We start from the raw sequence: 72,089 nt of genomic DNA, 5'->3' as shown, positions 1-72,089 counted from the left end.
AACATGACAGGCAATCATAAAAGCAATTGCCTGCTGTGCTTTCCATTTTTATGTATTCCATTTGATTCAATGGATGCAAAAGGTGAAGCAGAATGCATAAGAAAGAGAGGTCTTGGGGGTACGAGATTCCAAATGGAATTTAAGAGAATTGGATCAAGGTACAATTTTCAAGTGAAGCAGCGCAAGAAACATAGGCAAGAGATGTATTCTCTCTTCAACTTGATTTTATTGTTTTATGAAACAGTTAAGCACAGTGTGAGCACAACTTTTAGGCTGATTGGACACTCTAGATTTCCGCTAGGTATGAGTGTGAGCGTAAACGGTTGTTTGTCTCCTTTACACTGTGATTGACTGTTAAAAAAAAGAACCAAAACTTCATGAATGTTTTTTCATGAAGAAGTATCTATTCCAATCACTCTATCAGAGAAAAATCATATTTGAGCCATGACATTATGTTCTTCACAGGTGTATGTAAACTTTTGACCACAACTTTATATTAAATATTTCTCCCCTGATGTTATGTAGTTCATGCTATCAAATAAAAAAGAATAAAAGCAAATCTTGCAACATACACGCAGGGAAAGGAGTTCCAATTGGTGGCCACTGTACATGCCAAAAAAGAGATGAAGCATGTGGTCATGCCATTGGAGGAAGTGAGTCCACTGCCTTTTTTTTCCATTCACAGGGCAGCGAGGCTCTGAAAGTTTGCGTTTTTGTTTTATACTTCCACTGTTGCCGTGGTAACGTGAGGCCAATCCGCAACACAATCAATGTGGATTGGTGTGGCAGTTTCTGTGCAAATGGTCCCTTAGTCATTTCCTTGATTTGTCACTGATTGAATATGCAAATGTATCAAAAGCTTCATACAATACTATAAATACATTATGCATCACCTTTTTTCCCTCTGGCATTATTTAGTTAGTAATGGTCATCATTGAAAACTACAATGCAAACAGATAAAATCATTATAGCATAAAGAGAAGTGAAGCATGTATTGTATGGAGTCAGGGATTTTTAAGCACACTGCCACAACAGTCATAGTAGTCAATGAATACGCAGGAGTCTCATTAGAACTCTGTGTAAGTGAAATGTACTGTATATTCAAAAATAATCTTAAGCATTCAAATCCTTTGATAACAAGACACTCAGGCATAATCCACATTAAATCACATATATATCCATACAAATGTAATAAAACTCAACTGGATGAGTCCACACTCATCTACTCCCCCTCTCTTTTGCTCGAGATGAGCCCTGGCTTGTTTAGGCATACGCGGTTATGTGCTCAATTATTTCATGAAATCCCAGATTCTCTTGAGAGAGCATCAGTATCTGTAATGTTTTGAAACATTAAGACACCCCTTGCTTTGTGCTTTTTTTCCTCCAGAACAGGTCTTTGGAATAATAAAATATCAAGGCAGTGTGAACTACTATATGATTCTATTCATATAACATAACCTATCATATACAATTTGTTCGTACCATCTCTGTTTCTTTCTATGTGCATTGTCAGGCACATTAGTGTTTGTATTTAATCTCCAGTGTTTGTATTTAATAGCGGTGGTCCGTACATTTTTTGGCGACGCCTTCATTCCAACCATCGATCTATTTTTGGCCATAAAAACTGCATCTATAGCTGCGACACATTAACAATATTCAATAATAACCTCACTAAATTAAAAAAATAATGTATATATATATATATATATATATATATATATATATATATATATATATATATATATATATATATATATATATATATATATATATATATATATATATATATATATATATATATATATATATATATATATATATATATATATATATATATATATATATATATATAATATAAGATAATAATATAACTTTTTGCTGACCTCTGACAAAAAGCCAATTTCATTCCAGGTTTTACTGTATACAATTTTAGTAATGAAAGTATCGGTTTTCTAAATTTAATTACATTTGGTGAATTGGTGTGTCTGTGAGCCAGTATTCATATTTCAACTTCACCTATCTATTGGCAAGAATGTTGCTTTGTTGTTATTTGTTGAATTTATGGAATAAAAATTGTTTTAAAATGTCACTTTGAATGGAACATTTGATGTGACCCAAAACTGCCATAGATTGTTTTGGCTTAGCAATGACAATGTTCATGATTGTCAAATTGAGTTGGTTTAGAGCAATTCTGCATGAAATTAGTCCACTTACTCCAAAATGACAGTAACACAATCAAAAATGACCTTGATTTTAAGGACTGACTCTAAGCTTTTTGTCAAATCAATTTAATCACCAATGCCTTTATTTGTCAGGGTGTGAAAAGGTCATTTATTTATATTTCCTTCTAACTACAACAAATTTAATTTTGTAAATCTATTCATCTACCACCCATTCATCTCTCCTTCATCATGATTTATTATTTATGTGTTTAAGATCCATACAATGCATACCAGCTGACTGTCGATATCTGATAAATATTTAACTCTTTTGATCTGTAGAACCTTCACATATGGCAATGCACCATTCATTTACCAGGAGATTGCAATATCTCCCTACATCTTATTTGTTGAGGAATAATGGAAAAAAGACAGTGCTACACAGAATGCTGCACGATATGTAGCCCATAATTTGTAATGTAGACACAAGAGTAGTAAAAAAAGCCCTTAGCAAATTTCATAATGTAAACAAAATGCCATTTAAATGAACCATAAGGACAAAATAATTTATTCTCTCTACATGGGTGTGGAGGTGTCTAAGTTAATGCAATTGTTTGTATATTTTGTGTGGGATAAGCTACTGGCAAACAGCCTATCTCTTATATTTATGGCTATTTAGTTTTTTTGCAACACTTGAAAAGTTTGGATTGATGAGAAGAAAACAATTCAGGTAATGTTACACAAACAAGAAATCAAAGACGCGAACAAAACTTCTCAGTTATTTATGATTTGAAGGGGAGGTAGGAAATTGACTGTTTAATGTTTGTATACAAATAGTGTTCTTGGGAATTCCTGCCCACATGTGGCAATAATCCGCATAAATAAATTGCAATCTCTCATCTATATACCCCCCCCCCCCCCACACCCAGTTTTGAAAAATAATAATAATATTATGTATATATATTAAAAAATATATATTTGTGCTTTACAATTTCTATCTTATATTAAACTTCCTGTTTCCTGGAATTATATTACAGAGCTTATGATTGCCATGATGACATTTACCTGCTTGTTCATACATAAACTACTGTACAAATTGAATGAAGGTCAGAGTTTTATGTGAGCTGTAGGCTAGTGATGAACCATGTTTCATATGTCAACTTTTTTTCATTTCAGTGCTATGACAAGATTAATTGACCATCACTTTACTTTATCATGACACATCAGAACAGTCACTACTTCTGACATACATACAAACTTTCATTAAGCTCATCCTTGTAGGATGCTTGTAAACGGAGCACGCACATTTTAATTATTTTTTATTGACGCCAATATATATATATATATATATATATATATATATATATATATATATATATATATATATATATATATATATATATATATATATATATATATATATATATATATATATATATATATATATATATATATATATATATATATATATATATATATATATATATATATATATATATATATTTCTCAACACACATTTTCACATCGCCTGGCAAATCTAACAAAAGGCATTTTATGTAAAATAATAATTTTAAAAAGTAATTAAATAATTTGTTAATTCTTTTTAAAGAGATGAAATTTCACCTTTAAAGTAAGTGGCTCTACATTCAAGGTCACACCACAGATCGGGATTTATGCACTGAGCACTCAAGCAACCAATGCAGATACAAACAGACATACACACTTTCAATGTCACAAGTGCAGAACTAGTCACCAAAGACCCTAAAGAGGTGCCTAGGGGCTGTTGGTGAGCAACAGAGCAGACAAGGAACGAGTGAGTATAGAGCGATGGATGGCGAGGCAAAAGAGAGGTGATGGGAAAGAGAGACAGAGAAAGTGGGGTAAGGGCAGTTCAACAGCGCTCTGAGCCCTTGTCACAAACAGCATGTGATGAAAGAGAACAAGGTTACAGATCATAAACATTGGAGATATGGCCAGTCATGTAAGGCAATATACCTACTCACCCTGCATCCTCCAGCACTTAGCAAACTAGAGATCTCCTCATCACTGAACTATTAAGCAATGATAATAAATGAAAATTATACATACATGTAAAACGTTGCTTCTACATCACGGTAATCCATCCATCTTTCCTTCTACCGACCCATGATTGCACCAACCGATCCATCACCAATTATCCTCACTGGAACATTTGTAAATAGTGACATTATATCACTTTTGTGTTCTTCAAGATTCAGGTACTTATCTTTGAACAACAGCAAAACAAGGCCTTTACTGATTTCACGTTAGTTCCCAACCTCACTGTTGCCCCTGTCAGTCAAAAGTAATGTACAAGAACTGACCTGAAAACAGGGCTGCCTTCAGGCAATTTGTTATGCTCCCTCTCAAGTGAGTGCTTTTTAGACTGGTGTTGCCCAGAGTTGTCTTGAGTCTATTAGTTTAGAGTTTATTTACAGCCAAATGCCCAGAGACCCGCCTCTGTAATGGTGTTTGGGGGTTAGAAGAGGAGAAATTGAATGAAAAGCATCACACCACATGCATAATTCATAGACATCATTATCAAGCACACCCATATGCACAGATAAATACACATAAAAACACAAGCAGAGCCATGCCGGCAAATACAAACAGGCGCGCACATGAGACCACAGGTCATTATGTGCACTTATGAGTAGGCCTCTTTTGGTCATTTATATACGAACTTCAACCAATTGTCCTGGCATGGTGCCTATTTAGGCATAAAGGCAGAACAAGAGCATCAAAGCCAGCATTAGGACTACTTCAACAATGAAAGTTAGGAAAGAAGAGTAATAAACTGGATCCTGATTTGATCTCAACAAACATCAGTAGCAGAAAATGCCTACATCTAGGAAAGTCTCAGTCCCTGATAATGTAGCGGTACACTCACCTGACTTTGGTGTGGGCAGTTGGAGGCTCGATTCCCACTAGTGGTGGTTAGATTGGAAGTGTGAATGGTCGTCCGTTTTGCTCTGTGCCCTACGATTGACTGGCGTCCAGTCTAGGGTGTTGTCTGCCTTTCACCAGAAGACCACTGGGATAATCTCCAGAAACCCCAGAAGAGGACACGTATGAAAGATGAAATGAATATAAATCTCTCTTTTAGCATAAGTGAGGTTATGTGTAGATTTGGACTGGGACAACAATTCAGGCTGGCATTCTATTCTATTATTTTCTTTCAGTTGAATTGAATCATTTTATTGTCATTATACAAGTATATATATACATCATGTAACCACTGAATGTTTTCCATTCATTTCCATTTTTCACTGATGAAAGTTCTTTGAAATTGGCCAAAACGTGGAGGTCTCAAACAATATTTCAGATCAATCTGAAAGTATTCCTTATTCTTTGTGCACTCAAAATCATACATATTGCACCAAAATCTCAGCAGAGAGTAAGGAAAAGTATTTGAGAGCTATCTCGATTTACTTTCATCTCTCACCTCTCTTTAACACTGCCTGCTTTCTGGAGTATTCTCCTTCTACCCTCAATCCCTCAAATATTATTAAATAAGCCTGCAGTGTGTGAAATATATTATCAATTACTGAATGGGCTGAGATGGAATTTGAAAGCATGTATAGATATTAGATTATGCTTGTCTCATTTTGTTTTCCATTGTTTTTCTAATGGGTACTTGAGTGGTTAGCACGTCGGCCTCACAGCTCAGGGGACCTGGGTTCAAATCCAGGTCGGTCTACCTGTGTAAAGCTTGCATGTTCTTCCCATTACTGCATTGGTTTTCTCTTGGTACTCTGGTTTCCTCACACTCTAAATTGCCCCTAGGTATTAATGTGAGTGTATGGTTGTCCATGTCCTGCAATAGGGCGTCCGTTGTCAGTTTTAGAGAACACGTAGCAACAGACAGCAATTGGGACAGCATCCCTACTGAGTGGGAATCAAATCCCTACTACTGAAGTCAAAGACAAAAGGAAAAAGATAGTACAACTCATATTCACATGGCCTCGCTGGCAGGGTCGCTGACTTCAGTAGACATGAAAAACTACAAGACAAAGTGTCATTCACGTTGTAACAAGCTATGGTAACAAGTAGACCTTCGTCGAATCGCCCGATTGTGGTTAGTCAGCAGACATGCCTACATACATCATTGTTGTCCTCATTTTGCAGGCGTGTTAAATATAGTTATCCTTTTTGTTATAATGCTTTTTTAAAAACCCAAATAAAATGATGACTTTACTGTACTGTCACTTTAAAGAAGATATCACTAAACAGAGATGACAAATATTGATGTAATTACAATCATTAGGTTAATTTCTCTCAACTTTTAAGAGGCACATCTTTAGGTACATATTTTAAGCACATTTTTTAGCATAGTTTATCCAGTTATTTTGAAGCAATTTATGACATTTGTTTTTATTATTTCGGATATGGAGTTTTCATGTTCTCCCCTGGCTTGGGTGGGTTTTCCCCGGGTACTCCGGTTTCCTCCCACATCCTCCATAATTGCAGTCTAGACTGGTTGGTCTAAATAGCCCCAGAGGTATGAGTGTGAATGATTGTACGTCTCATTGTGCCCTTCGATTTGTTGGCCATTACTCCAGTCTAGGGTGTCCCCATATTTGGCTGGGGTAGGATCCAGCGACCCTTGTGAGGATAAGTGGTTTGGAAAATGAACAGACAGACAGACCCACACACATCCCTGAACACAAGTACCCTACGTAACACTTATTTTGTGGTTGCTCGTAGTGATTCAAGCTGAGAAAAGTTTGATTGTCATGTATTTATTCATTCATTCATCACCCTCATCCTTGCAAGGGTTTCTGACTTAAGGCAAAAGGCACACTAGACTGGTCACCAGTCAGCCGTAGGGCACACTGAGTGACAGACATCCAATTGGACTCAGAATTATACCGCCACCGAACGTGTATCTCACGCTTGCTGCACAGCTGACAGGTGAATGAATAACTAAACGTTAACAATTACCAATTTGTATAAATTATGAGCTTTTTTCGTTAATATTAGTTAAAATATTCTATTGACAAAAAACTAAAAACAAACAAACAAACACCCATGTATCAATTTTCTCTTCTTATTCGCCACACGTGGTATCAGGGGTGTTGGAGACTCTTCCAGATGTGCTTAGGAAAAAGAAGTGGTCTAAAAGTCATTCTCATCAAAGTTTCATCACCACTAATCAAATAAACCCCCCAAATTAATCCAAAATTAAAATGTTCATAGCAGCCTGTCACCAAATGTTAATGCTGATGTATTACTAGCTTCTTGTAATTTACTGCACCACACCTGACCATCTTTCACAGCACACCAGGTTAGTTGTTGTCAAATACTGATCTAGACCCTCGACAGCCTGTAGGTCTGGCCTCAAATTTCTCACAGTCCAAAGAAGCAACAACCTCTTAAAATGTTTTTTTAATGGTGAGGGCAAACATAAAGTATCATTATCCTCTTGAATTTTTTCATATCAATTGGTAAAAATTAGAAATTGTTGGATAATTAAATTTAATTTTTGAATACACTAGGTTTTCTTACTGAAGCTCAGCTAGATTCACACAACAATTTGGTCTTTTATTGTTAATACTAACAACAATGAAGCATTTCCTGGCCCTGTGGCTTTATGATGACAACAATCAGTGTTATCACACCTACTTACAACCTCAGTTAAGTTCAGAAGCAATGATGTGTTGCTCTTTAAAACTCTCCAACTTCCTCTAGCAGCTAAATGCCACAAATCCATACTATGACCTAATGTTATTATAACTTTAAGACACCAACAAAAGCAAAATAAGACCGTCTTTGTGAGGAGTAAAAATATCATTTGGATTATTTTTTAAATATTTTATAGGCCCACTTACACTGATTTTTACAGACTGATTAAATTATAGTAGTATTGAAAAATAAACAATCAAGACTCACACAGACCCATAAGTATTGAAATCGTACGAGGACCTGTGTTTTCCACCACTGGTGTTCTGCTCGGTGACCACGAACTATGGGACACCTTGCCCGGAATAATCTTCAATTCACTTAGGATCTTCCTGTGATCATGGACCCCAACAGTTCCTATCTCCTACACAAAAAGTATTAAACTATTTTTGATAAAATTATTACATTTCTTGAGGAAAAAAAATCTTCTTCAACCGAAGAGGTACACAAAGAACCCTCTTCCTTACATCACTTTGTAGTAATACTGTAGAATTATCACCAAAAGCGAAATGGGATTAACACTTTATTTTATCTTTTCAACATTTTTAGTGTATTTTACAATAAAAAATAATTTGTGTTGTGGCTCAGCAAAATATAATTTATCAAATTCAGTAAACTGCCACCCATCCCACACATAGGAGGCCTGTATGTAAAAAGAACTACAACATACAATATACTTTATGCCGGCTCGTACAGTGGTCAGGCACGGGCTCGATTCCAGCTGGTGGCAGTATGAATATGATTGCGGATGCTCGCTTGTCTCTCTGTGTGCCCTACGGCTGTTTCTTTCAGGTTCAAACTCCATGATAGGTTCAATGAGGATGCCAAAATTAACTCCTGAAGTGTGATTGATGGTCTTTTGCTTTATCAGTCATGTGATTGAATTGTGATGTATCCTGGGTGTACCTGTCTCTTGGTCGGAACCACTTGGGATAGGTTCCATCTAATGTGTGGATGGTTTTGCACCTTGGTGTCCATCACGATTAACAGAGGAGTTGACATATTAGTGCCAGTAATTGATTGTGACCTTGAATCCTCTGGTTTCAGAAATCTATTGGACATAAAACAGTATCAATGATGTACCACCCAGGATTTAAGAAGTGCAAAACCAGGGATTACCATAACTAACAAAAAACACCAAAGTGTCTCTGTGATGTTCACAACAAGGGATTAGGAGGGTCCTTTTTGCAGGATTAAAACAAAAGTGAATGTTTCCTTCACTCCTTCCCCAAACCATATTCATCCCAAATGCTGATCCGACATTGACATATGTTTTCTTACCTTTCTGTGCATTTGGCTGACTGGTCTCCATATTTTACCCCTACTTTTGAACCTGTCCTCTAGTATCCTGCCTCAAATCCTTCCTTCTCTGGAAGGATTAGTTAAATCCTGGCTAATCCTAAAATTCCACACTAATGCCATGTCTCAGCGTATTTCTGTCATTTATGATTTAGCATAGAAAGATTTAAAAGGGGAAAATGGTCTCTAATGATTTCTGTTGACTTGCCGAAACTGATTATTTGATTTATTACACCTACAGATACAGAAAAGCACAAATCAGCATGCCAATTTCATCATCTGAATGGCATGTAGAAAAATGTGGTATATTTTTACTACAAAATCCCCAACCAGTTCAAAGTTCAAGTATGATGTCAAACAAAAATCAGTCGTAAAATCTTAACATAAAAGACATAACAAATGTGGTCTAAATCTTAGCTGTAGAAGATAATTGAATGCTTAATTTGGTCAATACTCAACTGCAAATAAAAGCTGTGTTAAATGTTTTTTTTTAACAATTAACAGTTGCCAAGCTATGCTTAAAAGGTACAACGTGTACTTTTGCATTCAAAGTGCTGTATTTTACAGAATGTAAATCCCCTTTTTCAAAAGTTAGCCCAAGTGTGCGACTTCTTCTCAGGTCTAACTAATGTGTGAAAATTTCCACGCATTATGATATTATTCCACTTGTTATTTTTTCAGTCAATGAACAGCAAGAAGACGCTCAAGGCCTGTGTAGATAATTTACATTGCCAGTGGGGGGACTTTTTGTATAGGGATACATAAAGAATTATAACAGTAAATAGGTTCCAAGACCAAGTTCCAAGGCTATGTTCTTCTTTCAGCATATTGCCTAAGTATGGCGGGTGTAAAGTGACCTGAACTGCAGAATGGATGGATACTAACTGAGTGCGGAGAGGAGCAATGTTAATATATATTGTAACATCGACAAATGAGTTATCAGCATTGTCAGGTCTTTAATAATTTGTTTGTATTTCGAAAACAACACGAATGCAAACAATACGGAAAACTTCCGTCTAAACGTCTGTTGTCGTCCCTGCCTCTGCTCATTCTGACGGCGCATTTAGGGAAAATAGTAAATCACAATTTAAACATTAAAAAACAATTTGTTACAATAGCTTACACACTGACAGAGCCCGGAGACAAAAAGGGTAAACAGTATATGTTGATGGATAAATCTTTAAAAAGTCACCGTGTGCTAGGTGACACCAGGGCAGGCCACGAGCTAGATATCAAGGTTGTTTTCTTCATCCTACAATATGAATGTGACATGTCTATTCTCATCTCTCATCTCATCTCATTTTCTGAACTGCTTCATCCTCATTAGGGTCGCGGGGGTGCTGGAGCCTATCCCAGATGACTCTGGGAAGAACATGCAAACTCCACACAGATGGACGTGACCTATGCTATTCTAAGTTTTGAATTATATTTAAAAAAATTGCCACAAAATGCAAATTATACCTCAATGCAAATTATGTTTGTTTTTTCCTGTCATTTGTCATTTTTAGCTAGTGTGACGTACAGTCTGAAGAATACAGTAGGAGTATTTATGCCAGATAAAATTATGCCAACGACCCACACAATTTCAAGTGTTACTTCCTGAGATAACTGAGTTGTGGGTAAAATGTTTCCCTAAGGGACTATGGCGACACAACAGTGGGACCAACTTCAACATGATCCAAGTTCTTGTTGTTCTAAAGCAATTGCTGATATACAGGAGGGAGAAAAGTATGCCAAACACGTGGTCAAGAGACGGATGGTTCTGACCGAGAATGTGCTTGCCAAGTCTCACTGTTGTGGTAGTAAGAGTATTGTCGAAAATGTATGTCTCCCAATGTGACAACTTTGCAAAACTTCACTGGCATGGTAGATAATTTGTGTACACATAGGAAACTACATAGACTAATTAGCATCCTTTTTCCATGTCATAACAAGTAAGGTTGACATTTAGCACTTGAGTGGCCTGCTATTTGAGCAATGTCCGCTGACATGCAAAAAGATTATATAAATTCAAATATGCCAGACTTTTAAACAACATTTTTCTACTGGCCCAAAGAAATAATGCTTAGATTTTGACTCCTCGAAAACTGAGCCCTCACCTATAACCTATAACCAGCACCTCTTTCCTGAACCAGAAGTAAATTGTGGAAAATGAGCCATAACTAAATTCTCAACAATTATTCAAACAAAAATGCTGATAAAAAAACTCATAAATATGCTGAAAACCAAACCACAATATTGATGATCAAACAGCAATAAGGTGACATTAATTTAATCGAATAAAATAAACATTTTAAAGTAAACATGTTACATATTTGATTAATTTGATAGTTGAAGATGGAGGAATTGTTTTTCATTTGAAGAAATATTGCTGGTCAGAGTGAATACAAACTACCACTGGCTTCAGGGTGGCATTTACCTAGTAGTAAGAGTATAAAAGGGAAACATAGAAGTATTTCTCTCCAAGTATGAAAAGGCAGAGCAACAATAAAATAAAATAAGATAAATATAAATCCTTTATTTCATCTAATCACTAGTTGTTCATGCATATACCTGCAATTATTTTCTGACCTTGAAATGAATTGTCCTCTTTTATCTGACCAGGCACTAAGTGACATGTGGTGAAGTTCATGGCTTTTGAGACACTAACGTTAGTGGCAGATTTACAAATGCATCACAAGTGTTCCAGCAATGCTGGAGCCTGTCCCAGCTAACAGTGGGCAGTAGGAATGCTACATGAACTGGTTGCCAGCTAATTACCAGGCACAAACAACTGTGCATGCTCACATTCATACCCAGGGAGTCTATTTGGAGTGTTCCGCAGAAACAGAACTGAATTAAATTGTAATGTAGCCTGAACTCCTACAGCTTAAGTTCATGTACAGTTCAAGTTAAGGCTGTCCGCGATTCGCTAATGCAGTGTGGATCAAAACACAAGTACTGTCCAGTTATCCATTCCAAAATGGAACTTTTCATTCATTCATTTTCATGCTCTTCTACTATTATGACGCCAGATGATTTAGATCCACTTTGATAAAAAAAAAAAAAGACTGAAGAAGATTATTTGTATTTTTTGCTCTAAGTTGTCCATCTTCTTGTGTCCTACGACTGGCTGGCAAAAAATTCAGGTTGCCCATAGTTGGCTGGGATAGGCTCAAGCACCCCCCACGACTACTATGAAGATTTGTGTTACCAAAAATGAATAATAATTTTTGCTTTATGCTTTTCAGAACATCTTCTGTATAGCAGCATTTATGTAAATTCCCCCAGTACAACTTAGTGTTTGCAGGAAATACCTTTTATTTCTTGACACTGAATAATATACAGTTAGCTTTGTGAAACATAAAAACAATGGTGAAGGGCTAATATTGTAGGTTTTAGCGAAATTAGGTGGGGGAAATTGTATGAACTGTATTCTTAGACCATGAAATAAATAATACATCAAATATAATCACTTACCCAAATTTAAATTCAATTTTTTCATAGTACATTTTGTAATATAGGTAAAGTAATACAATGTACGTTTAACATTGGAGGTTTAAACATGAATACTTAAATGTGGCATGAATTTAGCAATCCCATTTCCCCATTTTTTTGCAATTTTTCTCTTGTGAATTGTATCTCTGTAAAGCATTCTTTTTCTCTGCTTCCCCTCTGCTGCTTGGCTAGATGATCAGAAAAAAAAGAATAAAAACCAAAGCGCTAAGGCTTACTCAATAGTGGAATGGTTAACTACTTAATATGATTAAATTTAGCAGAGGCACAATACATATTCTGAGAGAGTACATCCAAAAGCAAAGCAAATCTTCTGTGAAACCAAGAAGATAGTCATTCAAGTGAAATACTGAGAAAAGAGCGATACATTAAACATAAAGCTGAATGGCAAAAAGATCTGAGGCAAAAGAGGAATTCTTACTGTAACCTACCGAGTGGATTGACTGGATGACCTGAAAAGTGACAGTTAACAACAAAAACTCCTCTGTTTTCATCAGCGTAAAAATGAAACACCATTGACAAATACTTAGGATGTCAAGTATGGCTTGCTGACCTTGTGGTTTTATTATCTGTCTTGAGACTGAGAGTTTGTGAGCTCACCCATCGATGGTTTATTGCATGGCATGAAACAACTAAATTGGTTTTGGAGCACAGCATACCAATCAACTCAGGAGTGTGCACACCTATAAATAAATATACAGATATAACGCAAAAAGATACATAAAAGATATCAAACAAGGCAAGACAAACACATTAAATGAGACCCTCATTTTATTAAGCAGACTTCTTTTTACTGCAATTTTAGTAAAACTATAGGATTCAAATAATGAATATTGATGGGGTAAATAGACAGAATAATTCATGAGGTGGAAGGTAAAATGAACCATTCCACGAGGCAGAGTTGAAATGAATGAGTATTTTTACCTTTTAAAAAATTAACTATTCTGTCCATTGCAAAAATTAAGGTACACAAATACGAAACCACTCATTTTAACATTTGGTTATAGAAAGAGGTCCAAACAACTAAATAATTGGACCATATTTCCTTTGGTTTCTAAAGGATGCCCTTTCATCAACAGAACCATACCTCTAGGAAAAATAGGGTGGTACTTTAAAACTAGAACTTGTCAAACATGTTTTTATAGAAAATCTGAGATTAAACAATATGATTTTACGGATTACATTAGTTTTAACAATTAATTACTTAATTTTCCTTTGCGGTTGGCTGGGTGGTGCGAGTGGCTAGCACATCAGCCTCACAGCTCTTGGGTCCTGGGTTCAGATCCAGGTCATGTCCAACTGTGTGGAGTTTCCGCATTCTCCCTGGGCCTACGTGGGTTTCGTCTGGGCATGCCGGTTTGCTCCCATATTCCAAATATGTGCATGGCAGGCTGATTGGTATGGGTGTAAGTGTGCATGGTTGCCGTCTCCTTGTACCCTGCGATTGTTTGGCCGCCGATTCAGGGTGTTGTCCCCAGCCCCTCGCCATTTTGGTGAACTTGCATTGTTCCAACCATCCAACGTTTTCACATTTAATATGATTTGTTCACAGTAAAGCAAAATAAGAATAACCTAATTACTTTGCTCTCTCTCACAATTTGTGTTTATTTCGTTCCCTTCTTGATAAGAATACTGAAGGACACTGCTGGTCAGGCCCTCATTATAACAATGTGTGTTATACCTTTTATAGTTGTCAAGGATAGGGGTTAATGCTGCCACTGCGCCCCCTCTGGCAGGGACCCGTCACATTAATGACCCGTATACCGTAGTTTGCATGCTAATTCTTATGTGCGCTTAGGTCCGCTATTAATATAAACACATTTCACCAATGACAATGAGATTTGAGGGTTTTTTTAAAATTCTGGTGTACTCACTGCATCGGCTTGACAGTTGTGGGGCGGAGGATTTTAAGCCAGGTGGGTCCTCATTGTGAGCAGTATGCATGTTCTCCCCGGGCTTGTGTGGGTTTTGTCCAGGTACTCTGTTTTCTTCCCACATCCCAAATAAATGCATGGTAGGTTGGTTGAACACTCTATATTGCCCCTGGGTATGAGTGTGAGCACTAATAGCTGTCCATCTCCTTGTGCCCTGCAATTGACTGGCCACCGATTCAAGGTGTCCACCACTTCGTGCCCACAGTTAATTGGAACAGGCTCCAGCACCCCTCGAAAACCTTGTGAGGATAAGCTACTCGGGAAATCAATGCATGTTTTAAATTTAGATGACTGCAAAATATTGACTTTGCAGTTGGCACTGATTGTGCCAGTACATGTCAAGGGAGAAACTGAAGCAAGTGAGGAAATGCAAAAAAAAAATCAAATTTAAATGTTTTGAGATAACCGTTGTGTTTATCATTAACTTGTCAGACCGTAAACCTGACATTTCAGTGTTTGAGTCTTTTGAGGGATCTTTTTACAGATGGGAAATCTTATTGCTTTTTTAAGCCTCACTGATTATGAAGTCAGAGAGGATGATAAAAGTGCTCATTTGAATGTCAGAAAATGTTAATTGCATCCACTGGGAAGATATGTATTAAAAGCAAGAAAAAATACCATAAATATAATCCATTAGAACAGTGATATACACTTTCCCTCAGCACCTGTACACAACATTGTAAATCAATAGGTTTGACCATCAATCGATCAATCTCCATGGTGCTTCAATTTATTATATTGTACATCAGAAGTGAACAAAAAGGTATACACTAATACACACTTTATGCTTCTGTAGACATATCCACTAACAGCTACTTACTGATTGACAAACTATTGTACCATAAGAGCGAAAATTCCCCATAAAAAACGTATCAAGGTGTCTTAAGGGAGATATACGTATACCACACAACATCACTTGATGAAATGTGACCTTGATATTTTCTTTTTCCATTTGGATTGTGTCGGGAGGAACAAATGGCGCAGGTTCAGAAGACAGCTTTTATACTGTCTGTGGAGAAAAGTTGACACAGCAAACAAGGGCAGTTGGAATAGTTTGGAGTTAAAAAAAAACAACAACAAACACTTTGGTGTGAATAAATAAATCACATGTAAATATAATGGAGCACTTTCTATGGAACAATTGACTAAATTGCAGTTTTAGTCCATCAGGTTGCAGCAACGACTGTATGAGAAATTTATCAAGAATTAAAAGGTATTTGATAATTTATCTAATACACTGTGATTGACCTATAATGGGGTGTTGCAAACCCCAAAATTGGATTTTTGATTGGAAAAGAAAACTAAATATTGAAGTTTAGTTAATTACTTTACTGAGCCTCACATGGACATTTCACCTTCAGAATTGTGTCTTTGAAACGACTACATTGCCTACTCCATTAACCTAAAAGACCCACTCATTTTCTTCTTTGAATGGAATCGTACCAATCTTTCTTTCAAGTCAACAGAAACCATAGAACCATGAAAGAATTAGTTTGAAAACAACATATTCAATATGTATTCCTTTAGATTTGCTTTTATATTGCTCTGTTCAATTATTCTCTCTACAGCTGGTTAGACATGAACATTGTTTATCAGTTTCCTTACATGCTTAATCTCAAGGCTTCTTTCAAAAAGAAGCTAACAGTAGCCAAGTAGTTCTGCATTTGTCATTTCAAAGAGATTTTATTAAGAAACGTTACGATTGCAATGTGTAAAGAATGTTGTATTTCAGTTCATCCTTTGGAAATGGTATTTTCAAATTAATATTTGACAATATATTCCATTGATAATTTTTGAGAGACATAGTTCAGCAAAAGCAAGATATAGTGCCACCATGCATACTTTATATTTTCAACTACTAGAATCCTTTGCACAATACTGAATAAGAGTTGTCTTGTGACCTGACTACAGTCTGGAAAGGTGTGGTATCTATTCCTGCTGTTGGCAGTAGGTTGGGTAGTTTAGTCGGAAACTACCAGCGATACACTGCAAATAGTACTATTATCCTGTTTATCCCCGTCAAATCATTCTTCAATGGAATTAGACTCATCAGGCATGTTTTCAATCTCACTTTTTGCCCAATTAGGTTTGCAATACAATTAATTCATCATTCGATAAGGATTGTGGGGGTTGTTGGAGCTTATTGAAGCTGAATTCAGGCGAAAGGGAGACTACACCCTAGACTGGACGCCAGTAAGCTGTACTAGTGCACACAGGGAGACAAACAACCATTCACACTCACAATCACACCAACACCAAGTGGGAATGGATCCCAATCTTTCCTGGACTGAAGTCAGGTGAGTGAAGAACAATACCATCAGGTGGCTGGTTGCAATATAATATAATATGACTTAAACAAAATAAATCCATGTATGCTACATTGAAAATGGATGTCATGTAAAAAAGGTGCACTTGATAAACAGACAGGCAATATGTTGGTTTTGACTGATATAAGAGTTTCAGTTCAGTTCACTTTCAATATAAAAATCACAAATCCCTCCTTGTGATGAGAAATCAAAGTTAGTTTGTGCTTTTCAGATTGACAAAGGGAAAATTCACTGAACCATTCTTCACTTATTAAGCTGTTGTTCCTTTCAAACAAATCACAATAATGGATATTATGTTTTTTTTTTTAATCCTGTGTTTGTTTCTGGCACATTTGTATAAGATTTGGAATTCAATTTATTTATGCCTCCTGAATATTTCCATTAGACTAATCCTATTTTTCCCCTTGCCTACTTCATTGGAGATAATGGTACGCCAATCTGACATACGTGTCCACCCACAGTCTTCACCAATTGGTTTCATCTGTCTGCATACAACTCCACTCAATTTAACTCTCGAAATAATGAATTAATCATCTTACTAATACGGCAGACGTCTTATCTCCAGAAAGACTTATCATCATTGCACAATTTCTTTTCACAACTAATATGTCTATGCAAGCTCTAAAAGGTCAAAACATCGACTTTTGGGGGACATGAACAGGAAAAGGGAATGGTGTGGAAAATAAGATTTTGAGGTAAAAATGGGAATAGTCCAAGAATGGTGTTCAACTCATTGGTGAATCGATACACCTGCTGTATATTTCCCAAATTCTAACTGGAATTAGGAACACATAATATTTATCTAACAATGTAATGGTGAAACTGAATCTTTTTAAAGTGATGCACTAAGAACTTTAGCTAAGAACCGTGTCTTAAATTCGGCTTTGGTTCAATGACAAAGTGATTTATGAGCACTCGGAGTCATTAGATCTCATTGGGGTGTCTGGATATTACTACAAAAAGACTACAAGAAGACATCAAAAGTTAAAATCGACCATGTATCTAAAAACCTATTGAGGAGGCAAGAAAAATCTAAAGGTGAACAATCAATATGGAATAGGAATAGTAAAATGCTTTGCACAGCAAGATGTGGGATGAAGATGTACGGTATGGAAAATGAAGGAATGAATTGTTAAAGAGTATTTTCACCCAATAAAATATGATTTCAATGCTAATGTTTTTATTTGCTGAGGTTCTTTTATCCCAAAAGAAAAGGACTTAGTGAAGGATTAATCCCTACCACTCATGCTATTCAATTAAATGTCTTTTAATTTTAATTGGTCATTAAATCCTAATAATGTACATTTTACATTGGTTGCAATTCTCCAAAAGAACAATTTACCCAAGAAAGCATATTAGAGAAGATGCCTTTTTCATTAATTGAATAAAATCTAATTTATATACCCTATCTACTCAATTGTATCTCAGGTGCTTTATTTTGCCCCACTCTCAAATGAGTCATTGAATTATTAGTATATTATCAATTACTATGCTACTAAGCAACTGATCGAATATAATGCTTAAAGTTGTTTTTAGCCAGCAAAACATTACTAATATATTCATATAGAGAGCAAAATATATATTTATAAAAAAGGGAGTTGTTCTACGTACAGCACACACAAGATCCAAGAAAGAGGAACCAAATTGTCGTCTAGTCAAACGACAAACTTAGATGATGCAAAGAACATCAAAATACACACATGTATGGTATACAAACATCATACTATATATAGTCATATTATACTTTGTGTTAACTCATTAATTGATAGGCCCAATGAATCTTAACTGGGATAATTATCCTATCTTCAATATATCTGGAATATCAGTTGGTATGGAATCTTTATTCTCTTTATTGTCTGTTTGACATGACTTTGAACGTCCTGTTGAGATTAAGAAAAAATCTCCCCGGGCCTTGCATACCTAAATTCCAACAGTCTTGTTTGAAATGTCAATGATTGTTAAATCTCAATTCCAAAAAGAAATTACATAGTATATGCAGTCTTAAAATGACATAATAAATTTCCTGCACTTTCTCCTTCATTTCCAAGGGGAATATTATTTTATACCTGCCAACTCATGTGCAGGAATCTGCATTATCCAACCACCGATAATTCACATAACTGTCTTCAAATTATCATGAGCAGGTGGACTTTCCCCTTTCCATCAAAATCCTAGAAGACAAAAAGCCACTTCAGAACTCAACAACTTTTTGGCCCTCCTGGGCTTTAGTGGATTAGTGAGGACTAGAGAGCAAGGAGAAAGAAGGTCTGAAGAGTAGAAGACAAAGAGGAAAATAGAGAGGGAGATTGGCTTTCTCTTTTCTATTCCCAATGTGGGCCATGCACCGTGCCGACTGAAAAGCTATGCTAATGACAGCTGAAAGTACGCAGAGATAACACCAAACCCACTTGACTTCCTGACACCTACTTGAGTGGGGCCTCAGCTTTATCCTTGGCTAGTTGTTATTCATGGGGCCTAAAACTATCCTGTCTGAAAACCTCAGGCTGGACTTTTATTTTGTCTAGCATAGAGGAGGTTTTCAGCATTGTGGGATATTGTTACAATTGCCAGCTTAACCATTAATTGTCATTTAAATGATTGTAGAAGTTTAAGGGTCTCTTTCAAGAGGGAAAAGCAGATTATCGCCGTGGCAATTTCATTGAGATTTAGCTTGACCATAATAGGTCAGCATCTGGTGAGGTCCTCACAGCAGCTGTTTTGCACAAATAACATGAAGTACTCTGCGAATTATGCTGTCCGGTCGCCATACCTCTTGCTACTAAATGTTTGCAGTAAGCAGCACATAAAATAAAAAATTATTATATTCGAAAAAAAAACACAAACAATGTGCCTTTGTAAGAGATGAATATTCAGTCAGAACCGTAAATATTAGGACACCAACACAATATTTCTTTGGTCTCAATCCACCACCTCAATGGATTTGAAATGTTACTCATGCTTTGCTAGTGAACTAATATTGCATGAAAACCTTCTTTGTTCATTTTGTCAGTAGTTTTATCATTAGCAGTCTTGAATGAATGAATTATTTCCACCAATACCCCTTTTGACAACAGCATACAACAATATAGTTTGGTTCAACTCGGGCTTCAGTTGTCTATGGTTAACAAATACATATCATAAAACATTCTCTTCAGTGACTTTCAGCAGCGGTCCGTGAATTTCATAATGACGCCTTCAGCTTTCTCAATCAATCCAAGCCTCAAAAACTATTCTATGTCTATAAAACCTCTACTGCAGTAACAGCTGTGACACATAAAAAAGCATAAAAAATAACCTCATACAATTGAAATATTAATTAGGAATATAGCCGTATTTTATTCACCAAAATCCATCCTCCTTACTTCTAGCCCAGGTCGGTCCTCACTGTGTCGAGTTTACATGAGTATTCTGTGGGTACCCTGGTTTCTACTCACATCCTGAAGACAGGCTGTTGGCCAGGGGTGGGCAAACTATTCACAAAGGGCCCAGTGGATGTGGGTTTTCATTCCAACCCATAAAGAGGCCACCTTTTCCCCAATCTGGTGTCCTACAAATGTAATCAGTGGATTACATTCAGGTGCTTCTTGTTTTCTGCACAAATTTCATTGGTTAAACTGTTTGTGCTGGATCGGTTGGAACAAAATCCAGTACCCACAGCGGACCTTGAAGCTTGGTTCAACCACCCTTGCTGTAGGCTGTTTGGACACTACAGTACCCTTGTGAGGATAAGTGGTACGTAAAATGAATAAATAATATTTAATTAAAATTTTCACTGTCCAGCATTGTAGGAGTTTTAAAGGTTAATTTGATAAATCAAACAAAATGTATGCTTTGAATGACACAAATTATGTTGGGGCTTTTGAATTGGGCTATGAGATTGCAGTGTCTGACATGCAATAAATTAATCAAAAGTGGTAAATTATAGTCCCTACCAGGTCCCTGATTTTTTCTTTTTTAGATTGTTTTTAATTTTCACCCCATGACCGATAATATAGTTTATAACAGTCATGCTGGCAAAGACAATTTGATGGAGCACACAGCAGGTGGAAGAGAGGAGTAGCTGGATGGAAATTTTGCAGTTGTATAATGGAAGTAATGCATAAATATTAGAAAGTAAATTTGACTGTTTCTTTTTTTTTAGAAGCACTGGTGGGAGCCAGTGTTCCAGGAAGGAGGTAAAGTGTAGACTTTTTGTGATTTTGTGCATGCTGACAACACTGAATGTTCATCATAGCAAGTACAAGAGTGGCAAGGATATAGGGTTAGGATATTTCCAGGCTGCTGCGGTGATACATGGTTCAGCTCCAGGCCATGCAGGTTTAGTTAGAGTCTGACTCATGGCCATGATGTAGTGTCTCATACAGTGATAGCTTTGAGACATACGAGGTGCTTTTTCCAGTGCTAGGTGCGGGACATCATTTTCTTGGTTAGATTAAAAACCATTCCCGGAGGATGAATCTGAATTTATTGTGATATTAGGTATAGGAGCAGGTCTTAACCATTTTAACAGCTTTTAATATTTCACCATCTTAACATGCATTTTTATAAATGAAAAAATTGAATACAATAAAATTACGATAGAGAGAGAGAGAGAGAGAGAGAGAGAGAGAGAGAGAGAGAGAGAGAGAGAGAGAGAGAGAGATAAAGACAGAGAGAGTGAGAAAGAGAGACGTTGAAAGAGAGTTAAAATGGCTAATGAAATGACATCTGCAATAATGATTCCGTTCACTTTTAAAGAAAGTTATGTGCTGTGTGTTGACGGTACCTTTAAAAGTATCTGTATTTGTTTATTTCTTTTCAGATGTTTTAATATATAATTGAATATAAATAAAACAGTGGCCTGGTGTTTGAGTGTGAGTGTGTGCTTGTCCGTCTCCATGTGCCCTGTGATCGACTGGCCACCGATTCAGGGTGTCCCATGCCTCTGGCCCAAAGTCAGCTGGGATAGGTTCCAGCACTCCCAGCGACCCTAACGAGGATAAAGTGGTTCGGGAAATGAGATGAGAGATGAGAGGATTTATGAATAAATATCTAGTGCTAACATATGGACGTTTACATCTTCCTATTCCCTTTAAACATTCAATTCATATTATTCATTAATGAATGCATTCATTTGCCATGACGGATATCCCCACAAGTGTCGGGGGGAGTGCTCCAGCGAATTTTTGGCACCAGCCGGGGTAACACCCTGATTGTTTAATACATCTTTTTTTTCTTACCTTCAATGTGTTCATATTTCAATCAATAAAATCACGTTAATCAATCGGTTTGAGCATTATAAACATCAAACAATGTAATATTGAATAATGAATATTGAGACACAGATAAACATAACCTTGAAGTTGGAATTAATTTCATTAAAAATATATTTTAAAAAGCAGCAATAACTTGTCAGTGGTGGTTAAAAAATGAGCTCTCCTTAATTATCTTGTCCGTTTGGGTACAGTCATCCTAGTTAGGATGAAGGATGAAGGAATGTGAAAGATGAAAGCGTATGAAGAGAAAGGGGGCTGCAAAAGGATGACACAGCTTCTCGAAAAGGCACAGGTGGTAAGAATAAGGTCTCTTGGCATGGCAGCCAGAAGACACATTGACACCTACATACCTATGTGAATGCCAATAGAGATATAATGCAATGGATGTCCTCTGTGTTTCATCATCAAAGCCTTATCAGGCTGCACAGGGTCGGAAGGGGAGAATATGAACCGGATAAAACAAATCGTTTGATGTGTGAAAGACAGACACTGCAGCTCCAAAGTACTTAAGCTTCACTTCCCAGTGGACTGACAAAGAAGGAGGATAGCAGTGAAGGAGTGTTTCTTGCTTATTCTCCTCCCCCATTCCCTTCATCATGAGTTTTCGAAGCATTGCGTCATTGCCTATTTAAATTCAAGTGTCAGCTGTTTTAATAAAGAAAATAATGTATGCCATGCTAAAATACTAATATGATGATCAAACGTGTGGTGATTCAATGCCCACAGTGTTTTTGATTAATTATAATGTTCTTACTGGTTACCCAGTCCTCCATTTCATTTTAATGTGTCGCAGTATAGGAGCTTAGTCTTAAGCATGTCGTTTTTATACCATTGTGGTCTGGTGTTTTTAACCTTTGCTCTGGTTTTCCACTAGGTCCAAAGCATAAATGTCAGGCTAATTTAATGATGGCTGGGGGACACATTGTAGTAGAGTTATTGCTGTTTTAACAATGAAAATCATGAGAGATGTAGTTATTAGGAAATGTTAAAACAATTATGTTATTGTATTTCCACAAACAGAGTACTTAATAATTAACCGGATATTCATGGTTATTAAATGCAATGACAGCACAATGGAAAGTGGTTAGTGCAGGTACATCATGGTAAGACTCTGAGGGATTTCATCCAGATGTTTGTGACCGTCCCACCACAGGGGAGGAAACAATTGGAAAAGCTGTTCAATAATTAATTTCTCAAATGCGTGGGCTAGTATGACTCTTTGAAGATGGGGCAGATGGTCAACCGAGTGCAACAGGAGGAACTACACACAGAATCTCACACAAGCAAGTCCAGTGCTGGAAACTGGCACAACACCTGCATGTACACCATATGCCACCAAGGCTGACAACCCTCCTCGCTGTACCAGTACTTTAATATGCAAACAAACATTAATGCTTGTGCACATACACACCTAACTGTTCCATTTTTTCCCAGAAAACCCAAATATTCCTTCTTGCATACTGATTTGCAGCTCTGCTTACATGAGGTTGCAAAGATAAGAATGAAACTGTTGATAGAAAAGCCTGGCAGAATGTCTCTACATAGACACTGATCCACATCAGTGCATGCATCCCAACTGTCAAATAGAGAAAATAGGCAGGTACTCATACTTTCAGGTGCCACCTCTGCCTGCATACCCGAGGCAATGCAGTGAGGAGCATAAACAGTGGTTTCTGTCAATCCACCATTGTGTAAAATTACCGTTGCAGGTGGCAATTACTGCAGAGCTCAAGCTCAACACTGAAACAATCATTATAATCTAATGAGGCAACAACACACATAATAGCTAAATAAACATTTGGCATCATGTTAAGGCTCCCACCAACACCCAAGTCACCCCGAAAGCAACCACTCTTCTTTCAATTGTTCAACTGAGTCTAATGATAATGTGTTACCTTATATAAGGGGTAGGGAACCTATGGCTCAGGAGCCATATGTGGCTCGTCTGATGGGTGCATATGGTTCTTCGCTAACCTGTGAGGTAAAATACGCATTTAAATGCGGGTTTGAAGAAAACTATGCATAATATTACCTCATATAGAAATGTTTGTAAATTATGCTTGTCAGGCCCAGGGCCAGACAGGTGGGTGGTTACGCCTGTCAGCCAATCACAGGTCCTGCACCAGATGGGCCAAGCATTGCCAAATGCAGCTCATTCATTGTCAAGGAACCATTTAAGCCACCCCGAGCCTGGCAACGGCGCTGGATCATCTTACACAGTTTACTATTAAGTACCTTCCCATGCTACCTTCTTGCTTTGTTTTGCCTGATCTTCGACTTCACACATTTATGACCAGGATCATGATAATGACCTCAACCACAACCACGATTACGACCATGCAACTTGTACCTTTGCTTTGGACCTCTCTACAGGCCTCTCAGTTATCGACCTCCACACTACGTCAAACGAATTGTCTGCGCTGCTCCTCTTTCACCTTCGCCCACCCATGGAGAACTCACAATAAACAGAAAGACGACATGACAAGTTTGCCGGTGCTTATGTTTTGGGGCTCTCCGTTCAGGATTGTAACAATGCTGTGAAAAATGCTATCAATAATTTATGTTAGATAAGAGGGTGGTTTGCATAATGTGAAATGTATTTATTAGAGTGGCATGAGAGAGTTTTTTTTTCTAACAAGAAAATAAGAACAATTCAAGACTAAATTTAGATAAATGTGGAATGATTGTGGTACTTTGTGGTTATGATTACAAACAGTTTAAAACCAACTCTCTGCATGACTAACATTTTATGTAAATCAAGAAGTGCTAGGATCAAGGAATGTTTTTTTGCAATTCATGTCATAGGACATTGAGACTGTACTTTGATATATGAAGAGCAATCTCACCATTCAACATGGTGATGACAAAATAACGTTTTGTAGTGGTCAGCCTAGTTGAAATGTGTGGGATGACCTGAAGGAAGGTTACACAAGAGAGATGCTGTCACGATCTGGCAGATTTAGAGCACATTTGCACGTGGGTCAATAATATCGAGTCAAGATGTTTCATGCTTGTACTGTAAACGACTTTCCCCAAAAGTTTGAAAACCCAACACAATAAAGGTAAGAGACTGATTGGCATTACGCATGGGCTGGAATTTGCCATTCGCCCCCAGTCAGCCTCGATAGTCTGCGTCACCCTGAAAGATGAATGAATATGCATTTGTTGAAAAATCTTGTGGGCAGACCGCTGGATGAGTGGATAGTGCGTTAATTTCACAGTTCTTAAGTTGATGGTTCGAACCCAGGTCTGTCCTCACTGGGTGGAGTTTGCATCTTCTCCATGGGTTTGTGTGGTTTTTCTCAGGGTTTCTTCCCACTTCCTAAGAGCATGCATTGTACTCTGGTGAAACCCCGTAAATTGCCCCGAGGTTAGTTCCTTCTAAGACACGGGTAGGGAAACTATGGCTCTGGAGCCATATGTGGCTCTTCTGATGAGTGGCTCTTTGCTAACCTATGAGGTAAAATATGTATTTAAATCGCTGGTGACAGAGCCGAGTCCCGAATGCACCAAAAGGAATGTCACGTCGGCACAATGGCGCTGACATTACCTCTAATTTAAATCATCTTTTTTATTTCATTAGACTTTTCTCCCTGCATATTTCCATTGACTATCAATTGCGTAACCATTTTTTCAACAGAATTCATTTAATACTTTAAAAGTGGTAAATGACCCCCAAAAAAATCCAATTCTCTCATTTTTACTCTTATATTCTGAATATGGCGCACAATGAATAACATTTGAAAATAGAAATGGTTTATGGGTCAAAAAGGTTCCCAACCGCTACTCTAAGATTTCCAATTGCACAATTGTGCACTTGTAAAAAAACTATCTAGAGGAGTGAATGCACTGCAAATTAATTATATAAAAACTTTTTTACGTATCATTTTGTTGTGTAACTTAGTGAGTGACAGTTATCCTGTCAATCATAGGATTAATTGCATAGGATGCAATTACATTACGCAGCCAATCACAGCATTGACATTACTTGCATGCAACAGTGAGGCAGAGATAAGTGATGTTTATGCTAACTCTGCTAAAGTGAATGTGAGACGTTGACATCTCTAACCAAAGTCAAAAAGAACTTTTATCTTGGAATAGCTGCTGGAGTATGTGCAAATAGGAGAAGCAGACTCATGTGCACTGTGTACTCTCTTGGCCTCTAGTCAGTTTGGAGGCAAGAGATGAAAACCCTCACTCAAACTGCACATCACAGTACATCGAGACCGGGAAAGTTAGTGTTCAATGTTATTTTTAGTACATTTACGGTAATGCCTAGGGCCACAGAAATATTGACAGTGGAATTGCAGACTATTGGGGTCTGCAGTTGAGTTGCTTCTCCTTTGCATTGAGAGAAGCAGGATGAGAACACATGGGCATCTGAACAGAATGCCTTCTCTGGTGAGCTGTACAGGGTATGTCCCCCTGGGAGGAGGCCCAGAGGAAAAGCTCTGGTCACAATGGATAGACTATGTTTACCTAGAAGTGCCCCGGGGCATTCCTGGAAGAGGAGGATGAAATGGCTGTTGCAAGGGAAGTCTAGAATCACTGGCTGAAGCTGTTGCCTCTGCAATATGCATATGTGTACACATAGAGACACACAAGGTGCAACACAATTCATGTGGCTGTTACGAAGTAAATGGGTCATACCTAAAACCTTGGCCAAGTGCCTTGAATAACAATACATAAATTATTTTTAATTGTTTTGATAGGTGGACCAATCCCCCCATCAAGATTAATGTTCACTTATCGAGCGTTTTTGAAGTTATTAAAATTATGGTTTATACATTTTCTACCAAATAACAAAGCAAACTATGATCCCAAATGTCTCAAATTTTGCATGTATGTGACTTTATTGTTTGCATTCAATGACTCTACATTCATAGTTTCGTCATAGAAGTGGCTTCTAAACAAACGTTTGCATGGTCCTTTAATTAGACATAACAACCCCCCAAACACATATCTCTTACCAGATCTAACCGATAGTCCATACCAAAAGTCAAAATAAAGGAATGTTCATGAAGAATAATTAAACTACTACATTCCAATCAACAAGAATAGAAACTGGGCTCCTTGCATCTTAAAACTCTTAACCGCATCGCTCTTATTTGGCTGTTTCATCAGATTTTCTCCACTTTTATGTCCGATTCTATCGATCAACATCCATTCTCCCAAATTGTCTGGTAGAAAAGTTGCTTTTGTGAAAGGGAATGGAAGTGAATTATTTTCTCGCGGCTTTCTGAATTGTTATTTCTTTGATTTGCAGATGATCTTTACTAATTTATATGAGCATTTAAACCGTATAAGAGGGAGAGAGCTAGACTCAGACTTATATTTTTCCACCCCTTTCCTTTATTTATTTGACTTGTTAATACGATAATGAGAGAGTAAGTTCAAGAGAATAAACTCAGTACACACACAAACGTTTTATTTTCACCGCATGGTGGGTTTTCATATAACGTAATTGTGTGGTACATGTCTAGTGCAACAAACACTGTTTGACCAAATAGTTCATGCCCAACAATATTGAGTGATGAATGATAAAGCTGGAAGATTTTTGCTTGGTTTATTTTGGTCATCCATCCTCCCATGATCATATTGACTTTGTCTAGAAACACACTTCGCAACTCAAAAAAAAAAAAAACTCAGCCTGTGTGAATGGAGCAGTAGGTTTATCTTTCTGCAACAGATTTCACCGACGGCGAGGAACCAGCAAATTGAATACTTTTTCTCATTCATGTGACCGCCAAGTAACTAGCTGCCTGAGTCGGGATCCTGCTTCAACATCCGGTGAACAAATAGTTCAATTAAATTGTACGAGAGCATATGAGGGCCAAGCAATGAAAAAATAAAACTAAGACTACAAGGATAAAGTCATAATATCGCAAGATTAAACCAATACTACGAGAATAAATCACTCTTTCAGTGACAATATGATAAGGTAAAACTTTACGAGAATATATCTCTCACTGTCTTAGCCCCATATCTAAATAAAACGTAATTGCACTGAATAGAAGCGAGTGTGTATGCGAGCATAGATCCTAATGTGTAAAAATTCGGGGAACACAGTCCACACGAGAGAGTATCTCGATAACTGCTGCCTGCTCGTCTTATTTTTTTATTCCGCTGGCCGCCTTTTCCAACCCTTTCAACAATTTGAGATTGATCGTAGCCTCTAAAAATAAAGAGAGACACTATTTTTCTCATGCTAGCTTTAAATCATTTTGCACCCTAACATTTTACTGTCAACCCCAGCCTCCGCCGTCTTTACTACTCTGTCACCAAAAAAAAAAGGTCTTCAATGATTCCAGGATAGAGAATGCAAGCCCTAGGCATAAGGAACAAAACAATGGAAAAGGGGGAAAAAGACGAGTGCAGAGCAAAGCTTGAAAACATAATTTCCATTGCGTAACGAAATAGATGAGAGTTTGAAGAGCGAGAATTCAAAAAAAAAAAGGGGGAACTCAAAGCAGAAATCACAAAGAGAATGATCATTAAAGTGTAGCCATTGGGGAAAGATCAAGAGAAAATGAAGCTTATGGGATCAGGTGAAATGGTCTGGACGGGTAAAAGAGAGGGAGAGATTAACAGTGCACAGTAGGGCCCTACTGATTACCATGAGAGTGGGAAAAAATGTTAGAACTATAAAAGAAAAGGTTGAAGGCCATCAGGGGATGTTGGGCAGTTGTTAAGCTAGAAATCAGAGACCCATGTGCGCTGAAACAAATGACAGCTGGACGACCTTCAGTCAGGGATCACGCACACGCTCACTCTCACACATGAATTACGATCTGTCTCTTCTGATGAATCTCTCTGGAAATGTCTTAAGTTGTTGCAGGGATGCTATGCGCTCTTTAGGCGGCTTTGTTTTTAAAGGACAGAACTAACGCGGTAGCAGAATTCCGGTTGAAATGCAGCCCATATTTTTACTGGTTGAATACCTGTCAAGAAACCACTCTGGTCATTTTAGTGGCTCTGTGGAATTCAATTTTGAAGTCTTACCCCTCTGTTAATTCTAAACTGATCGTATTGAAACTTTGGAGCAATTTTTTTGTGAGCCAATCTCTATTCATATTTAGAGCCCAGTTTTTTTTTTTTTTTTTTAGTCAGGGATGATTTATTAAATAATTCTGGAATTGTAGTGAGGGGTTAGCCAACAGAGTGAATTGTTCTGGAGGATTATGTATGGATTGTATTATGTATGTATAGAAAAATGTTCCTCTTACCATTGTCATGGATGAAAGAACAATATTATCTTGATGGAGAAATATTATTTGGACCAAAGGAATTAAATTATAAATGTTGTTTTTCAGAATATAAAGCACACTTCAAATGATTATTCTTTCATTGTCTATTGTGTGGTTTTTAAACCAGTGTGCTACGCATATGTTTTTTCCATAAGGACCGCAACCGATTTTGTTAGATCTTAACTGTTATACTAATCTATTGAAAAATGTTGAAAACACACATTTAACATTATCATACCCAGTAAAAACAAATAAATGAATAAATAATTACATGGTTAAAAGATAAAGAACAAATGACATCTAAAATATCACATTGATCCACTAATTTGCCTCCTAATGAAGTCAGCCTTATGTATTAAAAAAAACCAAAAACCTGTTCATTGGTTAACATATTTTTAATCATTTTAATTGCTTTCAAACATCTAATAATCTCAGTAACAGCGGTTTGGAATCACTATTCTAAATTGTCAAAATTGTTCATGTAATACACCGAAACACAGTTACATTTACTCGGAAAATTGCATTCTGCCTAGGTATATTTATTGCCTCTGGCATCCTATTAGAGACCACATTTTGTGTCATTCCATCACAATAATACAAAAACTACCATATGCTTTATATATGGTAACCGTTTCATTAAAATGTCTGAGTCACAGCTCAAATAACTCAAAACCTTAAAGAGTTAGCCCTTTAACTAGTAGCTTTTTTATTGTTTTTGTTTAAAAGTCATGCATTTATTTTTAACACTTCCGATCATGGACATAGATAGGGGACCAATATTGCTTAAAATAAAGTGTCTGGTGGTGTAAAGTAGCTTCATTTAGCAATAACCTTCTTTTAATATGCTGTTTCTTGTTTTTCAACATTCCAGTGAGCTTTCTGCAATAACACACATGAATGAATGAGAGATACAGTTCATGCTTTTCAGCAAATTTGCGATTGCTGGCCAAATTGAGTGGTTTCAATGAAATGTAGCGCAATAATGGACTACCTTATTGAACTTTTAATCCTGGACCAGACTAACTTCATGGAAAGTGAAAGAAATGTTTGAAATAAGGAAACAAACATCAAACACCAATAAAATGGTCCACCTATAACCGTGTTCAGACATAAGTACAGAGAAGCCTAGTAATGTACCAGTATTTGGCCTCTGAATGTAAACGCAATTTGTCGGCTCAGCTGCTAGGGACATTAGCCGGAAGATTACTGGCTCACGACCCGCTCACGGGTCCGTGCTATGTCTAAATTCAGCAAGTAATGTTCTATTTCAGAGTACAGAGGTCGATGATGTAGCTATTACGTGACTACAGACAGACAGCACTGTTATCCTCATTTTTCTTCAATATTTACATTTGGCGGGCAGCAAACAAAGAACATAATATCAAACTTATAAACAGAATAGCTCGGACATTTTGTGTATGTAGGTTTTTGAGAGGTTTAGATGTGTTTTCCCCTTTTATGATGTGTCTTTGTTATTGGTACTTTCCAGCGGCTGCTCTTCTCTGTATCCAGAGTTTGATTTTAGAAGAACGAATTCATGTTTAATTAAAGAACATTTCTCGTGTCTGCCTGTTTCCCTAAACATGGGTCCAATTATACTCTGCCACCCTTATTAAGACAACTCTTTGTTGATCTTAGGGTTTAGAAAGAGACTGTTAACTTGTGATTCAGACTCAGTGGCTAAGGAATGCCAGTGCAAGATTTTGTAAGACATTTATTTGCAGTATTTCTTTTAAAGTTGTGAATTAAGACTTGTTGTTCAGTCTGGTCTCTTACAAATGACCTATTAGAACTGTAAATGAACAGAATCCCAAATAGTACATTAGCATTACATCATATTCGAGTTGTGCACTGCAAGAAAAAGCTGTCTAGCTGGGTAAGTATGGTTAAAATTCCCTTTAGTATAAATGTGGCTGAGTTGCCGTTAAAGTACCGATTCTGGCCCTGATGTCTAAAAAGCTCCAGGTCATGTTAGTCGGTAATGATCTGGTATTATATGTCTGATATCATCTTATTTTCTGACATCTAGGCCTATTGGTAATCTTCAGCATATTTACCACTGCGACCTAATAGGAAAATTGTTTTATTACAGCTATGAAGAATAACCTTGGGAAGCTTTTCACTGAGAGTAAGATTAATACAACCAGGATTTTTGACTCATCAGTAAAAACCAGTGCACACGGGGCGCCTGCTGTATGGAAGAAAAGTAGATTATTATTTGAAGTTGAGAAATGATTGTCAACAGCCAGATGATAAGGATCTGGGTTTTTGGAATAATACATTTTCATTTGGGGAATGAGATTGGGGTTGATCTGTTCTCTATATTGTTTTCAACTCCCATAGTAACACATCCAGCCATCAACACACAAGGCACAAAATGGTCAACTCAAACCCTAAAATAACGAAATTAATGTATTCAAACAAAATTTATACAAGTTACGTGCTTCCATGCTTTAACTTTTATACTTTAAGAACAAAAGTACTTGTTTTCTGTCCTTTGGGGTGGCTGTAGTACAGTTGGCAGAATGGTATACATATTTGTTTATTTTATATATTTTTTTTTTCTGAGCCGCTTATCGTCTTATACTCTGGGCTGTAGTCGGGGGACCCCCTGATTTGGTTGCCAGCCAATGCCAGGGCAGAAAGAGAACAAACATTCATTCCAAGGGACAATTTGGAGTTTTCAAATAGCCTACCATGCATGTTTTGTTGAGTGTGGGAGGACAGCGGGGCACCCAGAGAAAACCCACACAGTTATAATAAGGTAACCCAACAGTAAAAATACTAATTATTATTTAAACCTTCACTGTAAGTACAGTACTTGAAGTCTTTGTATTTGTAGATCATATTTAGATATTGCGGCGGCCCGGCGGATGAGTGGTTAGCACCCCCTGGGTCTTGGATCCTGAGTTCAAATCCAAGTCAGCCCACTTATGTGAAGTTTGCATGTTCTCCCCAGGCTTGTGTGGGTCTAGGTATGGGTGTTAGTGTGCATGGTTGTCTGTCTCCTTGTGCCCTGCGATCGGCTGCCCACCGATTTACGGTGTCTTATGCCTCAGCTATGATTGGCTCTGGCACCCCCACGACCCTATTGAGGATAAAGCAGTTCAGAAAATGAGATGAGATGGGATACATTAGTCTTTAATGTGGATATAACTATGATATTTTATAAATACACTTCTTTATAATTGTACTTTGTATTTTTGTAGAGTCGTGAAAATCTGTAGTATGGCACTAAAGGTAAGGGTGATCCTACTTTGCGGTCTTTTGATCATTGTGGCCATGTCCGATCTACATTATCCACAATATTCGAGGGATAACTGTATGTGTGTGGAAATGGGCGCGTAGGGGTATTCTTGCACACTCTAGCACGAGCGTCTCTTTCTACTTGTGTGTGTAATATACTTCTCTTTGTTAAACAGTGTAAAACCTGTTCCTATAAGGGGAATCTAGTCATCTAGTCCTCTTTCATGGGATGTGTAAATGAAGATAGAACAATCTATGGGAAAATAAATTGGTCAGCAATTTCAAAGCTTTCATACAGAGAGATAGGCATGTTGCGGATTGGGATGATGGAAATAGAGACTTGTAGAGAGCATGACTGTGACAGAAAATATGAGCTTGAGGGTGAATTAGGAGTGAACATGAAATATAGAGAGAGCGATGCCCAGAGATAAGTGCACAAACAGTGAAAGAGAGTCAGAAAGTGCCCAGATGAGAGAGCGGAGATAATGGGCTGGCAGTTTCTAAGCACCAGGCTGTTTTTCAGGGCTGTCAAGCACATTGTGAAGCATTGTTTGAAAGGCCCAGGCTGATTGCTGACATATTCACTATGAATTCAGTTTGCCAAGCTGCTGTCCATTGCCTTAAACTCAAGACACACATGAGCTAATGGGCAAAACTGTGTAAAAGTGGCTGTGCGAGTGGACGTGCAAGTGTGTGTGTGCGTGTTGGTCACTGAAGGGTAATTGGATGACCTTGGCCCATCAGAGTCTCTGAGATGAGCAAGGGTGAAGGTATGGAAAGAAGAGGAGGCAGGCTAATAATACATTTTTCTACCCCATCAGAGCATTTCTGTCAGTGGCACTCTACTCTGGCAGTTAACTCTTACAACTAGAAAAAGTGAGGCCACACATGTACACACATGCCATGCCACTAGGATTCAACATATGTAATGTACTTGCAGAATAATCTACTGATGCACAGTACACATAAATTATTTATCTGTCGTAATTTATTGGCCGAGTTAGTATTAATCCCTTTACCCTTATTTCAAAGAAAAGAGTGATGGTGAAGAATGACTGTAAGTACTTTTTTTTTTCTATTCAGTCCAATTTCACTATCCCTGTTTTGCAGTAGTTGTCTACAAATTCTCAGTCTTAAGGGTAACAAATATACTTTACAATATATCAATATACTATATGTACCCACGACCCCAGAACTGCAAGACCGGTGCGCTAGTCTTGGCCTGGACAGTTGTTAAAGATCCTTTAATTTGATGTTTAAAAGTTCAGCATGTGCAAATCAATTGTACCTAAAATATGATTTCCTACCACAAGAATGTGATTTTATAACTTCTGGTTGATTGAATTTAATCATGCTTTCCTCTTTAATAAGAAATATATTTTTGTGCTTTTGTCTGCGTTCTAGATTGATCAAAATTCATGAGAGAACTAGTAATCATTTGATCTGGTGAGCAGTAATCTGTGAATGATTCAGCTTTTGAAATTAGAAGTTTGTTCATGTGTAATGCAGGCTTCAACCAAAAGATATGGATTTTACAGATTCTTTTATGAACTGTGTGTGCATTTATACTATTCAAGATCAAAGTAATTTGAAAGAGGCATGCTTCCCTTTTAAGGCTACCAGCTCAGTCTTATCCTCACTACAAACACTCATTTCTAATGACTCCCCGAATGCATCTGCTAACTGATTACAACAACCAACGGATTCATCATCTCCCATTGAGGCAATGATACTATCATCTTCTGAGTCTCAGAAATGCACTTGAAATCAAGCCTTTGTCAAGCTATGATGGTGTGCCAGAAAAAAAAAAAGATTTAGGATGGAGCATTTATTCCGTTATCCTGAAAGACAGGTCGGATTTTCTTGAAGTCCTTGCAAAAGAATTTCTTAATGTGGGGAAGCCTGTGGGATGAATGCATAGCACATCGGCCTCACAGTTCTGGGGTCCTGGGTTCGAACTCAGATTGGTCTTCCTGTGTGGCATTTGGAAGATTCACGCTAGTTAGATTGAGAATCTTTACGAGGCATCAGTGACAACATCAGCAAGTTACTTCAGACTACTTCATTCATTCATTCGTTCCTTTGTTGGTTCATTCATTCATCCATCTTCTAATCACACTCACACTCATACCAATAAAGCGTGTTCAACCTGCCCAACTTGCATGTTTTTGGGAAACCGGAATACCTGGAGAAAACACACGCAAGCCTGGGGAGAACATGCTAACTGCACAGAGTGAGGACCGACCTGGGAGGCTGACATGCTAACCACTCAGCCACCAGAAAAGTGAAAACTAATTTAAGAAGACTGTGAAAGAGTACGAGATGTAACTTTAGTCAAATGATAAATGCCCGGTGTATTTTGAATGCTTTTGCCACTCAGGAACATAAAGTAACACGGAATTGACAAGGTTTTATGCCTTTCAATATTTTATAAATTCCTAACGAAACCTTGAGATCTTAAAATAAAAGGACCAGCAGCCAATGCAAGTCTTACATTTACTTTCTATTGTCATAATAACTGAAAAATTCATTTAAAATGTGAAACAGTTTATTCCTTTGACTATTCTTCATGACCGTGAAGAATACTGGAAAAGAGTGACTCGATATTGAATATTTCTGCCACTGTGTTTTATGTCTTTTTTTTTTGTACAATTGTTTTCATCTTTCTCTCCATGTTTCTAATCTCCCACAGGTAAGGACGAGTTACTGGTAGGAGAACTGCAAAAATAACTATAATTTATAGCACTAATCTAATCGATACACTTAGGCACTAAGGTAAACCATTTGTCATTATAATGTGTATGCATGCTTGTTCGTGCATGTATGCGGATCACTGCTCGACCGGCCGAGATGGGAAATAGGTATCTGACTTTCCTATAAATGTAAGAGAACACAATTTAACATGTACAACCCCCATGCTGTGAGTCATTCGTTCTCTCCCTTATCATGTTCGTCCGACGCAATGCCTGTGTGCCATCCCCAGTTTCCTCATGTAGTAATCTGAATGAAATGGAAAAGAGCAGTGTGACAAAGGGGGTTCATAAAGCCTGGTTTAGCAACCATGAGCAGAGTGAGAGAGTCATTTCATAATGAAATATTCCAGCCTGTTTATCCTCAGAGGTTGTTCTCTTGTAGGCTGTGTGTGTGTGTGTATATGTATTCATGTATATGTGTGTAAATGCATACATTTGTATGTGTATATATGTATACATGTATATATGCATATATATATATATATATATATATATATATATATATATATATATATATATATATATATATATATATATATATATATATATATATATATATATATATATATATATATATATATATATATGCATATATATGCATATATATATATATATATGCATATATATGCATTATATATATATATATATATATATATATATATATATATATATATATATATATATATATATATATATATATATATATATATATATATATATATATATATATATATATATATATATATATATATATATATATATATATATATATATATATATATATATATATATATATATATATATATATATATATATATATATATATATATATATATATATATATATATATATATATATATATATATATATATATATATATATATATATATATATATATATATATATATATATATATATATATATATATATATATATATATATATATATATATATATATATGTGTATACACACACATACAGATTATCCAGCTGTCTTTAAACTGTATATGTGCAGCTATTATGTCAATTGAATTAAAAAAAAAACAATAAAGAAATGAGAGGGCACCAAAAGGATTTAAAATTACATTTAGGGGAAAATAAATTATCCAGAAGGAGGTACAAGGGGCTAATGACACATTGCCTCGACACTCAATGAATTTTCAGTATTCTGCTGGTTTTATGAGATTAAATCTCCAATATTTCTTCTACGGCTTTGAAAGCTGCAGATAGGTCGATGTTAATAAAGCAGCTTTTGGGAGGATTTTATTGCCATTGTAATAATTTTAATAGATAATAGCTCAAAAATATTAGTCCAATGATGGTTGTTTTGCAAAATGCAATGAGGATGTTTTCCCTAACAGCAAATTAAGAAAAGCTCACAAAGTGTGTGCAATTTTGCTGAGAGCAAGGCTTAACATTTGAAGAGTGTTACAGGATTTAAGCCATTTTCATTTGTGTCACACTACCCAGTACTGTATACCTGGAACAGAGACCAAGCCTCGATGGGGTATTAATCTAACAAGTAGAAAGAAAGATTGGAATGGAACTATTGATTTTAAGTGGAAACTATGGAAGTGAACACATGCACAGTAACAAGAGTGCACAAGTGCCTTAAAAAATACAATATAATTTAAGAAAAAGAATACAACTTCAGATTTTCTTTGTTTGTCTTCCAGTTTATGTGGTATGTGATTTATTTCTACTATTGTGAGTTTGTTGCTATGGTAACAGTATTACAAATGTGCCTGTCCATCTACACCCAGAATCATAGTTTGCAAATTTACAGCTCCAAATAACCTTTGGAAAATAAAAAATATTAAAAAAAACATTTAAGTCTTCCGCACATAAAAAAACAACATTTTTAGATGTGACATGTCTTAATTGGAGTACATTTTTTTAGAGTTTTTTTTCAGTAAATAACACATTTTGTAAAGTATTTGAGGAGATTTATTACAAGTAGGTGATTAAGTGAACAGAAAATAAATAGACGAGCATTATTTTTCATTCATATTTAAATATGTATCTGTGACAAAAACATTTAATTTGGATCAAAATGTACCACAATTCTGGAGTTGCCCAACGGGATCTTTGAGGAAATACTTTACTGCCATCTTTTGGTGAGATAAGGAACATGATTTAGTGATGGGATTTGGGAATATACAGTTTATCTGATAAACATTTTCAACACAGATTAGCTGTCTACCGAGACGCTTCTGAAATGATATGAATATTTAGATTTAATTCATTGTTATCTACAATCCAAATTTTGTATAAAACTATATATGGTTAATTGGTGATGGATGGGTGAGGGTGTCTTTCCTTGCAGCATCTGTTTTGCATCTGTCCAACATTTAAAAATATATATAATTTAAAAAAACCTAATGTGGGTAACAATGTTTATTTTTTTTACCTTAGATGTTCTGTTCCCTACAAATACACGACACATAAGCCGGACACCACTGCCTGGTTTTAATAGATAAACGTTTGAATGTTTACCTGATTGACCTGAGCCCCCCACTGTCAGGCTATTCTCTGTTTCAAGACAGTTTGGGTTATAATTTTTCACCTACTGTTACTATGAGCATGTTGTTCTCAAAAAAATGTGCATAGTCATTGCTTTTTAAAAGTAAATATGCTATTAGATCTGCTAATGTCTAACTTGCATCATTCCTTCATAGAGCCCTTCTGAAACCCTCGATTAAGCTTTTTTTTTTTACATACATTTAACATATTGTCCTAAATATAGTATGGAAAATATTTATGAACAAGTAATCTCTTTAAGATGCGACAAAGGGGATGCATGCAGATACTATTTGAACGTCATCTACTGGCAGTATGAAAATTGCAGGATTGTACACTGGAGTAAGTCAGTAAAACATCCACCATCTGCAAAGTGTAATGGCGCATTGACTTTTGGATTCAGTGGTGGTTATGACCAACTGTTTACCAAAGTGTGTGGAGCCATTTATCATCTTGCCCTGGATGTCTGCACTACATCGTAGTCCTCACACCTTTGATTTATTCATTCATTTCCCCTCCGCTTATCCTCACAAGGATCCTTCCACCAAATATATAGAATAATGATCTATGACCAGCCGCCTGATGGTGTAGGGAACCTATGGCTTGGGAGCCACATGTGGCTCTTATGATGGGTGCATAAGGCTCTTAGCTAGAATATGGAAACCAGTGGTGAGAGTCCCGAACGCACCAATAAGAACGTCACATCGGGACTGTGTCATTGATTTTATTGATACACATTGAAGTCATTGATATTCATTGATTGGCAACAGTGTAACAATGTTGTCAAAGGAATTCAGAGACTTTTTGTACTTTAAAAGTGATCAGATGACTGCAAAATGTCAAAAAGGCGCAGACTCGATTCCTACTGGTGGTGGTAAAATGGTAAATGTGAATGCTTTGTCTGTCTCTCTGTGTGCTCTACAGCTTACTGGCGACCAGTCTAGGTGGTAGTCTGCCTTTCGCCTGAAGTCAGCCCCTGCATCCATTACAAGGATGCGTAGTATGGAAGATGAATGACTGAATGGTCTAAGACCTTGAACCTCTCAGGTTCTCCATTGGACAATCCCAAAAACATGTATAAATAAAGAGAAAAGAGACTTTCTTGGAATTTACCTCCAAGGACATCCCCCCCAACACCATTCTGACCTTACACATATTTTCTGTTGCTTTAATGCATTTGGTGGCCCTGATTACATGGATGTCTCAACTCTAAAGGGAGGGATGGATTATACAATTGAGACGTCTAACTGTGCTTGTCTATGTGTATGCATGTGGGATGGATTTTTACCCAGGTACTTGTGTACCAAAATACATGCATAAATGTCAAAACAGAGTAGGACCAAATTGTCAGGAAACCTCTTGGAACATTCGTGGTGAGAGGCAAATGACGCAGGTGGAGTACTCACTGCAGGTCCTTGAGTCAGCCTTGACTTCGAGTTCGAGTACTTCATGGCGTCCTGGCACCTCTTTCTTTAGACTAAACAAGGATTTCATGAGCAAAGCATCGCAAGCAAGTATGATAGTAATAATGTGAACATAACTAAAGGTGAGCAAATGATTCTTTAATAGCAAGGCCAAGCTTGTACTTCATTGCAGGCAAATGTAAAATGAAATGAAAATATAAAAAATACTTGAAAGAACCCTTTGGGTCGATTATAATGGAGACCTTCCCAAGTAGAACTAATTTCATTGAGGATGAAAAAGACCCTCATCACAATATCCAGATCCCAGTTCCCTTCTTCCATATGCTGTCTGTGGCTCCTTCACAACTTAGCGTGTGTTGGTGATTGTTTTGGGCATGTGCTTTGCTTTTCACGGGTTTTTTTCTGTTAAAATCAAACAAGTACTGCTCCAAAGGGCTGAAAACTGGTGATTACCATCAACTCGTTACTGGGCCAGATTAGTACCAGTTGATGGCTAACTTCGAAAGTAGGTGAAGTTATTGCAACAACAATGAGCTGTCTCTCTAAAAATACTCAATGTGATTAGAATGCCACCTCTAAATTCTTTTTATGAAGAGGGGCAAGACCTCTGCTGAATTATTATATCTGAAAGCACTAATTGTGTATGTGTTCTTAATGTGAAACTGCAAGGGCATTTGAGAGAGAGAGTGGGGGATGCAGTAGAGGGAGAGAAATGTACATTTGGGTATTCTCTTCTCTTAAAAGCCTGACAATGACCCACCAAAGCCTATCCTTGCAATTTGGCTGTCAATCAAGGACTGAGGATAGACGTAGAGATGCACAACCACCTCCACGTTCCACAAATATCGACAATCTTAGATAAACTCTGCAAATTTCAGGACTTTAATATATGGGTGCATTGACCTGTTGTCATTGTTATATATGAAAAAGGGTTCTACTAGAACAAACTACTTCTTTACTTTATACTGCCAGATCTTTTTAGCTCCATTACTGTTCCACTTGCATATAATAATGCAGTTGTTAATCTGTTAATTAATCTAGCTGGATTTAATAGTGACTTTCACTCTTGTTCCTTTTTTTCCACATTTTATCACTTTGCAGAACAAATTTGAATAAATGGAATCCAAAGTATAGTATGTACATAGTCTATGTGTGATGGGCATGAAAATAATTTACACATAGAACACTGCAGGAATAATAGAAAAAACACTATATATATATATATATATATATATATATATATATATATATATATATATATATATATATATATATATATATATATATATATATATATATATATATATATATATATATATATATATATATATATATATATATATATATATATAGGGTTTCATTTGATCTAATTATTGAGTTTTATATTATATTTCTGCATTATTGTGTTTACGGTGTATTATATTAGTCATATTTCATGACTCAGTCAAAGCTTCTAAATGATATTAAATGTAATTGTGCATTTAATGTATTTAATGTTAACAACTGTGCCTTCATCATTGGTTAGCTTTGCAACAGATCTCACCTCAGATACTAATACATGCATTATTGTTAGCAATCTTCATTATTTTTGCTTTTGCTTGTGGAACAGTGCATGTAACAAGGTACGCTGTAGTTTACAGATATGTGCCAGCATGCCAGAATTCTGTAGAACGGTACCATGTTCCATAAGCTCTGAGGGAGGGTGATTGAATATCTGACGTGGACAAATGAGAAGAAAGTATACTGAAAAAGGAATCAGTCGACAAGATGGTGGCAGAAGCAGATAGAATGGTGGTAAAGGTGTGAGAACTTAAGGGTGTTAGTGACGTGACGTTATTGTGACTAACAGTAAAAAAAAAGTGTAAACTGACTGCTATGCATCACATGGAATCAGTCCCTAATTGGGCAATCAGCCGGTCCAGATAAAAACAGCTCTCTCTCACTTTGATCAAGCATCTGTATCGCAGCAACAGGTGCATACTCACGTCTTCAAATATAACCTCTGCCACTATTACCACCTCTTCATTTTGTCCAGGATTTTTTAAAGGAACGAGACAGTTCAGTGCCCAAGGACATTAAATGTTCAAGCTTTGTAGATAGGATTTTTGCCCGTTTTTGCTGGATGCACACGGACACAGATTTGTGGCACAACAACAACAAAAAAGTTTCCAACAAAACATTCCGCCTCAAAGAAAACTTTTTGCAGTTGTAAGCAAAAAAATAAGTCTTCAATCAATTGTAAAATGGCTCTCATACAATGGTTACAATTCACTTGTTTTCTTTTTCACTGCCCAGCTATCATCGCCAACTTTTTTGGTATTTTTGCTTGCAAAACATATTTCTCGCTCACTGTCTCTCTTTTTCTGTTTTTGCATTTAAGTTTTTTGACAAAAACATCACGGCTAATGGAAAGTACTTATTTGGTGGTCAAATCGGTGAATTAATACGAAATCTCATGTTCTTTTTACACATTCTAACTACATTCAAGTATTTTAACTATAATTATTTCATTTGCTGTTATTGGATGATGTTCAGTATTAGTTAAACTTTAAAAATTAAAAACATGACTGTTTTCCAAATTAATTTATTTTGGGGTTGTTTTGTGAATGCAATACATGTTCAATACATGTACTATTTATTCCCTATGGTGAACATTTATTCTCCCTATGGTGAACATTTATTCTACCATACATTAAAACGGTCTACTATTGTATGTTATGATTTTATTTGTCCTTTGTAAAAATAAAATTAGCCACATTTATGTTTGCTATTTGTCTTATACTGAATTCTAGGTCGTAGTGTTGTGCTCTTGCTCAGTAGGAGTAAACGTTCTTGAGTTGTCTTTTGTTCCAGCAGTGATCATTTTTGTAGAAATGTTGCAAATGCTGTGCCCTTGGCTTTTGTACCAACGCATTCCCACCTGGCTTGATTGAACACTATCTTTTCATTCTGGCACGACAAACGTGCAACCAATTCATTCATGAAAGCACCGATGAGGCTTAGTCAAGCTGTGTCTTCTTGTTTATCCTTTTATATCTTAATCCTACTTTTATACAATGCATTTCTGGTCTGCACTGCCATGAAAATGTACTTAGATTGCATAAAAATTCTCAAATGTTGCTTTTTACATCAGAATGCATTGATAGAGTGTAAACACTACCTGTGTGACTTCTCAATAATTAGGTTTTTAGGTGTTAGCGAGAACTCAGCAAAGCAAATGCATATGTACATTTGTAAAAATAAAAAAGGATGCATTCTGATTATTTGCTCAGAAATTTTGAGGGATAGGACACAATGTGGTGTTTTAAATCTGCCAAAATTAATAAGGAAAGGCAATGTTAGCATTTTTTTTCACGTAACGTCTATTAATTAGTTTGAGTCAATGGTTGTTAAATGTTATAATGGCAGACTTTTAAATGTATAGAACTTTTCAACCTTCAAAAGGACCTTAACAATGAGTAACACATACTCCTCATTCACATAGTGACAATGCTGCATCAGGTGCAACTGAGGTATTCAGCATCTTTCTCAAGGACACGTGGACCCAGTCACAGGCGCTCATGATCAAACCTGTCGGTTTGGGTGTGAGACGACCACTGTTCCAACCAAGCTAAGTCACACTCAAAATAACAAAATATTCTTGATGAACACAGTTGATACAAACACTAATGTAGTCATAATACTAATAGTAAATACTTCTATTTCTCATGCATTTTGCCCATTTTGTAATATTCTCACTCTCTCTCATACTCTCTGTGTCTCACACACATACCACACACAGGCAGTTTCTCCAAAGGGGGATGTATTACTGAGTGAATAGGATTTGACATAACCCATAGTGGAAGTTGGATACATGGGGAAGACAGGTTATTTGGAAAATAACAGTGTCGTTGCAGCAGCCTTTTCCCCTCAATAGTGTTTTCTTATCTGGCTAGTCTGTTTTTAACTTATTCTTTTATGCTGAATGTATTTTCTTAATAAATCATATGCACATTATGACACTGTATAAATAGCAGTCAGTATGCTGTTCCCACAATGCTATATGAATGAAAGGCATATGAAAAGTCAGCTCTTTTTATGGGGGCAAGAGGTTAATGTAAATGTAGTCTCCTCCAGGCATGCAGAATAATCCTCTCTCTGTACATAACACTTCATTTTGTAGAGAAAAAATATATATTAATGCATATTTTCACCCTCCTAAAATAGTCATTTTAAAAAGACAATCTTTTTACGCCAAATTTTTAAAATATTGGAAAATGTACTTAAATGGTTCATTATTTATGTTTCCTGAAAATATTGGGGGAAAATGACGATATAAATATGACTATTTCAAGGAGATCTTAATAGGAATTTGTTGTGTTTTGATGTATAGATGAAACACAAAATGGTTAAACTTGACCAACGACAAGGTAAAAATGCTAATAATAATCTGCAATCTGTTCACTTCACCATAATTACTTTTTTTCATCAGTTATATAACATTGTGGTGTCATTGTCATTTTCAAAAGTCGTTTCTTTAAATGGTAATTGAACACGACACACCCCATGCAAAAAGGTCGTAATGAGACTAGAGAGGTCAGATGTGGTTGCCTACACGGAGGAATGAGAGCAAAACAAAGTCAACAAGCGTAGCCAAGACTTTAGTAACATTTTGGCAACCAACTTTTTTTGTGTCCAACTCTATCAAATTTATTGTTATAGTTAATCTAGGTTTGTTTTTGTTTTGAATTTCAATATTCTCTATTCATGGCCTTGGTACAGAGTTGGTCCGCTTGTAAAAATCTGATTCTAAAGGCAACCAGATTGAACAAAGATCATGTTCTCCTAAATCAGGCAATACCAAAAAGTGCTGACTTTACATGTATTATTGCAATGTTAAAAATTTCTTGACACCGCAATTTTTTTTTCTGAAGCTCGATGAAATGGGGTTAAAAAGTGTGTTTCTTGTTCTGATGTAAGATTGTCACAGCATGTGCACATCACCTTTAAAAATGTGCCTATGTAGAGTTAACGTAAAGTCTAATGATGGTGGCATTTTGATATCAGATTGAAGTGAAGCATTTCAAATATAATTTATTTATGCTTCAATCCATTTCTCTGTATGGCTTATCCTCACTGGGTAAAGGTTACACCAGTAAAAGCAGTGGTTAAAATCTTCAAATGGAAGACTGTTACTTGGCAAATTTTCTCTCTTTTTTTTCAATCTCTTCCAGAGTAATGCTTGTCTGTTCTACATTATTTATTTTTTTAATGTGACTGCATTGTAATGTACCTGGAATTATCCTTAACAAGGGCGTTATTTTGTAATTCCCTTTTTCAATTCAATGTAACTGATTTGTAAAAGTGCTTTTGGCAAGATAAATCATCAAATGGCAGCCCAACGCCTTGGGTGGCTAGCACGTCACCCTCACAGAACTGGGGTTCTGGGTTCAAATCCAAGTTGGTCCACTTGTGCGGAGTTTGCATGTTCTGTGTGGGTTTTCTCCAGGTATTCCAGCAGGTTTTCATTCTAACCAAAGAAAATGATACATTTCCATCAATCTAATGTCTTAATTAGTTGATTGCCATCAAGTGCTGCTGGTTTCACAAAAGAAACTCAGTGGTTAAACTATCTGTTCTTGACCATTCGGAACAAAAAGCTGCACCCACAAAAACATAAACCATTTCTTCAATGTACTGTTTGTACTGTGGTGCAGATGTGTTTTCCTTGTTTATTTTTTCCTCAAGAAAAAATCAATTTACCATATTTTTGGAGCAAAAATTTGCATCAGATTATAGCGAGCATTATTGCATTAATGAACTTTGCACTGCCTTTTTCTATTCATTCTTTATCTTTTAACATACTGCAGCTCAATTTTTTTATTAATACTGATATTTATTTTTGATATTTTATTTTTGGAAAGGATGAATGAATAAATATGAAACTTGAGCTCTCTACTAACAAAGTACATTTATACTCAAGGATCTCTATATTATAAAGCATACTGTGAATTTTCGAAAAAAAAGGGAAGAAAAGTATTTGTATTTATTATGAATTGTATTCCTCAAAATTCAGTATATTACAACTATTCACCTTATGACCATCTGACTTCAAATATTAACATGATGACTATAAAGTGTTATTTTTGTAAATACACATGGGACAATAGGCAATTATTAGTTTTACGACCAATGACATGGCATACTTGCATTTGATTCACTTAAACAGTACTGACATTTAAAAATGCCCTTCACCACTTACAATGGCAACTTCCGGGAACAATTTTAGGCAGTTTATTTACTGTATGTGTGTGCGTGTGTGTTTTTGGAGTGGGTTGGGGTGATGGGCTTTATTGCTAACAATGCAGGAATTAATCCATTTAAATATCTAATTAATTCCTCCTCACGATACATGACGGTGTTATTTAGGTAATACAGTATGTGCATTCCCCTTTTGTTTCTGTATCCCCATCATTCATGCAATGAGCATGAGAAACTGGCTGAGTGAATGAGATTTTGGCTTTTGTCTCAATCACTCTGCACTAATCCAATTGTCCAAACGGGCAGAGTAAGAGAGGGAGTGAGCCAGATAGAGAAACAGCAAAATGGAGCATCCAAAGATTGGCCGCTATCCAACCTTAAATGGCAAACTGGATGAGGATAACTGTGAGAGAGTGAGGAGAAGAAAAAAAAAAAGAAAGAAATACAATCAGCTACTCCCATGCTCACTGAGACCGTGTATGCATCACCATGACTCCTTCAAATCTCTCACGGTCATAGGTCGCCTACCATACGTCATCCATGGTCTTGATTCACCCATACAGACAGCCCAAAGTACTGTATCAATTCACTCACAAAGCAAGCCCGCGAGATTTGGAATCTGTGAATAAAACAGAACATTGGCCCTTGAATTTAACACAACTATTGTTTGACTTGGTGTGTCTCATCATGTCTACCCAGCAATGGTGACACTGAATATATGGAGTGTGTTGTATGATGTGTTGGGTAATAAACAGATTTCTCCAACGTGACAAGATAAATCCCACAGTGCCATCTGCAGGAAAAATACATTGAACGTTGATTTAACAGGGCCAAAATGCTGGAGTTGAAGTCCTTGTAGTTTAAGAATTGCCACATATGCACATGTGCATGATCTAAAGAGGTCCATCAGATTGCCTCTCGTATCTAGCGAGGCCAGATGATCCAAATGGATTGAAATATTCATTTCATTGCAAAAGGAAACCAAATTTGTCATGGTTCATTTCAATGAAATACAGAAAATGTTTTTAGATTTTAGAATATTTTTTAACTAGAATCAAAGAAAAAAATGAATTAAAAAGGGCAAATAATTGATTTTGAAGGGGGAAAATTAGGAAATTTAATATATATCTATACTCTTCATCTTAATTTGATCCTAAAGCAGAAAGTCAGAACTCATGATTTACTTTTCCAGCCCACACAAAATGATGCGGCGGGCCACATTTGGCCCCTAGGCCTCCACTTTGACACCTGTGATCTATGTAATGAATGCCAGGGCCAGGATATATATATATATATATATATATATATATATATATATATATATATATATATATATATATATATATATATATATATATATATATATATATATATATATATATATATATATATATATATATATATATATATATATATATATATATATATATATATATATATATATATATATATATATATATATATATATATATATATATATATATATATATATATATATATATATATATATATATATATATATATATATATATATATATATATATATATATATATATATATATATATATATATATATATATATATATATATATATATATATATATATATATATATATATATATATATATATATATATATATATATATATATATATATATATATATATATATATATATATATATATATATATATATATATATATATATATATATATATATATATATATATATATATATATATATATATATATATATATATATATATATATATATATATATATATATATATATATATATATATATATATATATATATATATATATATATATATATATATATATATATATATATATATATATATATATATATATATATATATATATATATATATATATATATATATATATATATATATATATATATATATATATATATATATATATATATATATATATATATATATATATATATATATATATATATATATATATATATATATATATATATATATATATATATATATATATATATATATATATATATATATATATATATATATATATATATATATATATATATATATATATATATATATATATATATATATATATATATATATATATATATATATATATATATATATATATATATATATATATATATATATATATATATATATATATATATATATATATATATATATATATATATATATATATATATATATATATATATATATATATATATATATATATATATATATATATGTATATATATATATATATATATATATATATATATATATATATATATATATATATATATGTATATGTATATGTATATGTATATATATATGTATATATATATGTATATATATATATATATATATATATATATATATATATATATATATATATATATATATATATATATATATATATATATATATATATATATATATATATATATATATATATATATATATATATATATATATATATATATATATATATATATATATATATATATATATATATATATATATATATATATATATATATATATATATATATATATATATATATATATATATATATATATATATATATATATATATATATATATATATATATATATATATATATATATATATATATATATATATATATATATATATATATATATATATATATATATATATATATATATATATATATATATATATATATATATATATATATATATATATATATATATATATATATATATATATATATATATATATATATATATATATATATATATATATATATATATATATATATATATATATATATATATATATATATATATATATATATATATATATATATATATATATATATATATATATATATATATATATATATATATATATATATATATATATATATATATATATATATATATATATATATATATATATATATATATATATATATATATATATATATATATATATATATATATATATATATATATATATAGAAATCATTCAGGGGTGAGAGATGAGAATAGAGTTAAGAGGAAAAACATGAACAGTGTGATAAGATGGTGTGATGAGATATCTGACAAAATATAATGAATAAAAATCGACCAACAGATAGAGCCAGAAGATGTAATTGTGGTAAACACACTGATAAATGAACTTGAGTTTAACGATATGAGTCAGGGACTGGCATATAATGTAGGATTTGGAGAAGTAATGATAATGTGGAGGTTATATTTCCATACCATATCAATGCCATTTCTGTCGCTATTTGTGTAAAATTAATTATCTCAGTGATAATAAATCAACACTACTGAATATTTCACCCTGTGCTTTTTTTCTATTACACACTCCATTACCCCATACCAAAGATTTTTGTTGCTAAAGATCATCCATCATGTCGTCATGGGCTGATTTTTAGAATGTCTTTTGGCTTGTTTTGCAACACTGTTTAAAATGTTAATTTACTAACACTGCTTCAGTGCAAAAATTAAAAAGAAAAATGAAATGATTAACAAAATAAAGACTTGATTACATTTCTCTGGGAGATGAAAAGATAAACTGAAGATGAAAGACTATCAAAGTCACATAAACATAGTGGTGTAAATGAATCTAATGTATGCATGCTGAAAATTAAATACAATTGTATGTTTGTTTGAATATAAGCAATCATAAACAGTAGTTACCAGATACGGATTAGAGCTAAAAGCCATCAAATCCTTGGCAAAGCTGGGCTAATTTTGAATGTGGTACGCTTAGGACATTAACACCGAGCCACTGCTGATTATTGAGGCTTGCTCTTTTTAATGATGAGGGAAAATGGGCTCGTTATTAAGTGAATGTACGTGTGCCTATTCACATTGCCTACGTCTATGTGTGTATGCAAATTGTAACCTTTTTATTAGTTCAGGATTTATATGATGAAGTTAAATCTATCATTTTGAATTAGTTGTTAATTTTTCTGCCTTTTAAATATCATACATTTGCTGTCGTTGTTGTTTTTTTTTCTCAAAATGTATCAATCATATTGTAGGTTCCAATACAATGCTTCAGGCCTGCAGAATTGTTTTTTTTTAATGTGTCTAATAGTGGAGTTATGCTTGTGGCTTAGAGTTTTTGGGACTATAATATAAAGATGATGCAGTTCAGATAGCGGACATTGGGAGGTGCTAAGAGACAATTAGGTGAATTGAAGCCATTACAATTACAGTACGTACATTGAAATGCACACCATTCAATATAGCAATAGAGAAATAGTCAAATTGAAACAAAAAGCCAATAATATATCATTCATCTACTTTATTTGTCTCTGTCATCGGACATTTTACAAAACCATATTTCAACATTGACTGTGTTGGAATGTGATTCAGTAAATGGTGCACACAAACACTCAATACAAAATTAAATACAAGTGTGTGTGATAAAAGTAATAAAAGAGAACAAAGACACACTGAATACACAGTGAATTATAAAACATGCGATAATATAAAAAAATAGACATTTATTGTTGCTTTTTTTCCTTCTGTACAAACATAAATCGACACATATAAATATATAGAACTACAAAAGAGTGTATTTTTAAAATACAAAGGTTGATTTGTACAGTTACATTCCATAATAACAAAACAGGAAATATAGCACAATATTCAAGTGGAGCAGACTTTACTCACAGACACTGTACATGTGTTGTACACTGTAAAATTAGGATCACTTAACACTTGGCTTCTCCCATTGGCATCTGTAAACATTACAAACAACGACCGAGAGTTGATTTCCCGATTCTCACTTAAAATCACTCACAAACACAATGACAACTGTAAGAGTGTGTCCCTTAAATTTCTTTGAGGTCATTGTGCCACTTCTGTTACAGTGCAATGTTTTACTCTTCAAGTCTCTCAGCACAAGGTGGCGGGAGGATATTTGGTAAAACAGACAAGACAGTACAATGAGCACAATCCATTTATCATATAGTATATTCATGTCTGCACATTGATTTTTCTTCAGATGGCTGTCAAATAAACCAAGGGGAAACAATGTTACATATTTCATTCTTTAGTTCTGCCTGACGTCTTGTAGTAGTTTGTTTATCTCGTGGGCAAGCTCGCTTGCATCCATGCCTGGCTCCTGCCGGTTCTCACTACGTTTGCCACTCTGGTGACCCTGATAGAAGGCACCATCAAAGTCATCTTCCTCATAGTTTTCCGGAATCTCTTCCATGGCAGGGAGCCATTTGAGATGTGGGGGCTGTCCATTATTGGTGGAGGTGGTCGACGAGGGAGGGGTAGGAGAAACGTGGTTGTTCCCAACAGATGCACTTCCCGGATTTAAATAGTGAGTATTGGCAGCCCACGCAGCCACACCTGGTGGGTAAGTGGGACCCTTTCCACCGGGTAACAAGCCTCGACGACTATCCTGAGGAACAGCACTGTTGCTATGGTTACCAGCAATGGTGACACCGCGTCCACCCCCTTTCTCGGCAATTGACGAGGATGAGGTTGGGCTTGTTTCAGTGCACTCACTGTATGAGTCCATATTAGCGGGTAGGAGCCGCTGGAATACACTGTTCATCTCAGTAAGTAGAGAGCCAGCTGCTCCTGTAGGTGGGCAAATGTTACTTCCCCCTGCAGCAGCAACTCTTACCAACCCTGACTCCTCGCTCCCATGCTCTTTGCCAAAAGTGGAGAAACTCTTGAGCTGTTCTGACTCCTCTGAGGACTGGTCATCATCAGTTGGTGGTTGCTGGGAAGCTTCTTCCCCTGGGATATACATGTTGTTGCGGTAGTCTGAGGAAGATGTGGGGGAGGCATGGGGGGGCATCCAGCACTGGTCAGAGTGTCCCAGGACCCGACATTCATCTGTGCATAGTCTCATTGCTGTGGAAGATAAATAACAAGTGTGAGACTTGTCAAAAAATATTTTAAAAAATAAACAATGTCCTTAGGACACATATTACAAAGAAAACAAGAATACTTTCTAAACAAGTGCTCAGAGCATAATAATTAATGCCAGATGCATCAAAAGATTTATAGTCTGACTTTGCTGTCTTATTTAATACATGTCATGAATTGTGAAATGGAAAAAAAGATCATGGTATTGAGAAAATGCAACACCTCAACAGGGGGTTGTCTGTGTTTTGGGATCTTTTGCATGAAAAAAGGAAAGCATAAACTGTGTGTAAAAGTCCCTATATGCTTTTTTCTTTTACATGATTTGCACTTTTTCCCATTGACATATTTAGTCTGTTCTCAAGGGATGTCTTTAATGATATTGTTTGTGTGATGAAAAATAAGTCTCATTTAGTATATATAGAACAAAATCAAATGAATATAAAACTTTTTTGCATGATATTTTGCTTATTTATGTATTTATATATATATATATATATATATATATATATATATATATATATATATATATATATATATATATATATATATATATATATATATATATATATATATATATATATATATATATATATATATATATATATATATATATATATATATATATATATATATATATATATATATATATATATATATATATATATATATATATATATATATATATATATATATATATATATATATATTTGATGCCTGTACACCATATTTAACACGAGTCTCTCTTATTCTCAAGCAACAGCTTTACAGTTAATTGTCCCAATTTTCCCCTGCAGACATATTAGAAGGGGGAGATTGATGTTATTCACACGCTGTGATAAGATGGTTGCTGTGCATGAGAAAATAGTCACTCGATTTAGATAACCAAATGTTACATTTCTACATTTTTTTAATGCCGTATCAAGAGGCTGATAAATTCATGTCTGACTCTTCTTTGCATCATATCACCCTCATTGTGGGCGTATTTATGGGGGACTGAGTTTTTACTTCATCATATGAAGCAGTAAAAAATCTACACAAATTAATTTCATTGCAATACAACCAAGATATAGTATACTTCTAAGATTTGCTTGCCTTTTCGTTTTACATATTGCCATAAAAAAGAAAGGAGTAAAGGTGTGCTCCAGTTAAAGAACAAATTGACCAAATCTGCCCGCCACTCTTTGCTTTACACACCGAAATTAGGATAGAGAATATATTGCATGAACAGCAAAAAGACGTGGAGAAGCTCTCTGTGTTGCAGTGACTGAGAGAGGGACTGAGTGAGTGAGAGAGAATAACATAATTCTAAAAGCAATTACTGTGAATTCTCCTCAGTTCAGACATGAAAGTGTTACACTGTCACTCAACAGAAGGAAAAAGAGAGAAAGGAAAGAAAATGGAGGAAAGAGGGGAAAAAAACAGCACCCTGAGACGCATACTGATGAGTGACAGTCGACTCATCTCTGCTCCGGGGAGGATTTTACAGACACGACTCAGGGGGTAGATAACACACACACATACACACATATACAGAGTGACACAAACAGCCCGGCGCACTGTAACCTCTCTCAGTGTGATAACAAGCGTGGAAATGGGGTCTGTGTGGAAGAATGGATGGAGAACAATAGCATTGTGTTTTCAGCTTGCTCAATGGCTGTATAGGCAGGTGTATCTCCCATTAGTTGGCTCAGGCCTGACCTGTCCATAGTGCTAAAATTTGTCAGGCAAGATGTGCACAAAATAGCCAAGAGTAGTGCAGAAGAAGTGAATTTGAGAGTAATATTGCCCCTTGTTATCAACAGATGTTATCACTTTGCAAGCATGCTGGGTTTGTGTAAAGACAACTTTTGTGGCGATAGGTATACTGTTTTAATGATCAAAAACATGGATAGTTACTATTACGCCCATTTTGTTTTTGAAATAAGATGAACTTATGATTTTTATGATACATATTTTTTTAGAACTGATGCAAAGTAAACTTCACAGCAGCGTAAGTGTAGGCTGATATTCTCCATCTGTATTGAGTTCATCTCTTTGTCTTTATCATTTTGCATGATGAAATTATTTGGGGGTGTAATGTATCTTCTTAGTTGCAAAATGAGGTAACTAAACAGGCTAGAGTATGGGCAAAATGATCAGTAACCAAATTACATTAAAGAAGCTTACCTGGATGGAGACGGGGGTGCATTTCAAGATGTATGAGGTCAGAAAAGCCTTCCCCGAGCAGTAACCTGTCCACAGGGGATTCTCTCCCCATTTCACAATCACTGTCCCCCGCTTCGCTGTCCCCACGTCCACTGTCCTTCAGGCTGAACTTGTCCATGTCTTGTAATGCATACCTGAGTGGACCATTGCAAAGAAACACAAATTATATACACGTGCAGTGATGAATCTCCAAAAATCTTGTCCCATTTCTACTTCACGCATATAAACCTGATGATTACTTAATACTGTAGATGGGAACAACAATTTGGCAATAAAAATATATCAATTCAGGACATTATTGTTTGAATACTCCAAATCCGTTCCAAACATGGAGGTGAAAATTTGGACAATTGGACAATTTGACAAATGGTACTTTGTGAATGGCATTGGTATGCATGTGGACATTTGAAATATGGATAAAGAAGACAAATTATACAACAGGCTGTCAAACGTGTGTCACACATATGTAACTTAATGACAAGAAAGTGATTTTAAAATATAAATAAAAGTAGATTGGTAGTGTTGGGCCGTGGAATTACCTGTAGCTGCGAGAGTATTTGTTGCCACGGAAACTGGGTCTGGGTTGGTACTGGCCCTGATGGAGCATGGACAGAAGCTGTGAGACTTGCTGTATCCAAAAACAACAAAACAAAATAAAAAAAATAAAAGATAAAAAAAAATAAAAATAATAAAAAAATAAGATAAAATAAATAGGACCGGGGTGGAATGGGAATAACAGATGGGAAGTGATGGAGATAAAGAGAGATAGAGAGACAAGACAGGAGACAAAAAATGGATGAGTAAACAAAATGGATGATGGAGCAGCTGCTCAATATGGATGAAACAAAATGAATGGTGTGCAAACAAAAAATGGTGACAGGAATCTAGGTGAAGGGGGGGCCATGATTCATAGATGAGGACAATGTCCAAACCAAGCAAAGATAAGGAGACATCTTTACGATTAATAAATTTGACTCTGCTAACTCATTTGTGAGTCAATGAGCCAGCAAGCGACTTGGTGAACAAGTGAGTGAGCGTATGAGTGACTGAGCAAGCGAGTGTGCGAGTGCATTTACCTCCACCTGTGGAGTTGTATGTGCCAGTTCCAGGGCGAAGCTCTCAGGAATGTGATTGGACGAGATGGTCACCAGACTGTTAAGGGATTGGCGACTTTGGTGATTTTGTCGACTCCCCATCTGGGCTCGGTCCATAGGGGGTGTAGCTGAAGGAGAACGGTGATGGGATCTAATTGGCAAGGTACCATTTACAGTGGGAACTAGGGTGATGTCTCCCTTGTGGATCTGCCGTGAGGGCTTCTTGGGGTGGTGCTGGTGGGTTGACTCTGCAACCCGGCAGTTGTAAGACTGCCTAGTTTCTTTCTTCTCCCTGTTGCAGTGAGCGGCAAATACTACCATAATAACCAGTAGCAAAGCGCATATGGCCCCAAGGGAAATGATGATTATCAGTGATGCATCAAGTGGAGACTCTCCTTGGTCCATCACTTGGACATGGTTCTCCATATTCTCGTAGAGGTTGATCCTCAGAACTGCTTTGGCACTGAGGCTTTCCCTTCCTTGGTCTCTTACCACAACAGTTAGCTCAGCATGCTCAGAAGGGAAGTTCTCTAAACTGTTGTTGGCGTGAATTTCACATGTCCTTGGATCCATAATAAAGAAGCCTTCTTCATTGCCACTGACGATGGAGCAGATGAGTTCAGAATTTATCCCTGTATCACGGTCGGTTGCCCTGACCAGCGTTACAAGATGTCCGGCTTCAGCGAATTTTGAAACGGGGACATCGGCACTTAAATTCCACAGCTGGGGGAGCATAATTACGGGTGGATTGTCATTCTCATCCAGGATGTTTAGAACAATGGTGGCATTGCTAAAGAGTGGGGGCTTTCCAGCATCCTTGGCTTGCACATTAAAGGTGATGCGACTTGCATCCTCCCTATCAAACGTGCGAAGTGCATAGATTGCACCGTTAGATGGGTCAATGGTGACATAAGTGGAAATGGAGCTCCCATGAATTAAACTCTCTAGAATGGAGTAGGTTACCTGTCCATTGATATCCAGATCTGGGTCTGTTGCTATAATGGAGGTCAAATATGCTCCTGGGGCATTGTTTTCGGATTTAAAGATCTCAAACATTCCCTTCTCAAAATGTGGTGGATTGTCGTTTTCATCGGTTACATGCACAGTGAAGTGCTTGATCGTAGAGAGGCTTGGTATCCCTCTGTCTTCTGCCACCACCGTTAAACTGAACTCGGATCTCTTTTCTCGGTCCAGAGACACATTTGTCAGAATCATGTAGTTGTTCTCATATGTTTTCTGTAGTTTAAAATAACCTTGACCATGAAGCTTACACTCCACCTCTCCATTCACACCAGAATCCAAGTCCTCCACCCTCACTAAAGCTACGAACGTATCCAGAGGTGCAGCCTCTGATACATATGCAGCATCCCCATTTCCCTGGGAGGACATTATATTTATGCTTATGTCCGGTTTGTTGTCATTTACATCCACCACCTTGACCAGTATCTTGCAGTGAGCTGGCATTGAGTTTGGACCCATATCCTGTGCTTGCACATCAATGTCATAGGAGCTCGCTCCTTCGTAGTCAACGCGAGATATTAGGGTTAGACGCCCACTGTCAGGATTAATTTTGAACGTCTCCATGATTTTGGGGGGCACGTGACTGCTGAAGGAGTAGACAATTTTGGCATTGGTCCCATCATCCGCGTCAGTGGCATTCAAGTCAATTATCAGTGTTCCAACAGGTGCGTTTTCGGGTAGATTTATCACATACGATGACTTGTCAAAGACCGGACTGTTGTCATTTGAGTCTGCGATGTTGATTTTAAGCAAGGTGGTTCCAGTTCGGGATATAACCCCTCTATCAAAGGCTGTGTACTTAAGTTCATAATGAGAGCGCACTTCCCGATCCAACTCTCTGAGGACCACAAGCTCGGTATATTTCGCACCGTCGGTTCTGGATTGTATGTCAATTTTAAAAAAGCTGTTGGGCTCCAAATCATAGCTGTACAAGGAGTTTTCGCCCACGTCTGGATCCGTGGCACTGTCCAGGGGGATGCGCGCGCCCACAGACGCGCTCTCTGAAATTTCAATGGGGATTACTGCACGGGCGAACTGTGGTACGTTGTCGTTGATATCCAGCACTTCCACCTCTACATGGAAAAGCTGCAGGTGTTCCGTAGGCAAAGTGAGCACGTCGAATTGAATGGAACAGTTGAGATTATTTTCACAAAGTTTTTCTCGATCAATTCTCGACTTGATGCTTATTTCTCCGTCTTGTTCGCGCACTGTCAGAAAGGAGGAACTCCCTCTTTGCATTGCCCGAAAGCGCAACGACACAGAGCTTGGAAGTTTAGCCAAAACATCTGCGACATCGTCTTTTAAACGAGCAATAACCGTGCCAACCTTCTGTTCTTCATAAATCTGATATCTTAGTGTCTTACCGGAAACTTGAGGCGTTGACAGTATGAAAACGATGAGTAATCCCCACATTTTGATTTTCAAAAGTGCTGTCATGGTCCTCCTTTTTTAGGCAAAATCAAGCAAGAAATGTTGCTCAGGTCAATTCCTGGTTTGGTTTAGGCAACTGGGTGGAGTGTTTCGCTCTGCGTTGCTTGTCTTGAGAAAAGAATACATTCAGATGTAATTAGGGCCGATTTAATAATTTAAATTAAAACACTCGTTGATGGACGCTGCCGTATAGATCTGTTGCGCACGTCGAGTTTGCATTACAACAGTCTTGTGTTACTGAAATGTGCGCGTTTCGCTCCCTCTCTCTCTCTCTCCTTTCTCTCTTTCCCTCTCTCTTTCTCTCTCTCTTTCTCTCCTCGAAGCGTGCACCCGAGCGTCTCTTCAGTCTCCCTCCCGGTCTGAGACTCCTTGCATCGAAACTCACTCCAAACAATTCTCCTCCAATAGCTACATGAGACACTTCGTCAATCAATTGGATGGAAGCCACACAAACTGGCGAAGGAGGCGCAAGAAGGGATGTAAATGAGAATGGGGAGGGATTGGCCCCGCCTTGAGTGGTCCACGTTCTCCATTAAGAGTCACCAAAACCCCCATCCCTATGAAAAAAAAACATTATTCCCCAGTTTATGCACTATGACATTTTCACTATAGTATAAAACCACTTTTTAGTCAACTGAGCTGCATAGAAAGCATGGAGAAAAAGTGTCACACTTCACATTGTCACATGGTCAACTAGAGTACTGCCAAATGTATTACAGAAGTCATACTGACTGTGATTTTGTCAAGAGTATAGTTTAATATAAAGCAAAGAAACCTAGTGTAAAAGGTGCAATAAATCATGTTATGTACTCTGCTTTCATACAGTATGACTTAATCCTATGCAGTGGCAAAAGTATCTACTAGTATTGCTATGCACGCTGCTTTTTGTGAGGGTAAAGATTGCTTTGTGCTACTTTTTTTTCCACATCACCTGGGTTTGTGTGAGAATAGAAGCTATTTAATCTGCGTGGCGAATTGTATTAAGGGGTTGTCTAAAGGAAACATTTAAATATTGGGTCACGCTATGAAACAGATTTCGTCTCGTGATGAAGTCTATTCATCTGAACTTTAGAGTACCTGACAGATTGAATACATGATAATGGCTACAACACAAGAATTCTCACAATCACACAAGTAACCATTTAGGGTTGTTTTACAACCCTACTTTCAAATACATGTACTATAAATGTAGTTTCTCGCGCTTGAAAGTAGAAGTAATGTGGTAAAAGAGCTTTAATGAATGTTGACAATGGACACCATACATTCTGGATACCATCTGGTTAGGTTTGTATGGATTAAGAACCCAACAATCAAGCGCACTAAACTGGACTTCATTGGAGCCAAGAACCTGTACACAAATGAAACAAAATTAATTGTCTTTGAGGTTGGTTGTAATATACTAAGTGGTTCACATTTTCAAAGTGTGCAAAGACATATCACCATGTTTACATATATAAATATACACATTCACCCATTACAAACAGCCGTTATTTAGTGCCCCATTTTTATAAAGAGTGCCCTTGCAATCTTACAAAAAAACAATAACAATGCAATTGTGTTTTCATATCACACAGACCATGGAAATTGGTGAGCATGTCTGCATGAAGACAGGCATAGGATGTACCCTGCTGAAGTGGCGGACTATGCTTCCACATACTGTAAACTTTGGGTGAAGAGATACAACATCAAGAGGTTATTTCATAAATATTGTATATAAATAACATAGAGGAAACCCAGTGGATCATTATAAAAATTAATTAATATCTGCTTTCATGCCACCCGATGGTGAAGTGGTTCTTCCGCCTGACTTTGGTGCGGGGATTCTTGGTTCGTTTCCCACTCGATGGCAGTGTTATTGTGAGAGTGAGTGTGTCTGTCTCTCTGTGTGCCCAACAACTGCCTGGCGACCATTCTAGGGTGTAGTCTGCCTTTTGCCCGAAGACAGCTAGGTTAGGCTCAAGCAACACCGCAACTATTTCGAGGACTTATGGCATGGAAGATAAATGAATAAATTAATGAATCTCCAGTCATCTTCAAACTGGGACAAAAGTAACAAACATGCAAATGGACAAAATACACATTTCTACATATGTTGATTGCTGGCAATTCTAGTGTACATCACAACTCAGTTCAATATCACAAGTTAGTTAACACCATCAATAACACATAACACAGCTAACAATGTGATATATATATATATATATATATATATATATATATATATATATATATATATATATATATATATATATATATATATATATATATATATATATATATATATATATATATATATATATAAAGATGCAAAACTTTTTGTTCACGACGCAATGTCTATTCATCACTGGAGTCGCAAATGTCGGCATAATATTAGCATTCATCCTATTAATGCGCATTATTCAGCAAAGTATGCTTGATGTTTAAACAGTTTTGATGCAGAGCCTGCCATTTTCATGGCTTAAAGTGCTCACAATGCTGTAATGCAATTACTCCTCGAGTCCCAAAGAAACTAATCACATTTGGGAAACAAAGTCAGCGCTTGGGTTTCCATGGAGGAAGACGGGGCCAAAAGAAAGAGATGGGTTTAGAGGGGGAAGGGGTCTTAAACAGTATGCAGAATAAAACAATTAATGTATAGAAGGGAGCATCATCTAAGAAAAAAGCAGATGGAGGCTTAATACATTTAGGCACGCTGCATAACCAGAGGAGTTGAACAAACATGCCCTGTTTGATGCTTTGAAACAGCAATAATTGGGTTAAACATATTCATCTTCTGCAGCAGGTGCAGCAATGTTATATTAACTTAGGTTTTGGAATTTAACTTCAATTTAAGAGGCCAATAAACAAATTCAAATAAAACCCATAAACAAACAACAGCAGGAGACTCTCTTTATTGTACAAGTGCTGTCACCTGCATGCATATTCCCTACATTGTACTTCCAAAGTGATAACATCTGTTGCCACTACTATGGTATTTTTTATGCTAAAACATATTACTCCAGTACCCCGAAAAACAAACCCATCACTCCCTTCTGGATTGAAGTCAGAAGGAATGCTCCTGTCAGGGCATGTGTGCTATACGATGCTTTGCTTGTAAAGGCACGCGAGCATCTGTCACCTCGTCTGCCTACTCATTGTCACATATTCAATTAGCAGCGATTTGGTGGATTCCCATTCCAAGGGGGCGGTGATATCACATAGACATTGTGAGTTTGCTTTCACTTGTATAGAAGCTCCCCGCCACCACCACAGCAAACACACACACACACACCCACACACAAACACACACATTGCTGTGATTGTTATTCATCAGAGCATGGTGTCTCTCCCCCTCATCTTCACTTTCATTGGGGGTCCATAGAGCTTTATTACTTTATGACTCGTTGGCTACCATTGTGAGTGATGTGCTTTCAGACGTGACAGAGTGCACAACCTTATTCTTGTTCATGGAGCACACTCAGAGTGCAACATATTGCAAGCGATGTCAACAGTTGGGTGACAAATTTATAGCCCATGCAGTACTATAAGGCAAAGAAAAAAAAATGTGTCTGGTCACCTTTGAAGTGGGCCAAGTTACTGTCTGTGCTCTGCTTGTCCCTCAGCGCCGCACCCAATGTAAAGAACAGCCTGTTATTGCTTTTTACAGACAGCACTGCCTACGCTAGTCTTGGGAGCAGTATAAAATATCCACACATTTTCTCTAATACAGAGAAAACTATTCTTTTAGTCCTGATTTAAAGATAAAAAGAAAATTTAAAATTTAAAGATGATTTTAAAATTTAAAGATGCACAAACTATATTGTATTAATTAGGGATGTACAGATCCAGTTCTTCACTTCCAGTGAGTGTGCATTGTTGTCCTTTTCGTCGTGCCCTGCGATCGGCTGGCCACCAATTCCGGGTCTCCCCCGCCTCTGGCTCAGAGTCAGCTGGGATAGGCTCCAGAACCCCCTGCAAACCCTCATGAGGATAAAGTGGTTACGAAAATGAATGAATAAATGAATTATTTCTCTTGTTTTGCTCAAATATTCCTGCCCTCTCTCAGGTCATAACAATGTCATTGGGATGAAAACTGGCCATTCTGGAACCAAAAGTCTTGGCAGGTTAAATTGACATTGCAACTCACAAAAGCTGAATTCCCAGCTGGACATAAAAAAAAATGTAATCCTCAAACGATTGAAATTTGCAAAGGACTGTCAGAAATAAATTCATACTTGTTCATGTAGTTTCTAAGAGCAGGTTAGTTTTATATTTTGACAAGCAGGGGAAACTTTGAAGGCCCTTAAGTGCCCCTATTTGATTCCCATGGCTGATTGGTTAATGTACTACCTACAGTTAAGAGAAAAAAGTGTAAGAGGCGAAAACCAAAGGAAAGGCATACACTCACACAGTGTAAAATAACGGTGCAGTTTCTCTATTTAGTTATTCTTTATACTTTTATATATTTTATAAAATATTATATATAGCCAACTCAGACAAAGCCTAAAATGTGTTTGAGTGGACTTTCACAAGATATTTACTTGCTTTCTTACAGCTTTCTAATTTTCAAGATGTGGCTTTGTTATGTGAATTGATAATATTTTCTAACTTACATATTATTAATTAAAGGGCACTTCAGGGGCTTCAGCTCAATGTGCATTCTCAAGTGCTTAGCAGGAATCAATGTTTTTTTTATGTTTAAAGTAGGAAATACTGCCACATCCCTAGTGTTTTGCATCTATCTGTTTTCTATTTTGCAAAAGTGGCAGCTTGTATGTGTGTTTGTGATAGACATGTTACTTGGTTGGGGACAGTGTCTTCCTTGATATCATTCTTGGTGACTGATGGCCAATTTATTTTCCAAAGATGTTCTTTTAGAAAGGAAGTCACACTATTAGTGTTGAGTTCCTTCAAATAGGATTTTCATTCAATTTATGGTGATTTGATTATGTCAAACTGGTAATAAACACTGCCAACTTTTTTAAAGAAAGCCATCACTGATAAATATTTGTTTTGGACCCCAAATGACAGTGTGCCATTATTAATAATGCTCTAGAATTTTTCAAAAATATGACTTGAGACCATATGGACATCCCTTTTGACACAAGTGTCACATTTTCCACTGCGCGGTTACCGTGACACATTTGTGAAGCATCTGTTTATGTGCTTCTGCAGCCAAAAGGAGAAAATCAAAGTGTGTTAGTTCTTAATGTTTTAAATTGGAAACATTAACAGTGTATACAGATGTGTAAAAAAATAGCCTCAAATGTCATACACAACACATCTTAACTAAGACCAGAAACGATTTTCATGCTCACCACACATATGCACACACAGACACAGGCATAACAAGCTCTAGAGAATTGCTGGCAGGCACAACACTATGATTTGTGTGGGTTCATGGAGAAGGAAACAGGGAAAAGCAGTAGTAGTGTGTTTTGTCTTACAGACAGAAAGCTCTCATTGTTTCCTCCAAGCTCAAATCCAAGCAACCTGGATAATTTAGAGCTGAAAACATACTAAGCTTTGGTAATGCAGACTTCGGCTCTTCTACTGCTGGTTAACATGTTACGGAGTATTTCTACAATTCTGTGTGCATGATAAAAATAAACAAAACCAATTAATAAACTGTAATATTTTTACAGTTGTGTTGTTTGAGAGTCTGTGATTGTCCAATTGTCCAATCTAGGATGTCCCCAAACTAGTGATAATACCTGGGATAGGCTTCAGGAGCCCCCGCGACCCTTGTGAGGAGAATAAGGGGTTTGAAAATTTAATTAAGGAAAGTTTGAGAGTCCCACAGTAACGCACATCATGGAAGTGCACCAAATTTACAATTCTTGGGTTTTGAAGGGTAGTAGCAGTAAAATGAAAAACTAATTCTGACTACATTATAAGCAAGAGTTGGAAGGGTGAAGGTGGTAGGACACGTAAAAGAGGAATGATGTAAGGCAAACATTTTAATATGGAGGAAAAGGCTGATTTATGATGGGGCTGGAAAGAGCATGAATCAAATGAAGAGTGGTGAAGTGGAAAGGCGGAAGAAAGCAAAGGCCCAAGGAGATTAAAGGTTTGTAAAATACAGTGTGAGATTAAATTGCAGGAGACAATAGTTATACAATGGTGCAGCTGTAATGGGGTGGCCTTGATCTGTTAGATGTGGACATTTTTGTTGTTTGGAATATTTAATAGGATTGTGTTGTTGTCTTGTTTCCCCTCTGCGTCTTCATGTCAACTCGTTACCATCGCCCCCTGTGCTTGTCAACCTTGTTTCTTGTGCCACCCAGTCTTGTCCCTCCAGCCATTACGCCTCTTCCAGGTTTTTCTCATTCCTAATTTGTTTTGATTCATCCTCGCTATCAAATTCTGGTCACATGTTCAAAATGTTTCATTTATTTGTCATGTTTGTCACATCCCACCATAAAGAGTATATTAAAAAAGGGAAGAAAAGAGGGTTATTCGAATGTGCCTGACAGCAAAGTAAGGTAGGGGAACAAAACAATACAGAAGAGAAATATAGACCTTGTCTTGTGCACCATCTGCTCATTCAAAAGTTCAGGATGAACAACCCTTTTGACTACATTTCACCCACTCAAATGTCCACTATTGTTTATTAAAAACAGCTCTGGATTGATTTATGACAATCTAGGATAATCTTGTAAGTTTTTGAAAATTTGTGCAACAGCCACAAAATGACAAGAAAATAAAAATAAAATAAAGGCAACTGTAGATCGTGAGCTTCTATTGATTTAGTTGAGTGGAAAACGAGAGAAGTGGGCAGATGAAGTGCTTATTTTTTTCTTGTTTTTACTATCGTTGGCAAATGTGATGGTGCAGCAACATTCTAAGGTTGACCATGTCGCTTTAGAGTGGTTGCGTTCTGAGAAATATTCCTATGCTGAGGAATTGATTGAATCGTGTGGAGCTTCATGTTTGAGCAGAGTATTTTGGGACCATATCCAACATGATATTAACTTGGAACCTATTATGTTATACCCAATTCTCTCTGCCGACATTGCAGCCATTAACAGAATAGAAATTGCTTTGTGGCATTTAAAAAGGAAACAGTGCCTTTACTATTTATTACTACAATGCCAAGTTACACAGAATATGAGCACAATGGGCTTCCATACAGTGCCTTGTCTCATTTGGAATTTTCATTTTGATTCTGTAGTTTCCTTCTTTTCTCCTGTTTTTTGCTTTCCATCTCCCCTGCTGCAAATGTTCTCATATGTTTCATGTTGGAGAAGTGAGCGTGGGTTTCACAATTCCCTCGTTGGTGTGTGCCTGGAACTTTCCAATTAGTTGTGTACCTGCTTCTTGCTGTGCAATAGATAAGATGGGGCTGATACCAAAACGGAACTGCTATCTCTGTTTCCTGCTGTCATATATGAACAGACATACCTTTTATAAGATGCAGGCGTGTGAGCAAACACTTAGTACCAAAGTACTACGTAGCTTCCAGCACAGATGCATCAGAGAGATAGATGCAGTCGCTGAGGAGGGGGCGACTGTTATAACCAATGCATAAGGGACTGTCACACATTGTGAACTATGCGTGCCTTATGTTAGCAAGACTTTGAGAGCTTGCCATCCATGATTTTTCCAATTGTGCATGCTTCCACAAACAACTCTGTGTGAGTGGTGTTAGAGTGCGTAGAAAACATGGGAGTGTGTGTATATGTTGAACTGTTTGCTGGTGGCAGGGTGGTGGGCAATGTGTTGACCCGATGACCTCGCCAGACTGTTGAATAATAAAAAGCTATTCAAAGACTAGCAATGTGACAGCATGAAAGGAGCAGCCACGAAGGGGTTTGCAAAGGCAAAGACGAATGATGAGGGGGGGATTTGTATTGGAGGCAAAAGCGAGAGGTTCTTTGTGTCCAAGTAGGTGTGAGTGTGTGTGTGCATGTGAGTGTGTTGATGGGACTGGGTGGGTCTTTGTGGGAGGTAAGAAACTCATTACATCTCTTTCTCTCATTATTTCGACATTGTTTAATTTGTTTTCAATCCTCTTTAAAATGTCTCGAGTTGAGGTGTTTTTTTCCAAATTGAGGATTTTTTTTCTTTTTGCAGGACATATATCATTTATTTTCAGATCTACTCTCATTTCATCTGTTGCATACTTCCTTCTATAGAATCAAATTAGCTTGAGAAACATTTTCTACTATACTTAAACTCTTTTTTGCCACTATCTTTTGCACCATCCTTATTTGGACACTTCTGAGTCATCTTCTTCCCCCTCCAACTTACCATTTCCCTGCAGTCTAAAATCCTTCCTCTCTGTCTCATTAGCGTTGCGGTCTAGTTAGTTGGTGATTGGCCTGCATCAACCCCAATGGAAACATGAAAAGGGAGCGAAACACGACCTGTGATTTGTGGCTTTGTATGTTTGTATGTCATCGGTGCTCAAACATGCATATGATCATGGTATGTGAGCATCCTTTGTTGCGGGGTTCAAATCAACAGGTGAATTGATAAAGAGTCGCCAGATGTATCTTAATATAAAGAGCTTGCAGTTTATCGAAATACCAAGATTACCCTGACTTTAAAGCATCGTATGGCTGGTTCCAAAAATGTAAGAAAAGGACTGGGAGTCACTCAGTCGTGCGGCGTGGTGGGGTATCGAGTGCAGACAATGAGGTGGCAGAAAAAAAATATTTTAAAAATTAGAATTGAAAAAGTGCTGATCTACCTACGAACAATTCAAGTTTCAAAAAAAAGTTCGGGAACTAATTAATTTTTTAAGTAGAGGTATGACTGTGTGACAGAAAATGTAAGGTAATATTTGGGAGAAATGTTCTTCAGGGTAAAAAAAGTACAGTTGTGGGCGTTGAAAGGAATACATTGATATATCATTCCTTTTGAATAATATAATCTTTTTCGTTTCCTTTACCCCAACTGAATACATCACTGATACCAGGAAAAGTCATTTCTTCCTAGTTATTTCACAGTTTTTAATCATTTTCCCTCATTTTTGCTAAAATATTTAATATGAAGTGCTATTAAACACCTCCATAAAGTGCAATGATTTTACCATGTCTCAACTCTCAGTCAAGCACTAACAATAAGACATATCCATACTGCTTGTTTGTGAGAAAGAGAGGTGCGGCATGCAGTTCAATCTCCCCTTGTATTAGGCGAGATATAAATACTGAAAAGCTTTTAAACATTGACGTCATTACAATCGCCACATTAGAATGATCAGAGTGTTGCATTTGTTACCTTACCTTATATCCTGCAAACATAATTAACCTACTCTCCTACTCCTTAAATTCCGTATGTGATGAAATTCTAGCAGCTTTTTTTTTACGGATTCCAAAACTCAATATTATATTTAGAAAATGAAAAATCTAACACCTGAAACCACTTCTGTAACAAATTAATTTTATAAGTAGAGGTACCACTGTATACATTGACGACTACCTATTGACTATCATTGCATTAGCAATTGCAATAATTTCTTCTTGATTTGTTTTGTTTTTACCCAGTGTACTCTTCTAATACACACTTATTCATCTTGGACCATGTCTTTGTGGTGCTGGACGCTAACAGCCAATCTTACTCTATGTCAGCAATTAGGCCTGCTCTCACCTCCAGGTTGAAAAGCCAGGGGCCAGTAAAAGACGAACAGCTCATGTTGTGTCATCTGATCGTATCAGGCTTGACTGAAATAGGGCATGAGGCTCACCTCGCTGTGTACTCATATACATCCGGAGACATACACATAGAGCACATATTCTTTCTTGAAGTCAGAAAGGGAAAGGCTGTTTCCTACACGGTCATAAAGTTTAATTATTTCCTAAGGAAAATAAAGGTTCCATCAACCAGTGAGTTTTGTTACCTTCCAGACAGTGGCCAATGTATTTTACTTAGAACATCTTTCCCCCAAAAGGTACAAAAAGTGAAGCCCTTTATTTTTAAAATGTTTAGCATTTGTTGGAAAGTTGAAATTAAGTTCAATTAATAGACTTTCTAAAATGTTCACAGATTTGTGTTGGAGCTTAAATGGGCTTTGTGAAACTTATATCATAATATTGCAGTGCATTTCCATAAACTCATTCATGGGATACTTATTAGATATAGAAATTGGGTTGTTACATTAATAGTTATTAAAACTCTTACAATAAATACATAATTTAAAAACACAATTTAGTAATATTAACACTTTATTAGTTATTTTTAGGATAAAGACATTAGATCAATTGACCCTACAATACATTGCACACATTCTGGTAACCTGGATCGATGAAGTATTCTAGGTTTGACTGCCACTTAAATGCCATTACATTTTGCCACCTACCTTATACTGTACATAAACAAGAAATGAACATGATGATGACACTATGTTTAAAAATTTTACAGATGATGATGAGGAGGAGGATGATGATGATGACAGAATGATGACAGCAGTGTCATAACAATAGATCTGCTGTAGAGAATGACTGATGAAGATAAAGCAGCTTTGCTCAACACTCCATCAAGTGTGCCCCCATTGTGTTCGAATCGTGGGCTCCTTTCGTTACTCTTCATCCAGCCAATAAATTTGATGGTGGTAGGCGGAAAGAACCCTCCTTCCACTAGCCCATGCTTTCAATGTCTCACCAAAACAGCAATCAATTTCATCAACTGGACCTTGCCCAGTGATTGGCTATTCACCCTATTGGATGCAGCAAACCCACACCCACATATAAACCTTTCTGACAACTCTTTAGCTATCTTTTGTCACTCCTTTATTCCCCATGCCATATGGCAAATGAGAAGAATCCAGTGTGAGATTCTGTTGTGTCGGGGTAAAATGTGGGGTCATAATGGGGTTTTAGGGGGTTGACTCAATGACAAAGACGCCCCTCTCCATCAGTGGTGTCCATGAATACATGGGGACAAGTCAGCTCAATGGGAAAGCAGAGTCTATGAGGAAGTTGTCTCCAGAGAAATGAACAAGAGAACGTAGAGGGGGTGGGGTTTAAGAGAAATTGATTGAAAGTAAGCAGGGGATCAGTAGGGAGAAAGAAGCTTGGTGGCATAGCTGCAATTGTGTTAAGAACAGGAGAGAAAACATGATAAATTACCAAAAAATGTGAATGGGAAAAAAATAGCTCTTAAAATTAAGTGAGAATATCTTGTGTGTTTCGGAGCTTTCAGCTACTTTCTATGGGCTTTGTGTTTGGGCAACATAAGCATGAGGTGATCCCAGTGGCACGCGAACCTACGAAAGGCCAGTAAGTTCCGCTGTGTGCTGACATGTCTCTCAGGGTCCACTATGTTTGTATGTCCCAGTAGGACTCCTCTCAATAGGAACACCAGGTCAAGAGATTCCCATTAACCAAATCTGACAGCCCAAGTAGGGTGCAAACAGTGTGGGGACAAATTGTGGCTTTTTCAGATTCTGCATGAAGTTTTTGAACTATTCATAATGAATGTTTACATTACACGTGCTGACGGTTTAGAAAACACCCTACCATCACATCATATATAATATTAACCAATTAAACAGTACATTTTACAACACAGTGTCTGCGTAAAAAATGGCATGTTTGAATTCCAGCCCTAAGCCGGCAACTTTGCCAAGCCATTGAAAAGCAGTGTGCCACAATAGTGAGGTGGGATGAATAATAAATAGGGTGATCACATTCCTCAGCCTCCCTGGGAAGGTCTATTTGGGGGCACTGTAGAGCAGGATCCATCAGGAAGTCGAATCTTGGATAAAGGAGAAACTGTGTGGGTATTGTCCTGGCCATAGAAAAGTGGATGAGGTCCATACACTCAGCAGGGATATAGAGGGGTAATGGGAGTTCACCTAACCAGTCTTGGTACATGCCTTTTACAGACTTTGTAAATAGTTCGTCAGAGTCCCTAATATGGGGTGGTCTGGTCCGTGCATAAGTTTATGAGATTTGTCCCTGTAAAGCTATGAGTAAATAATATTTGCTCGTCTGATTATTATGCCTCTTAGGCTCATGATGTCTGACGGCAGTATACGATGTGTTTAGTGCATGCGCAGTAAGTCTACCGAGTTGATGTGAGAAACCAATGAGCTTGCAGTTGTGTTTGTTGCCTCTCTTCATTTGTAATCACCTAACTCTATATACCCAACACAGTCTGCGTAACGGGCAGTAATTCTGAGTGTTAAAATATGCCAAAGCTGCCTATAAGACTGATAGCTATACGTTTTTTTATGGACAGAATCTCTAGGTATAGCCATGCATTGAGTAGATTAGCTATGTTGGCCTCAGTATTTAATTTTTTTCTTTTTGCAGGTGATATAGTTGGCTTCATCAAACCGTGATATTCAGGTGTCACTGGAGCGGCTCACAATGTAGTATGAAGCGGTCATGATGAAAATCAGCACCTATAATTTTGACACCGTGATTCTCAGTCAGAAAAATTGTGGCATGTGGTGGATCAGATCCTTTTCCAAGTGGATTAGTTTAATTATCTTCACTTGCTGTTCTTTAACTTGGTCATAGCTGAATTATCATAAAACTTAACATAATTGTTCATTGGTGGGATCGACATTTATTATTATCTGGGTAGCCTTGAGTTTGATATTTTATTGCCGGATGTATATACTCCATGTATTCTTTTGACAAAACCAGCATGACAAGCCGTTAGTACTACACAGATATTTTTGTAGCTGGTATCAATATGTTATTTTGAATGACATTTTGAAAAGGCAAAGGAACAAACACAGCTGTTTTCACTTGCTTGTTCTAATGTGAGGTTGCCGTAAATGTATCTGACTTGATTCACCCAACAGCAAAAGATCCGTGAGACACCGAGGAGCACAAAGCTGTGAAAATAGGGCAACCTAATGCAATAAAAACATTGAAGATTGATGCCAGTTTTTGCACCTACTAACCCAAGGTTGCTCTAGAATGGCCACACTATTTCACAGTATTGCATAAGACTGAGGAGGCTACAAGGAGGCAAATTCACCACACCAACAAGACGATCTACTCAGTGCATGTGTATATCGCGAGTTGGCAATAGCACAGGGAGCATGTTTAAATGTGTCCCACAATGTCATGTGAGATGAGAAATGGTAAAAAGGTGTCATTGTTCTTTGTCATCTGTATATATATGTGGTGAGAGGTTTACATTTTTTTCCTCCTGATTTAATTGAGAGTCGGAACAGAAAATGATGGGAAAGTGCTCAAACAAAGACCTCATTCACATTCTTGACCTTGGCTCCTCCTTGGTGATTCTTTTTGGCCCATTTTTTTCTTGACATCCTTCCTTAGCCATTTTTCGTACCCCCACACCCCCCAACTTTTTTTTTTTGACGCTGAGTACGCTCTTTTGCACTCGCAAACTTTAATTTATTTGGCATCACCTCAAGCTTTCTCTTTCTCCCTCTTTCTCTCTGTCTCGTCTCTCTCTCTCTCTGCTTTCTTTCCCCCTCCTTCTCTCTCTCTCACCCTTACACACACATGCACACACATACACATTTTCTTTCTCTGACACACATCTGTTTCTTTGGCCCTGGTCCATGAATGGGAAAGCGAGTGCACGCCTTCCCATTATTAGCGAAACACAATTTTCATTGCCCACCTCCATGACATTTCGTGCCCTTTGTCTTACAGCCTGACCCTAGTTTTTATTTTCTTTACAGTGAACAAAGCCTGGTAAAAAAAAAAGAGAGCCCTAAATCTTGTTGTGCCCTGCATGCTTAGAAAATGTTTTTTTGTTTATGTATTTTTGCAAATATAGGCACAGTTGTTATAGTTATTTCCAGTTGTGAATGTTATGTTTTATCTCAGTGATTAAATATAATGTTCCAAAACAGTCAATAAAGTCTTGAATTTGTTGTGGTAAAAACTATTGAACATTGATTAAGCGTTGATTGAGAAAGATCAGTTCACCTGCACTAATGATAATCTCCAGATGACTCTCAATGCTAATGATAAGCAGTCAAGAAAATAAATGGAATTGGCTAGGTTATGAGAATTCTGATACCAAGAAAAGCTGTTCCACAAACAGTTTGTTTAAATGAACAAATGCAGTGGTGCATCAACTAATTGCAACCCTTTACATCAATAATAACTACACCTGCTTCCAGCAAATGTAAATCTTACTTTTTCTTCTATGTTAACCTGGCACATCAGATTGATAATTCCATATATTACCAAATATAATACTCATACCAATTTGTCATGGCTCCAAATGAGGACTATTTCTTTGTGGGAAACTTAAAAAAAAGATGAACACCTGCTGATTGGACAATGCATTTTCTCATCACATTCATACCTGACCGATACAGTTTAAGCCATAATATAATGGACTGGTCAAGGGGATGCACCTGTCATAAAACCTTCGCTTATTGGCCCGGTCATCAGATAGTCACGATGTGGTTAGACACTTGAGGCTGGAAAGACATGACTCTATGTTGAATGAATAAATCAAGACGGACCATCTTGCATGCAAGGCTAGATGCTTGCACCCACTTACGAAAAACATGCATCTTCCATGAACTATAACCTATAAGCAGGTGTGTGATTTTGAATTAATACATCAGCTGCCTCTATCTGGTAAGGCGCTCAGTGGGTACTTAGTCTTTTCCTCTACTAATAACAGCTTGGAGAGGGTCCAGCTTCTGTCTGAAAGTACTGAAAATTTGCACATATGTGTTTTACAGACACTGTTACATAAAAGTGCTGCTTTTTTATTTTGTGACGGGCTGTTATTTAAGGATCACTATTACATCAAATCACCCCAGTGAATCATTTTATTAGCCCCGAAACATTGCTAGTCTGCTGAGCTCACATACTCCTTTTTAGTGGGAGTCTATGGGTTTTCTTAGCAAATGCAAGCTTATGAGGCAATTCTAGACAGCGCTGTGATGGA

General features: G+C 36.5%; 1 protein-coding gene across 2 annotated transcripts; it reads right to left on the bottom strand.

Annotated features, from left to right (window-relative positions):
• Positions 1–49,909: 49,909 nt before the first annotated feature.
• On the bottom strand, positions 49,910–57,701 carry pcdh18a (protocadherin 18a). Of its 2 annotated transcripts, none has more exons than XM_077719634.1 (4): positions 54,795–57,701; positions 54,258–54,346; positions 53,680–53,852; positions 49,910–51,498 (listed from the first exon to the last, which is right to left on the bottom strand). In XM_077719634.1, the coding sequence occupies exons 1-4, from the start codon at positions 57,267–57,269 to the stop codon at positions 50,678–50,680; spliced, it is 3,558 nt and encodes a 1,185-aa protein (XP_077575760.1). In that variant the 5' UTR covers positions 57,270–57,701; the 3' UTR covers positions 49,910–50,677. The 2 variants fall into 2 exon arrangements, with proteins under 2 accessions (XP_077575760.1, XP_077575761.1); XM_077719635.1 differs by having other exon boundaries at positions 54,258–54,313.
• Positions 57,702–72,089: the final 14,388 nt, after the last annotated feature.

This window comes from Stigmatopora nigra, chromosome 6 (assembly GCF_051989575.1).
Source record: "Stigmatopora nigra isolate UIUO_SnigA chromosome 6, RoL_Snig_1.1, whole genome shotgun sequence".
NCBI classification, from domain to species: domain Eukaryota; kingdom Metazoa; phylum Chordata; class Actinopteri; order Syngnathiformes; family Syngnathidae; genus Stigmatopora; species Stigmatopora nigra.
This window is presented reverse-complemented; position numbering and strand designations above follow the sequence as displayed.

What these genes read in the sequence shown, in the direction of transcription:
- pcdh18a (XM_077719634.1), bottom strand. Translation starts at nt 57,269, where the DNA reads ATGACAGCACTTTTGAAAATCAAAATGTGGGGATTACTCATCGTTTTC. An exon ending in ATACAACTCCACAGGTGGAG is followed by an intron (nt 54,347 to 54,794) that starts GTAAATGCACTC and finishes TTTTGGATACAG; the next exon opens with CAAGTCTCACAGCTTCTGTC. An exon ending in AAATACTCTCGCAGCTACAG is followed by an intron (nt 53,853 to 54,257) that starts GTAATTCCACGG and finishes TGGTCCACTCAG; the next exon opens with GTATGCATTACAAGACATGG.